General features: G+C 35.4%; 1 protein-coding gene across 2 annotated transcripts; it reads left to right on the top strand.

The window, feature by feature from the left end:
- Positions 1–17,652: 17,652 nt before the first annotated feature.
- Positions 17,653–63,899, top strand: LOC138320461 (LIM/homeobox protein Lhx9-like). 2 transcript variants are annotated; one of them, XM_069263424.1, is made up of 5 exons: positions 17,653–18,583; positions 23,343–23,548; positions 35,294–35,640; positions 58,943–59,160; positions 61,877–63,899. In XM_069263424.1, exons 1-5 carry the CDS (start codon positions 18,440–18,442, stop codon positions 62,171–62,173), a joined length of 1,212 nt encoding a protein of 403 aa, XP_069119525.1. In that variant the 5' UTR covers positions 17,653–18,439; the 3' UTR covers positions 62,174–63,899. The 2 variants fall into 2 exon arrangements, with proteins under 2 accessions (XP_069119525.1, XP_069119524.1); XM_069263423.1 differs by having other exon boundaries at positions 17,656–18,583; positions 35,291–35,640.
- Positions 63,900–70,497: the final 6,598 nt, after the last annotated feature.

The following is a 70,497-nucleotide window of genomic DNA, read 5'->3' as shown; positions in this document are numbered from 1 at the left end:
AGTTCCAATCTTTTCCTCTACATGTTGCAAACTACAACATCTCTTACTGCATCCTTCTGTAGCTCAATAAACCTGCCTCTAGTTCCGTCGACCTACCTGACTCTTCACTTTAGATTTTTCATACGGAAGCATTACAAAAGCTGTGGAAATAACCCTTAGCTAAGGAATTTGTATAAGCTTTTGCGATATCTTGCTATGGAGAATGTTTTTGTGATGGATTTCCTTGGGTTAATTGAGGTCTGATGACAAGATGGATCCGTGGCTAATTTCATTGTATCCTTGAAACGTCATCTTGGCAAACATAAGAGCAATAGACCTATACTTAAAATATGTAGACCATATGTATATTTTCACAGCGACATCTGATATCTAGAGAAAAATCGGCTTTTGTTTTTACAAACGCATTCTCTGAAAACTTCCGTAAAGATCAAGGATTTATCCTTGTTGTAAACTTCTATTTTTATACACAAATGTCCTAAATGTACTGGACCGATTGGATACTTGAATTGTATCCTGACGGTAGTGACTATCGTAGAATGTAATACTACAGCTTAGAAACTCAATAAAACACAACTATTGCCAGAAAGTGTCTCCTTTACTATCATCAAATTGTAATTTGTGTCATAAATTTGGTGATAAAGTCTCCGCTAACCTGCGAACATCCAAAACAAATTGAAACATGTCAACATAGATGATTATAGACCATATGGACCCACTCGGCATTCATTGGCAGAAATTTGCCATTTTCTCTAGGTTCCTGACACCAAACCACATAATTAAGTTCCAATCTAATGAAACGTTATCAACGCCAATCCGATATGACTGACAGAAAAATCCCCGAAATTGCTCACTAGAATGTGATCTCCCGCACTGAAGAGTTCCAACAGTGATGTATGCTACGAACCTGATTAATCCTTCGTGTTCTACACATTCATCTTTTATATTTCCTATCGCAAAAAATGGCCGCAATGTTGGCGGGAATCTTTCAGGGTTGTATTTTAGTCGTTCTGACTGGCTCTCGTCAAATCGAAATGAATTCACTCTCAGCTCTCAATTTTTGCGGAATGATATTTGACAAGATTGTCTATCAATCATTCTTTCCGAATGGCACTTAATGACGTATCTGAGGGTTTCCAAGCGAGATCTGCTGTCGTACCCATAGCGACTACGCCATGGCCGACAGTTCTAGACTGGTCTCGGGATATACCGCAATCTTAGACCGGCTCCGTAAGAACTTCCACTAGCCTATGACTCAACAGATGAAATATAAGATAGACAGAATGTAAAATAAAGACACAAAACATCAGAGTTTAATTGAGGCAGTTTAATATTGAAGCGATGTTTTGAACATTTTCTACGCATACATGTAGTCTATTTGCTCTTTTGCTCTTTAATGACTGCCCTGATCACGTGGGTCAGGCGTGTATGGCATACTTCCATTGACCCTCCAGCTACAACTCGATAAAGAGGTCAGGTTAAGAAATATCCAAGTTTCTTTTTAAATATACATATTTTTCTCAAAATATTGTATTGGCCGCAAACCGATCACCAAAACACAAACCAGTCTGGTTACGAAAAGTCTTTTTTTTATTTAGTCCTTTAGCATATGACTTTATTTTTTCGAAAGTGTGTCAACGAGAAGAAGAATGAGAAAAATAAACGATATCATATTCTAAGACCAGTTATCACTGCAGCGCGCGTGCCCTTGGACGTGGTATGCCGGTATCATTAATGATCAAACTCTATCAGCCGTCAGGATCTGTGTAAAATCAATAAAACTACGATTATATTATCACTTACAAATTGTTCCTCAATTATCAAGATATAATCCATTGTCTAGCTGACGACTTGGCGACAAAGATGAACACCAAATAACGCATAATATATTAATTGTTGACAAATAGGAAAAGCTGATGCATCAATCTGTCATTATTTTGACGTTTTGGGCAAATTTAGTCATAGGTATCATTTATCAGATATCGCTAGCTTAACTGATAAAACGACATTATTATAATGCCATTGGAAGTTAGAAAACATCCGCAATATGGCAGCGTGACAATTGCAAAACTTTTATGTTATTTCGTTATAATTATTTCAATGTTGCTTGTAACAAACCTTTTCATTGGCCTGACAAATAAGATCTTCGATACTCTAGGGGTTGTAACAAACCTTTTCATTGGCCTAACAAATAAGATCTTCGATACTCTAGGGGTTGTAACAAACCTTTTCATTGGCCTGACAAATAAGATATTCGATACTAGAGGTTGTAACAAACCTTTTCATTGGCCTGACAAATAAGATCTTCGATACTCTAGGGGTTGTAACAAACCTTTTCATTGGCCTGACAAATAAGATCTTCGATACTCTAGGGGTTGTGACAAACCTTTTCATTGGCCTGACAAATAAGATCTTCGATACTCTAGAGGTTGTAACAAACCTTTTCATTGGCCTGACAAATAAGATCTTCGATACTCTAGGGGTTGTAACAAACCTTTTCATTGGCCTGACAAATAAGATCTTCGACGATACTCTAGGGGTTGTAACAAACCTTTTCATTGGCCTGACAAATAAGATCTTCGATACTCTAGGGGTTGTAACAAACCTTTTCATTGGCCTGACAAATAAGATCTTCGATACTCTAGAGGTTACTATTACTGTCGTTATGTATATATTGTCAGTTATAGCAACCCTTGGATTATCGAGGATGGAGAAATAAATAATGTTTAATGTTGCCCTTATGAATATCTGATAAAACTGTGATAAACTCTTAGGAAAAACAGAAAACTTATAAAAAAATTGTTCAGAATTTTAAAAATATGGTAAATTACATTTCTGTATTAATACCACACGCCACAACGTGGTTTATTTATGAAAAACACAAAACACTATGGAAACCTACATCTTCATAACAAGATATCCAAGCTGAAAATAAATAATGTTTAAATAAAACTGATAAAAACATTGGTCAAAAAACTGATCAGAAATAATAGTTTGCTGTTGCGAAACATTTTTGCTTCGTCAAGCCAAATATGAAAAATAATGCTAAAAAATTACCATTTTTGAGCTTAAAATCCTATTTTTTCGTTTCCGGCGTAAAAATCGCCACATATATTGGATTATTTGGCCCTGATACAGATATGTATGTATATTTAGTTCTATTGTGGTCATTTTGATACCTCATTTGTCTACTTTGATTGAAAAATATCAATGTTATGACTATTTTTCATTTTTTTAATGAAATTCGTGATGGCGGCCATCTTGATGACGTCATAACCGGAAGTTCATACCAACTTATGCAATGTTAATTTGTGATCAGTGGGTCATAAGGGTTCAGAAAAAATATTTGTTCGGAGGATGGGGGATGGGGGTACATGTGGGACCCTCCTAGCCCATGGCCTATTATGTTTAATATTACATGAATGATATCATTAAATGTTTTATTTATCCCTTTCTTTCGCTCTCGTAGTACTCTTTTTCGCGAAAAGTAAGAGTCTGCATTTGCTTACATTGCTATTATATGTGGTAAATAACTTACAAGAGTGAAGAAAATATCACATAAAACAATCAGAAGTTTATATTTTATTCTAAATTTGAATTAATTATATTGTTGCGCTTTTTACATAGTACTTCTAATATCGACTTACTAACAAAATATAAAAATTAGCTGACAATTTTGGTTTGCTTTTACTTCGATAAAAAATATGATTTTTTTTTCTTTTATAAGAATGTTTCAGAAATATTCATTTCAAGATCGTCTCTGTCCAACTATTTCCATATTGTGTCCACATTCTAAAATGTTGAGTTAATCTTGAATAGGCTGTGATAAACATGCCATTTATGGACAGATTAGGACAGATGTTCCATGACGTCCATTATATTTCAAAACGCGAGATATTGTTTGAAAAATGTCTTGATAAACCTGACAGACAAACTGCCAGATTGAGGGTGTCAATAGGAAACTAATTATGTATTCATGGGTCCAGCCCCGGAGCCTACGTTCCCGATCGGCAAGGGAACCTGCAATATGGCCGGTTCTTGTATTAGATGCTGGTGCCGTAGGGTGGGGCGGGCGAAACACGCTCCCGGGGTTTACAGCCATATTTTCATGTTTTAAGCTCCCTCAAATTTCGATCAATGGACAATTGAAAAACATAGCTAGGAAATGAGAATGAGTTCCCTACGAAATATCATTGGATTTATTTAACCTGAGTATGATATTCATTCTCGATGAAAAATGATGTGAATTGCCATTTGAGCTCTTGGACTTAATTTCCATAGGCAGATGAAAATTCAAAATGTTGGAAAATTGGAGTCAAGGGTTCCGTGTCAGAAAACATGATGATGATGAAAAATCCGGTCTTGTGTGCATGCATAATAAAATGCGACATATAGGATAATCTTTTACCATATCAAGCTAGCAAATAAATAAATACATAAATAAATAGTGTCCAAGCTTAACGAACTTCAGTGTACACACGTCGGTCAAAATTTAGATGACATTTGATTGCCATATATACGCTCTTTCTAATAACATATTCAATAATTTTGCATTATTTCAATTAAAAGAACACAGACAAATTAATAAAATCGCCACCTGATTTGTTGTAATTAGCCCGATCTATGACCAGATGGGACTCGCGCGCGTGCATGATGTCACGAGAGAAGAACGGATACAAGGGACATAACTATGTTCCTTTGGGGGTTCGGCCTTGTAATAAAATGAACATCTAATGAATGAATTGGAGCCGTCTCGAGACTCATACGGACATATAAAGCGGAACGTGTAATTTCACATTATGTGATAAATCTCGGCTACAAACTCAGAAAACAGACAGAGGGAATGGCCACTCCGTGGGAGGTCGGGGAGTCGGACCATGCTGTCTGTCTTTTCTTTTTATTAGTACATTAATTAGCTATAAACAATGTAATTATACTAGACCGTATATCCCTTTTCATTAAGACGCTTTCGGGGGAAGAGGGTTAACGGCAGTCAGCAATTTTATTTGAGCTTTCCGTCTCAATTATGGAGTTTATCACGATTCCTGGAAGTGAGAATTAAAGATCAAGAAATGGCGTTCGAAATAATTAATATTATTCAAAAAACAAAAATACAAAAATTGAAAACAATTACATTCATATTTGTATTTTTAAGTTTTCAAGACCTCTGTTTTATAAGTTACATTTACACTTCAGCATGCAGTTGTATATTTAGCTTTGATTGTTTCCCCTGATTCTGATATGTTGAGTAAAGTAAAGGAGAAAGCATTGGAGATCCTAGTCCGTCTTATAATTTTATATCTCACTGGAGTATACTGCCGACGGTACCGAAGCTGCATCAGTTGAGGAGTTGAAAAAAATTGATTTAAATATAAGTTAAAATAATCAGGTATGCTTCATATCGATTATTTTACAGTTAAAATTTACTTTGAATGTTATTTTGTCATATAGAGTGTTATATTGTCATATACAGAATATATGTTACATTGTTAATTTCAGTTCTAACGAAACTGATTTGGGACGCAGTACGGTATACAGCACAGTCAGTGTCAAAGATAAATTTCTTTGTAAGTTTTCGCCACGCTTTACTTACTTGATACTTAACAAACACCACATGCCAGCGATTAATTAGAAATACTAATGTTGTCTTAAAAACCTTCCTTTTTACGTAACACACGAGAATGGCAGACTCAACAAACAAACCCACAATGCACAACAAACAACTTTCCTCTTTCATCTTCACTCCAAGTTCTCGTGTTTGCTTATTTGCTAGAGTTGTCTTCCCTTAGTTCCTAATGTACGTCTTCTCTCCGCCTCTTTAAGGCGCTGCGTTTTCAAAATGTCTTTTAAAATGTTTCATCTCATGGTAATAGTACACGTCACTTCTGGTTGTTTGTTAATTAGTCGTTAATTAATTGGAGTAATGAGACGGAGTCAATCAGCGGTACATCCCTGTCTGTATACGGTTGACCGAATTTGCTTTTTTACCATTTATCTAGTTATGAATAGTGATACAATGTATCTACTTATAAGCTGAATATGAGTTGACACGAATAATAAAGAAAACTCAAGTATGATATCGATCAAATTAAACACCGATTTTGTGGGTCACATTTTTCATTTCGTTAATATTCATTCTCTCTATTTCAAACCAGCTTTATACATTGAGATCAAATTTTCTGATTTTAGATAAGTATTCATTTATTATTTGCCTGTTCTGTAATTTGTAACAGGATTAAAATAAATCATGTACCAAGTGTCAGTCTGCCGTGTCCAGTGCGGGGGTGACCTGGCGATTTTGTGGGTCACATTTTTCATTTCGTTAATATTCGTTCTCTCTATTTTAAACCAGCTTACATTGAGATCAAATTTTCTGACTTTAGATAAGTATTCATTTATTATTTGCCTGTTCTGTAATTTGTAACAGGATTAAAATAAATCATGTACCAAGTGTCAGTCTGCCGTGTCCAGTGCGGGGGTGACCTGGCCATTTTAGGTGATATAGTTAGTTACTGTTGTATTGCATACATGTCGCTGTCTATTACTAGGTTCTGTCATCAGTCAAGAAGCATTTAGCATCAATCTATATTAAATCTCCCCATCTCTGCATTGGGTTCTGAGTTCGAAATCCCGATTTCAATAGGTACTGACGATGGGACAGTGGTTTATATTTCTTCTAATACTCTGGTTTCATCCCTAAATACTCTAGAACCTTCCTTAAAAGCCACAGAATACGACAATATGAGAAAAAAAGAGAGAAAAGAAAACAATCAAAGAAAGAAAACCAGTTCACGCCCCCTCCCAAACGGAAACTGTCGCACGCCCCCTCCCAAACGGAAACTGTCGCATTGATTACGGGATTTATACTCTTTACGTCATTGAGTATAAAGCTCAACATTTCCTACAAACAATAAAAGGAAGTTGATAAGTAATACATACAGTAGCATATCCTGCTTATTACTCATATCAGTACTTTGTGTATGGGTATAAGTACATAGGCATATGGTGAGTTTTCCAACTCCCGACACAATCACTTGACGTATTTTTTATATTTATCTATCGGACACGAACATCCATGGTACAGAACACCATAATGACTGATTTTTTTTAATTAAAAACTACCATTTACTGTTCATTGTTGTACATGTAGAAATGGTCAACTGTACAGTATGATATCAGTCACTCAACAATCCGCTCACGAATATAAAACAAGCCTAAAAACAAAACAAAAAGGGGAAAAAAGAAAAATAAAGAAAAAAAAAGAAAGAAAAAAAGCCAAACAAACAAAAACAATAAAAAAGGAAAGAAGAGAGAAGAAAATGTTTCAGCTACTCTTAGGTTTCGAGAAAAGTTAAAACGGTCTTTAGCAACATCCATCATACACATACTACCATTACGCCCCATGCTTTGTCCACGCCCTCTCACAGAAAACATCCCTCGCGGTGAAAACTTATTCAAATATCGATTTTTACAGATATTATCAGACCTTCATTTGAACAATTACCTGCAGAGCTTTTCAAACGTGTGGCTTTGTACAGGTTCGGGAATAGTCAAGTAAAAAATATGTTATTGTTCTGTCAGGTCAGCTCGGGTCCATAAGGTCATGTCACACTGGGTCAAGGGTCACGTGACACAATAGAACCAAACATAATTAGGAGTATAATGACTCGTGAGGTCAAAGGTTACCAATTATCACGTTAGTGTATTCTAGTTCTCTAGTCCAATACTAACTGTAACGAGGAGAAACACGTGTGACCCCTGATTGGACGGAATGGTTGCTATGGTTACAATCGAAATGATAAGCTCACCTGTATGATATACAGCCAGGCAAGGAATACAAAGATATTTTATTTGATAAACAATTGAAAAAATAATATATTTTTGATATATATATATATCCATTTCACTTTTTGTAAATGTGAGCATTGCTTATAAAAGTATATATTTTTTTCTTTCGTGCTTTAGTTTTCTTGTATATTGATTTTCCATTTTATTTTTTTCTTGTTTACCTTGTTCAATGTTGTTATGTAACTCTTTGGTTTGAAGGAAGGAAGAAATTAATGAATGAACGGATGATTGGTGCTACCATGGCGATAAAAAAGTCGATGTCGAGGTATCGGTTCAGAAGGGATGTCGAGGTATCGGTACAGAAGGGATGTCGAGGTATCGGTACAGAAGGGATGTCGAGGTATCGGTTCAGAAGGGATGTCGAGGTATCGGTACAGAAGGGATGTCGAGGTATCGGTACAGAAGGGATGTCGAGGTATCGGTTCAGAAGGGATGTCGAGGTATCGGTTCGGAAGGGATGTCGCGGTATCGGTTCAGAAGAGATGTCGTGGTATCGGTTCAGAAGGGATGTTAAGGTATCGGTAGAGAAGATATGTCGAGGTATCGGTACAGAAGCTATGTCGAAGTATCGGTACAAAAGGGATGTCGAGGTATCGGTACAGAAGGGATGTCGAGTTTCGGTTCAGAAGAGATATCAGGTATCGGTTCAGAAGAGATGTTGAAGTATCGGTTCAGAAGAGATGTCGAGGTATTAGTACAGAAGTGATGTCGAGGTATCGGTTCAGAAGAGATGTGGAAGTATCGGTACAGAAGAGATATCGAGGTATCGGTAGAGAAGATATGTCGAGGTATCGGTTCAGAAGAGATGTCGAGGTATCGGTTCAGAAGAGATGTCGAGGTATCGGTTCAGAAGAGATGTCGAGGTAAAGGTTCAAAAGAGATGTCGAGGTAAAGGTTCAAAAGATATGTCGAGGTAAAGGTTCAAAAGATATGTCGAAGTATCGGTTCAGAAGAGATGTCGAGGTGTTGGTTCAGAAGAGATGTCGAAGTATCGATTCAGAAGTGATGTCGAGGTATCGGTTTGTTTTTCCAGAATATAACATTTAAATGACATGATCTTATGGTAATGGAAAAAACGGAAGATTCCTGAGAAAATTTGCGAGCATACGGTCAGTATTTGGTAACTTCTCAACGTAGGTTTTCAACTCGCGGCCCAATGAAGAATGGGCCATCGATAGAATATGGGATACGGTTTCGTCACTGCGGCAGCAACAACACTGGATCGTGAGTTTGTCCTTCCAAAACGCAATTTAAGACAACAAAGTAGGCAGCTTGAACAAGGAGATTCACATTTACAAATTCCAAGAGAAGAAGTACATGTTTTGGTGTATGCCTATGATACCAAACAAGCCAGCATTGGCCGTCTATTCTCGCGAGACTTTTTTCCCACGTGGTACACCGCACCACATACGTAACTCATTCACAAACACGGTGTATCCATATCGCAGAATGTTGTCCAAACAAATACGGAAGGCAACGAAAACATCCATTCCCCTATGATGTGTATATTGGGCACTTGCTTTCCGGATCTGATTACAGTGATGTTGGTTCTCTGTTTTGGTTTTGCCTGATCATACTCAGATCATGTAACAGTTCCGCGGACTCCAAGTACCGACAGGTGGACTTGACCGCTGGCTTTTGACCTCGCGTAGGAATAATTAAATTAACATTAATATTTTAACGAGTTAAGCAGGTCTCTCTAGACATTACCTAGACATAGTGTTGTCTTATTGTGAAAGTTTGGCGGTCTACTTTTGAAATACTTTAAGAACAAAAGTTCACCGTTTGGCGTGTCTTTTTTGAACACCCCAAATATTTATGTTTGTGTATGTTGGTGGTCTGGCTATGCTCAGGTCATTTACGTATATTGCACCACATTCAATGGAGTGTGAAATGTGTGTGATGGTTTATATATTTCGGATATTTTTTTAACTTGAGAACAAATTCCATTTGTAATGATATAAGCATCCATGGTATAAAGATAAATCGTGAAACCTTTCCTAGCGACTGTCTTACTGAAAGCCACTACAACCTGTCGCAGTCACTCAGTTTTAGAATGTGCTAGAATTTAGATGGTGGAAAAGCCGGAGTACACAGGGAACACTCAGCAACTATCAATGGTATTCATGAAGTGAAAGGCTGTACGAAACAGAAAATACAGTGAGCATTGGAATCAAAATAAACATGTCTTATAATAGTTTACCGTATACACAACTCTAACTATTGCCAGTTTCAGTTCTTAGTTCTCCTATAAGTCTGTTTAAAACAGAAGGGAGTTGTGGGGCCGGGTCGAACACGCCCAGATACTTCTTCAACCGACTCCCACACAACACTCAGAGACAACATCCGTCGGTAAAGGTGGTGGAGCGGAAATGATATATCTGTTATCTACGGAATCAGCGGAAGTTGTAAGTGGCATGCGCAATTGGCTGAAGCACAGACGAGGCGGCATTTGCACCCGTTTACAATCTCCTGTAACAGAACAAGTAGCTGGGATTAAGTTACAGTTTTTTGATACAAGATAAAAAATGTCAAAAATAGTTATATGCACCAAGATTTATGGGGAAAACCACAGTGTTATGTGGGCAGAAACATCTTTTATCAATCTGAAATCGTTTCTATAAATACACAGGGTCCTTCAAAGTGAAGCTGTGACACTCCTTGCTATTGTCGCCGTTACGCCGACTACGTCCCAAACACAGGGGCCTGGGGATTAGTTATAGTATAATGCAATCTCAGAAAAACCCATGGGTTCATTACAGTCGACACGTAATATAATGACACAGGGGCATCGGATACTACTCAACCACTATCTGATTATAGGGACACGGAGTTTGTACAGTCTATATTTATTTGTTTCGACGTATGAGTAAAATAAACTTCGTGTTTTCAGAAACAGCTCAATGTTTGCAAAGAATCATATGTCCTCCAGTATCTTTCTTTCTTTGTCCAGTTATTTACAACGAATCGGTTTAACGGCCATTCTTATGTAGCTTTGAAAGAGGTGTTGGGCGCAAATATGTAGTGGCCAGACAGGGGTTCGAACCTGGGACCTCAAATCACTAGCCGCATGTTGTTCTGTTTGAGCTTAAACATGTGGTTAAACGATGTTTAACCTTGGCCAGTCCTGCTACAACTATCTTTCTCTCCCTAAAATGATGAATGGATAAGAGTAAGATGCTTTTTAGACAAGAATGACTGGACACCATGACATACTGTTATTTCTCCTCATGCCCCTGTGATGTCGACACCATGACATACTGTTATTTCTCCTCATGCCCCTGTGACGTCGACACCATTACATACTGTTATTTCTCCTCATGCTCCCGTGACGTCGACACCATGACATACTGTTATTTCTTCTCATGCCCCTGTGACGTCGACACCATGACATACTGTTATTTCTTCTCATGCCCCTGTGACGTCGACACCATGACATATACTGTTATTTCTTCTCATGCCCCTGTGACGTCGACACCATGACATACTGTTATTTCTTCTCATGCCCCTGTGACGTCGACACCATGACATACTGTTATTTCTTCTCATGCCCCTGTGACGTCGACACCATGACATACTGTTATTTCTTCTCATGCCCCTGTGACGTCGACACCATGACATACTGTTATTTCTACACATGCCCCTGTGACGTCGACACCATGAAATACTGTTATTTCTACACATGCCCCTGTGACGTCGACACCATGACATACTGTTATTTCTCCTCATGCTCCCGTGACGTCGACACCATTACATACTGTTATTTCTCCTCATGCCCCTGTGACGTCGACACCATGACATACTGTTATTTCTTCTCATGCCCCTGTGATGTCGACACCATGACATACTGTTATTTCTACACATGCCCCTGTGACGTCGACACCATGACATACTGTTATTTCTCCTCATGCTCCCGTGACGTCGACACCATTACATACTGTTATTTCTCCTCATGCCCCTGTGACGTCGACACCATGACATACTGTTATTTCTTCTCATGCCCCTGTGATGTCGACACCATGACATACTGTTATTTCTACACATGCCCCTGTGATGTCGACATCATGACATACTGTTATTTCTCCTCATGCTCCCGTGACGTCGACACCATGACATACTGTTATTTCTCCTCATGCCCCTGTGACGTCGACACCATGACATACTGTTATTTCTTCTCATGCCCCTGTGATGTCGACACCATGACATACTGTTATTTCTACACATGCCCCTGTGACGTAGACACCATGACATACTGTTTTTTTCTCCTCGTGCTCCTGTGTCGTCGACACCATGACATACTGTTACTTCTCCTCATGCCCCTGTGACGTCGACACCATGACATACTGTTATTTCTCCTCGTGCCCCTGTGACGTCAACACCATGACATACTGTTACTTGTCTTCGTGCTTCTGTTACGTCGACACCATGACATACTGTTACTTCTCCTCATACCCCTGTGACGTCGACACCGTGACATACTGTTACTTGTCTTCGTGCCCCTCTGACGTCGACACCATGACATATTGTTATTTCTCCTCATGTCCTTGTGATGTCGACATCATGACATACTGTTATTTCTCCTCGTGCCCCTGTGACGTCGACACCAAGACATACTGTTATTTCTCCTCATGCCCCTGTGACATCGACACCGTGACATACTGTTATTTCTCCTCGTGCCCATGTGACGTCGACACCATGACATACTGTTATTTCTTCTCATGCCCCTATGATGTCGACACCATGACATACTGTTACTTGTCTTCGTGCCTCTGTGACGTAGACACCATGACATACTGTTATTTCTCCTCATGCCCCTGTGATGTCGACACCATGACATACTGATATTTCTCCTCGTGCCCCTTTGACGTCGACACCATGACATACTGTTAATTGTCTTCGTGCCTCTGTGACGTAGACACCATGACATACTGTTACTTGTCTTCGTGCCCCTGTGACGTCGACACCATGATATACTGTTACTTGTCTTCGTGCCTCTGTGACGTCGACACCATGACATACTGTTAATTCTCCTCATGCCCCTGTGACGTCGACACCATGACATACTGTTATTTCTCCTCATGCCCCTGTGACATCGACACCATGACATACTGTTATTTCTCCTCTTGCTCCTGTGACGTCGATACCATTACAAACTGTTACTTCTCCTCATGCCCCTGTGACGTTCTCGATGTAAACAGTACGACTAGAAGAACAATGAATACAACAATAGAACCCCTGACTGAGCGCTACTCAGACCCTATCTTCTGTTACCGTCCGTACTTGTACGTCGTGTTACTTTTCAGGTGAACAATCCCAGAATGGTCACACATGAAACATGCCAACTGACCAGCCATTGTCCGGAGACCTGTAGGAGGTCGTCCTTCTCCTATGACCAGTCAGGGACACTGGTAAGGCGATTATGCCACTGAGCCAATGTCGTTTGCGACAAACAATGGGAGAATGTAGGTATAAAACCACCTGTAGTCAGTCTGTGGCTGTCTAACTGTGGAAAGAGACCGCCAGTTGACGATATGGAACAAAATTGCTTTAAATAATTAAAGATTTATCTATTTTACATAAATAGCGAAACAAACTAGTTTTGAAACCTTTACCAAACACTCTTGTTGGTATGGATGGAAATGTGGTTTTAATGAGGGAGGACACTGGGGCTTCTGATGGACACACACAGCACAGGGACTTGTAACGTAGGTTGTGAGAAAGTCTGCCGTGTATACATGTGTACTATATACTATATAAATGGAAGAGGTACACCTGCCTCTACAAAAGTCGCCTGTATTCCGTCAAACATTGATAAATATGTACATATTTAATACCAATATATTCTTAAATAAATTTTCGACATGGAAAACACAACTTCAAACACGAAATAATATATTAACATACCTTTATTTCACTATGAACGTGGAAAATGCAGTCAGATATCACCGATGTCGTTTTGCCTGTCCACTGAAATCTAGGTTAAACACGTTTGTGTGGATATTGTGTACCCCATACCCGGACCCGGACTGGAAACACCATATACCCGGTGTCTGTACACTAAACGCTACAATATCAATGTGGTAACGGTCAAGTACAACATTAGAGTCTCCATTTAAGTTAGATTCTTCAATTAATGATATGTGCATCTCAAATTAAGGTTCTTCTAAGAACCTAAACCGTGAAACTTAATTTATACAGAGTCTGAGTACAGAATTTCAGTGTAGTATCGGGTAAGGGCGAGTACACCAAAAAGTTACCCATCATCAATTACAATATGGCGGATTATACGAACAAGAGTCGCGTGCTGGATAAAAAAAAGTGTGATTCCTCGCTTAGCTGTTAGATTGGATTAATGAAAGAGTTATCAGAGATAGCCTATTTGTATTTGCAATGGGAAAATATCACCAGAAAGTGAAATGAATGCATACAAAATTTGTTACAAGGGAATATGAGTGCTTTTGACCTAGATTTTACTGGACAGGCAAAACGACATCGGTGATATCTGACTGCATTTTCCACGTTCATAGTGAAATAAAGGTATGTTAATATATTATTTCGTGTTTGAAGTTGTGTTTTCCATGTCGAAAATTTATTTAAGAATATATTGGTATTAAATATGTACATATTTATCAATGTTTGACGGAATACGGGCGACTTTTGTAGAGGCAGGTGTACCTCTTCCAAGCGAGCCGTTGGTTCCCTTGTCCTTTTATATAGTATATAGTACACATGTATACACAGCAGACTTTCTTACAACCTACGTTACAAGTCCCTGTGACACACAGGGTCGGACAGATGACCCGTACTTTTAAACGGCCGATCAGGGACAATGTATTATTATGTGACGGAGTGGGGAGACGTCAGCGAGATAACACTATAAAGTTGTCAAGAAACCCGCTATCACAAGGAGACACGACACGAAACCCGCTATCACAAGGAGACACGACACGAAAATACTGAAGCCTCCCATAAGTAATACATTATCACTAAACTAATATCATAGATACAACGCACAAGAGGAGAAGTCGTCGTTTTAGTGATCATAACTGCTGATACAAAGTTGAGTAAATCAATAAAATCAGACTTTACAGAGTCCATAGTGTGGGTATTCTTCTGTAATTTTACCATTACTTGATGTGAAGTTTCAGCTTTTATAAGATTATTCATCATCATCCTCATCATCATCATCATCATCATCATCATCATCATAAATTATCATCATCATCTTTATCATCATAAAAATCTTTTAAGATATCGTGGCAATTGCTTTGCTGGCACCATCTAACTTGCGACAAAGCAGTGCCTTTTATTTTGTTTCAAATGCAATCTAATTTTTTGAAAATATGTTGCTTTATGCTATTGGACATTCCTAAAACCTGTAACATATGTACCAATTTTTATCAAAATTGGAGACCAAATTGAGCCCTGGTTGCCATTTTGGACTTTTAACAGAGGAAAAACACCTTGGAAACATAAAACTACAGAGGATAAATGGCATCTCCTTGGCGTACACCTTTTGAGGTTTTAAGGTAACGTAATTATGACTTTAAGACTGATTTCCCTTATTTTTGCATATCATCTAAGGAAGATTCACACTTACTGTCAGTATAGATCTTTAGAATTATTGCTTCAACAAATAATTAATAAAAAACATGATTTTGTCCTTTAATCTTTAGTCTGAGGTCACAGTGACGTTATGACAGATATCTGCACATTGACTTGAAATAGACATGTAAAGTTGTGACTATGACATATTTTGGATTTCACACAATCTCGAAACTAATGAATACCGTTAAAAATTCAATATATTGTGTGCGAAGAAAACAATACCGAGAAGTAAAGGTGATATGAACCTCGTTCGGTAGTCCTAAACTGTAAAGTGATAGCTTCACCAATCAATCTTTCTCACTTTGGATCATTCCGATTTTCAATGATATCAATCTTAGTTCAATAAAAGGGTGTTGATCCAATATTTACTCGGAAAACATCGCTCACCTTTACAGGGCCGTGTTTGACAGTGTAAGAACTCACCTGTCTAAAATAATCATAGTGTACAAAAGCGAGTCGGAGACGGAATACAAAATACGGCTTGCGTCACAGGTTTGATTTTCGTCTTAGATCAGGTTTTGTGTTAAAAATCTGTCTTTCCACTCAAAACTGTAGTGTTTGCTTTTAAAGCTTCAAATATTCAAAGAAAAATAAGAGACCACCCGAACGGACTTGAAATGTTGGCGGTTTACGATCAATGCCGATTGTTGTCGAGTGCTTCTCTCGCCGTAACCTTACGTGACCTATCGTAATGTCACGCACAGTCCGAGAAGAGAATGTGAGATACTTTACAGTATAGCTGTAACTGTAACAAATACTTTTTGTAAATTTTATGCTGTCAACAACGGGCAATGGTGGGTGGTCGGGTGAAGCAAATGAGCTCAGTCACTTTCATTAATACGGTCGGAGCTCGGTTCCCCATTTGAGCTGTAAAGATGTGAGTTTTCTTTGAGGACTCCGGTTTTCTTCCACAGTTTGACCCCTCCCGCGTTTCGCTCTGTGTAAAACAAGTTCTTTCACATGTTAATCAGTCTAAATTATATATACATAACTAAGTTGTAATCAAGACAATTGTTTTGATTTATTCATATTATATATTTTATTTTTATATGACAAACAAGGTTTTGGACCATTCCCGTTATATGTTTAATGCCAAGTTTTTGTCCTATTAATTATATAGTAATAGCAACATTAATACACAGATGGACAATCATCGAAAACGCAAAAAGGCCAGAGAGGGGAGTGACCGAAAATGTACAGTGTGAGTCTAGATCTCGTGCCACATTCTGGAGGCGACGAGAAGATGTGGAAAGTAGTCTATAGGTGGTATACTAATGTTGACCCTTGTACTCAAGTGGTCTTTCCATGTTTGTGGACGACTGGTCACTCGCTTCCTTAGTCCAATGGTCAACATCGCGGAGTATAAACACTGAGATGTATAAACAGTGGACCACAGAACAAATATAAATACGGTAGTGTAAGATTCCGGGAACTAGCGGATACTCCGAGGTTTACCGCAACTTTCTGTAAAACAGGTGGTGTACGTATACTGCCAGCTTCCTATATACCTCTACAGATGTATTCAAATCATGCACGTTCTTTACACTATAAATTGCCAAAATTAACTCGGTTTCCCGTTTCATTAGAAGTTTCACATCGCTATTGAAACATCGGCGTATCATGGCGCATAAAATATAAATGTTGACGGAATCCCCGAAAAAATCCGAAATATAAACATTAAATGTAACAACACCGTTTATAATTTGTTATTTATGTCCGCACGTGTGTCGTTTGGTCGGTGATATGTCTAAGTACGTAATAAAATATATTGAAAATCTGTGCAATGTTGGACGAATCTGTACTAAACATCTTTCACTGGTAAACACAATCGAGATACAATTTATACAATCTGCTATCTTAACACGATAATGAAATATTCTATTTTCGATTTGACGAGCACTTGTACCTCATATTTACAATTTATCTATAATGGAACAAAGATATATGGTACTTTATATGGAATTTATCCTAGGATTGCGTATGAAGCCAAGAGGTATGGTATTGGCGAAACTGACAGTGCTGAGTGAAAGTCGGTTCCAAGAACATGTGCTTTGGACGAGAAGAGAAATAGACACGCCCACCGCTCGGCAATAGATTCCATTGTCAGCTTTAAGCCAATGAGATCGTTTGAGCAGGAAATCCGAACCACCATTGATGTGGAGAGGTTAGCTGGTGTTGAAATTTACAATCGGCGCGGGCGCCCCGCCCCTTCATTATCCAAAGCTCGGCTCGGTTAGAACTTCACCTATAGCTAAAAGAAAAGGCTTAGATACAACGGGAAACGGCATGTGGGATCTACTGGCGAACATGGTTTTATTTTATATATAATAATAGTCGAGAACTTGTTCTACACTTGTCAGTGTTATTCAAAGGGAAAATACGCCCGAAATGTGTCCATTTACACAATTGTAACCCAACGAGTGTCATAGCGCGCTAATGCATTCGGTGACACTTTAAAAGATAGCCATGCGGTTATTGCGTTTGATGTGATATATTTACATACCAAAAACATACATATTGTGTTACAAGAAATTTGGTGTCAACCCGAGTAGGCGATCTGGCCATCTGGGAAAATTCAGGAAACGTCACGAGGAACTGTTAACTAATCTGGCGCAGTAGTTTTAGACGATTAGCGGGATTTATAGTCACATTGGACAGTGCTTATAAAATGAAACAAGAAAGTATATTGGATGGTGCTTAAAATTTACTAACATAAAGTGCGATCTGATCGCGACGTGGCGGATTTCGCACAGAGGTGTCAAAAAGCTCGCGAAGTAATTTCGGACAATTATTGGGACTAAGTGTTATAGTGGACAGTGGTCAGTGGTCAGATAACGTGTCTGTAACAGTATATAAAAATCCGGTATCAGACTCCATCAACAAGTAGCTGATGGGGTATTAACAGACTTCTGGAAGAGGCGTCATCTGATGCTTTACGCCGTAACTTCGGACAGTTATTAGTGTGGTTGTGGACATCTGTGAGTCTATGGTCAAGCTAGGAGTCTGGACAGAGGGGAGAGAGATGGTTGAGAAGTCAAATCTTGGACTCTCCGACCCAGGAGAATACCATAACAACAATCCGCATTATCATGGAGAGGAGCTTCAGTACTCAGACCATCATATTAGAAGGGTAAGTCAACTTCCGCTCGGGATCTCAGTTCCCTTGGAGTGGGGGCAAAGTTACAAGAAAGGATCCTAAGAGGACTACAGCTACATCCAGGCCATCTAATTATTCAATATAATTATTCTTCTTTATTTTTTGTTGTTGTTGAAATTATTGTCATATTTTTATTTATGAACAAAAATGAAGAAAGTATGGTTAAGTAACTAAGCCTAGATCTAGATATATATAACATCGATAATGAAAATGATAATGACATGTATGATAAATATAAAGAAAATATCAAATTAAATAAGAAAAAGAATAAATAGGTCGAGAAAGAGTGTCAGTAATGTTTTTAGTTTGTTTACTTGTGTAAGTATGTATTAAAGCTTATCACCAGACGCGTATTATCTCGACAACACAATTAAGATAATGAATGACAAATTTCAGATGGTCTATATGTAACCCAGTCTGATACTGACAATCCATTATCTAATTTTAAAGGAAATACAATCAGACTATATAAATATGTCATCATCTATTGATATACAGAAGTAAATTTATAAAAGAAACAGTTGACAAGTATTCGCCGTAATCATCATCCCTTCTCTTAGTTACCGCAGTCGTCCATGTGTTTTATCACGTTAGATATATATTAAATTATTCTAATTAATAATAAGAGTGTTAATCAAATCGCATTAAGTATATATTAATTATCATTATTGTTAATTAGTATAATGGAATGTCGAATGTTTATCCTTGATAAAAAAACTAAAAACGACATTCCTACATACAGGAGCAAAATGCTTTGCTTATTAGAACAAAGAAACGATTTGTTTATAAATTATCAAATAATGAGATATCCAGTATTTCTGTCAGAATAATAATTCTTCATATATTGCACTATACTGAGTGAATTTCTTAATACCTTCCTACAAATTGCCTATTTTTATTCATCACAATGACAAGATCAAATCAAAATTAAGTAAATATTATTACTTAAGTATATGTATTTATTTATCTCTCATTGATTGGTTGTTTGGTAACCTTACATTAAAAACTGTTAGTATGCAAAGATGTTTTCTTTGATTTCATACTGTGTCTTAAATCATACCGGTCACAAAATTCTTTTGAATATGCAAAATCTATCTAGATAAAGAAAAATAGTAGCAGCCTCTTTAAAAATTATGCCAAATAGAATAAAACTAAAAAAATTAGTTGCAAAGGAACTACAGTGAAGAAACTTAAAAAAACAACAACAATTAACTTAAAGATATTTTGGTATATTATGAAAATAGAAATCAAATTTTCTGTAAATATTTACCTTAACTGAAGAACACTTTTCATTTTTGGAATTTTCTCCAATAATTTTCTTTTAAAAAGAAGACACCAAATTCATTCAGATTTCGTAAATTTCTGAACTGTAATATATATAATTTACTGAGAATTCGACAGCTATTGTCCACACTTAATACACATCTTTGGTCTTAACACACAAGCGAAATCGGCGATGAGTATTCATGATTTAAGCGGATGGAAATAATTTAGATAAAGTGTTAATTTGTATTGATGTTAAGGTCGGGACTAGATCCTAATTTTATCTAATTTACACTCGATATTGGACATCGTTACAGACAAAATCTAATTACGGTTCACTGTAGCACTGTCGATACCAAACTAGGACTACAATATCAATATGTGCTATAACGTTGTTTATGATGTCCATTAATAATACAAAAAAACAAACAAAATATAATTATATATACTGTATTCACTAATGATATTTTTTAGTTTATTTCAATTTTAATACCTGACATTGACAAATGGTCGATATTTCTGACGTGGACATTCGACCCTTAAACAGAAAATTAAGATGTGGATTTAGAGCTAACCTTTTTTGTGTCCAAGTTAAACACATGCGGCAAAACTGAGAAACACAGATATAGTGGTCAGTTTGGTGTGAAGTGACCACAACCTTTTGGTAGATGTAAGGAGTAACATGTTTTGATAACCTAAAAGTGTGGTCAGTTTGTTTGTCGGTATATATAGAAATCTCCGGGTCCTTGATAGCTAGTCCCAACACCCAGGGGACTGAAAGTACATGTATATGTAGGTTTCTCGGAACATACATCCTATCTATGCAGGGTCCATGATATTATAGGCCCAACCCCATGGGACTAAATTATGTACCGGGTATGTAGGGTTTTAAGAGAAATTATTCCGTTCTAGTCATATTATTCCTCGACATTTCGGTCCACATACTCGTTAAATGGGAATACAGAATGAAGTTATAGGTATTATTAGAGTCTATTAAACAAATACAAAATGACATTTACCGGCAGATATGTTCAAACACAACGTGTTTTCCAATATAATTTCATTTGTGAATTAACTAAGTGTCTTACACACTGGAGATAAATCGGTTATATTCTTATCATTATGAACAAAAAAAAGTTTGGAACTGTTCTTAATGTTATTGACATTAACAGTTTGGTGTTGCTTCAATTAAATTATATGCATGTTCGCATAATTTTAAATGTTCAATTATAGTTATATGTTGTGTGGCTCGTTATTCATCAATAAGCTACAAAGATGTACTATTTATGTTAAGACAGGTAAAAAGATAACACCAATATTACGCCCAGCAATCTTAACTTGCATTATTGAAATTGTATAAGTAAAACGATATACAATTGTAATAAGCCGTTAGTTAATTAGATAAATTGTACCATTCCCGTGAGTATCCGGACCCACCGAGGGAATTTCCTGATCGAATAAATTCCGTAATTTACCCCCTTCCAACCGGACATTAGAATCCCTATACATTATTAACTGTAAATATCAACAGCGGGTCATTATTAAACAATTCACACCTCTGTGAGACATTAAGTCAACATCTATTTAATTACATTTCCACTCCTGTTACAATCGTGCATCAGAAAAATGTTCTTATAATTACACAAACTTATCTGATACATAAATTTCTGTCATCGTTTGTCTCCTCTAGCGGTAAAGGAATCTCTGATCTTCTTAGAATGACAAATATCCCTGTGAGGGGCCGCCGTGTGATGTAAGTGTATGAGTGTCGAATGGTTTCAACGACGTCTAATGATTTTTTCGATAATTCCAAATAAATAAAGAAGGCTAATTTCGTTAAGTTTAATTCGCCATAGTTTTATCACAGTCCCGCCTTCAGACCTCTTTATCATGTAGTCACGCGATCAGGGACACGACTATTACTCGAATTTGTTCTGATATCAATGATGACACTTTCACCATTTTGGTGTGTTTTGATGTGATTGTTATTGGAGTTGACAACGCTGTGCAGTGGAAACACTTACTTGACCCGCAGTTGCGTTTTGAAGAGAAAAATGTTATTTTCTGCGTTTCAATTTTACTTCTCATAAATTCTTCTGTAAAACTAAAAAAACTCGGAAGTTTTCGTGAAAATAAACATTGAAGGGTATGTTATCTTAAGTCTTGCGCTAAAATTAGTTTCTAATGTTACACGGGGTTGTTGATAAACTGACAGAAATAACTGGGAGCTCGAGTTTTTGTCGAGTGGCAGGAAGATGGACGTGTTTCTATGATGGGACCCGACAGACAGACCCAGAGATTTTCCATGGCGACCGAGAACCATACCCATGTACCTAACACTGGAGGGGTACCTTAGGCTAAAGGGGTACCTCATGTTCAGCATCAACGATACATTACTTTTAGACCAACCGTAAGGGCGGGATGTATTACATTGGGTCCAACAACACGGATTTGGTAAACGAAAAATTACCTTAGGTCCAAATGAACGTAGTTCCAACGAAAGATTACTTGAAACCCAATAGTACGAATACGGGAAATATATCATTACTTAGGTACATTAATACCTATGGGATCAGTTCCAAGCAAATGAACAAGTACAATGCATTATATGAAAAGAGTTACCAATTGGAAGCTGGAAGACCAAGGGGAGAGGCAATCGAGGATTGTGTGATCGGAACATGGAACCCAGGGAAGGGAAAATAAGGATTAAAACGTGAATAGCGAATAGAAACCCGGGGGACGGGATATGAGACTTGCCATGTCTATGGTCATAGCTGATTGATGCTGTCATTCCGCAGACCCTACTAAATCTATCGCCACTCCGTCCGATAGCGATCAGTGGCACTAGCTGTACTGACATAGCTGATGATATTGGTGCCCATAGGTTATGGTAATACATGATCCCGCCGTGGGGAGGCTTAGGGGCCCACCCAGCTCTGAAGGGACACGTTCTAAATCTCTCGATGAAGTTGGAAAAATGACCACAACGAAACCAATTGATCAATAGATAGAATAATAGATGGATGCGCCTTACTTCATTTCTGATAAGTACTCATTCGGAAAGGATAAATGTTTATTTTCCATTTCATTAAAAATATGACATAATGACATATATAATGAAATGTGAAAAGTGCTTAAATAAGAGCAATGCTACCTTCCTTTCCAAATTACAGAAGACTTATTTCCAGTCCGCTTTAACTTGCTGCTTTTGCTACATCAACATTGGGTAAACATACCGCAGTCTCCCAAAACGAACAGACATTCAAACACATTGTACATAGGGATGACATTAGCCATGAGCAGGAAGTTAAGCAGGGTTACCAACACCCTACTCCCCTCTTTTCATTGCCAGCTTATCAAATATTATTCTTTTGTTATCTTATCATTGCAACGAATTTTCCATATCCACAGATGTATGAGATGCCTTTTGCATTTCAGTTATATTATATCTCGTTTTTTCTCGTTTCAGACGATGCCTGTCCTCAACAATGGCGACATACCCAGTTTTTGTGCCGGATGTGGTATCCGGATACTGGACAGACATTATCTGCTAGCGGTCGACAGACAGTGGCACATCCAATGCCTCAAGTGTTGTGAATGCAAAATTCGGTTGGATACAGAACTCACGTGCTTCGCAAGAGAAGGAAACATTTACTGTAAAGAAGATTATTACAGGTAGGTACTGTACAGTTTGACTTTGATCAGAAGATGTAAATCAGGTAGGTATCTGATTAAAACCCTCTCTTACCTTCAGAAATACCAACATAGTCATGGCGATGACTAGAAACTGACACTGTCCTCCTCCAAAGGTTCTGTTACACACGACAACTTATCTGTAATAAAGCTCTTTGATAAAGAAGGTAAATTAGATGATAATATGTACTGATGATTGAAACAACAACACTGAAATATTATTTCTGTACTTTGTGTGATATTTACAAAAAATAAAGAATGAAGGATGTCGAAGTGCCACTTTTAACAGTGAGAGCAAATCAATAAATTAGAAACATCACATTAAGTTTAGTTCGACAAATATTTAACATACAATGATATGATGATACAAAAATCATTATGTATGTGAAACAGCAAACATGCCTAGAGCTTAAATTGCTCTCTTTCCTGATTTATTGTAACGCTTCTTATCCCGAATAAAGTGGCAAAATAATAAGTTTCTGATATAAAACAGTGGACATGTTCCTCATCTTAGATTTCCCCATAAACTGTAATTTCTTTTTACTGGGAATTTTAAGTTAAGATAATTCCATACGTTAAGGATTTTGTTCGTGAAACCGGACCCTGTTTAAAGTTTGAAAATCAACATTGTCAATGAGAATCTGTTTAGATCTAGTGTATCCATGTTATTTGCCCTTCTGTGGTGAGAAATTAAAGACAAACGTCCAAAAAGGTTGTCAACATCCACCATTTATATTTCCATTATGCCATCGTCTGTGCTGCCATTTCTGGCTCTCTCATGATTAGCTATATTGTAGAGGACAGTCAATAATGTATTTGAACTGTTTTTCTTTTGTGTATTGGATGAGGACTACTATTTTAATACAATAATATTAGTTGCTGCCACACAGGAATTTCTAAATATTAAACATATTGAGGTATAATTTGGTAATACCAGATATAGCTGTTTACAAAATTATAAATAGCATACCAAAATAGAAAACATGTACCTCGATTGCAATGTTCCAAAACGGAATGGCATTCATATATTTTTTCTTTAATATTTAATATAATATTCTGTTGAAAAGAGGTTCTTGCCGGTATGAATAGCTGGTCGACAACAAAGTTACCAAATACCTCGTTGAAATAAGCGTTAAGAAATAGATTATATTCCATTATTGAATTATTAATGGGAGATGATGTTAACAATCTTTTTTTTAGTATTTTATAGTAATGTTCCTATTTCCCTTTTCCAAATTCAATTTTCGTTTCTTTCTCTTATCCATTGATTACTAGCAGTGCGTTTTGGACAGCATTTATTTCCATTAATGATAACAAAGAAACACTTACCACAATCATGTACCCCGGGCGGGGCTAGGCGGGGCTGCAGTCGTACATAAACTTCATAAATGGTGGTCTTTATATTCAAAATATTCACTCATTCATCTAACGTACTAATCACATCGTTTGTAAATACAAGCAGCCAGAGAAACACTATGATTCATATTACAGTAATTCATTGATTTTAATTGTAATATGAAAACGCAAATCTTACCAAAGTTTGTATATCAAGTATAGAATGGCGTCGCCGAAAAAAACCTGATAGAATGAGGGGGACTGTGTATGGATCACTGAACAGGTACCAAACTGTGAGTAAACACGAGGTACCTGGTGTCTATTGTAATAGATTCCTAAATAATAACATACCATGTCACGATGTTTCAGGAGTTTTGTATCAATATGATAATTAATGTTAATATAATGCGACATGAAATAAACAAAATTCCCAAAACTCTCGAATTCTGGGTCATTTATGCCGCCTAATTATTGATATGATTCGAAACTGCCTTGGATCTATTAGGTTCATGTGTTTATTTGTCAGTATATAAATAAACGTTTTAGTCTTCAGAAGTTACGGAGGAGTCCTAGATGTCTAGTGTTTCAAGTCACTTACTATCGGCTTGTACCGAATTTTTACAATCCAGTAATGTTATATTGTAACAATGTATTCAATAAATTAATGAAACAGTGTTACATTAGCAATAATTATGTTCCACTTTGATTTTAAAACATGAAATGATTTATGTACCGGTATTCACTTCGAATATTGCCTTTTTATAAAACTAAACTGTTACAAAAAAGACTTTAATTAGTATTTATATCGATATTACATTGGAATAAAAACCATGAAGCCAAATATTTCATAAAAGTCAGTATTCTCATTTTAATATATCATTCTAAATAATAAAATAATGTAATTTAAAATATTTACACCAAAGTAGGCTAAATTGTAACAAAGACGATAAAAAATGTCATGAACCTCAAAAAGTATCTGTTTATGTTAAATAATATTTGATAGATGTATGTAACAAATATTTTTAATCCGCTTACATCCCGGTCATTGAGAGTGATTTACATAAGTTATATAACTTGTTTCGTAATCGATGAAAAATAAATAAAGTTCATATTTTATATTTTAAATATTTTTAATGATATAGTAATTTAACTTGGTGGATATTTTATAATTTAAAAAACGCATATTTCATAGACAGTTTGGCCGTGTTGAAAGCACAAGAATTAAAAGGGGAATGTCTTATTGACAATTCAATGAAGGCACAGGGCATTTTGGTGTTTGAAAGTGTTTGTTTAGCAAATCAGAAATTATGAAAAATTGAAAAGGAATCTAGCTGGAGTAGTTTGGGAGCCATCCACGGATAAAAGCTATTTCCGGAATATTTTGTTGGATTGTGGTTCAATATTCTCACCATGTGTAGTTCAATAACCAACATGTGTTAGGGCCGACCAAGGAAACTCAATGTTTAACAAGATGTTTATCAGCGCTATTGTCAATACAAAAAAAATCTTAATTTGATGGGGGCAGATATTGATTGGAATACTTTCAAACCCAGTATCATATCAAATTAAGAAAAAAAAATCACTGTGAAAGAGATATCGACATTACTGATTTAGGTAAATACAAGTTACTGTAGCACTTTATATGTTAAAACTACAGTCTGTAACCTAATGCTAACTCAATTAATTAGGCGTCTTTTGCATAGCTTCACTCATCACAGTATTTCGTTTATTGTTATATATAAGTTCTTCATTTATTTATTTATTCTTATACAAAAAAACTTTTATTCTTTAAATCCTTAAAATTATAAATTACATATAGTGCTCTGGCGTAGGAGAGGACTCTCATTCATCATCTGCTGTTACACAGTGCATCTCTGTCATACAGCCCTTTGCATTGGTCCATTTCATTACTAAAATTTTGTAAAGAGCTAACAACTTAAATATTATGGTAACAATGAAAGTAGGTAATAGTAAATTTTAAAACAAAAACTAAAAAGGAAAATAACATAACAAAAGTTAAACATGTTACCAGAATTAGAAAGTTCTTGTCATTCAAACAAATACGTTAATCGCCATTATTTTTTATACGCTCAGTGATATTTTGTAACATTTCCTTCCATAGATTTCCTGTTGGTCACACAATTATAATATACTGTATCATGGTAATACCGCCGAGAACCAATATGCATTAAGTGATACCACCAATCCTTGATAATCTGATTAGATACTGGTACTGACTAAGTCACACTGACATAACATTAAATAGCCGTGGTTAATTTTATACAAAGAATCAGACGAGCTATGACCGACACCAGAAGCTGTCGATAGCCGGTGTGTAATGACCAGGGCTCTCGGTCGGAACGTATCAGGACTATAGGATGATGAGCATTTAGGGCTTTAATTTCATATGGCTCGGCTGGCTGGTTTTCTATCATCCAGTTCTCGGTAGATTATAGTGTAATTGAGGATAAGCATATGATACTGCTTAGACGCATTATAACAGTGCACGTGCTTCTATATGTGCCTATTGTTGTCAAGCTTGTAAAACGTGTCTAATGAGTATCGCTATTTTTAAGGTTATATCTACAAAGTCTAACCAATGCTTATGATTAGAATTAGTTTTCTTTAGTTAAGATAAAATTTTATGTTAGATTAAATTTTGAGTACAGAAATAAACCTGTCAGGATTTATGTCAATTTAGCCTAGAAAAACATAAAAAATAGATAATGAATCCATATATAAAACTATAATATTATTTATATAGAAAGCTGGATTCTTTAACGATTCATTTTATTTTCAAAACAATCTATTATGACACATTTTCCTCACCACCTAAGTATTGAGAAAATTTTAACAATGGTTATGAGAAGTTATTGCCTTTGTTACATTTTTTCCGGTAAACTATTTGGAATACAGAGTGATCAATTTATTGCTACACGCTCGCGAGAAATATTAATTTTCTGTCACAGAGGTTTAAATTAGAGATAAGGTGTTTGATCATTGGATAGTCACTGTATACACAGTTGCTTTTCACTCATATTCTGGCGTTAATTGTCTGAATTCTACAATGGTGTAGATGTAAAACGCTCCATGCCCATTCACATACCAGGGGTAGAAGATAAACAGGATATGTGTTAGGCTGTATGAATGCTGAACTAATGACAAATGTCGGATGTATCTCCTCCTGTGTGTGGACCAGTATTTGAACACTGGAGCAATATAATTATTTGAATCTTAATATTGAGACGTAATGATAATGTTGCAAGTTACCATTACCCATAATAACATGTATATATTTACATAATGTATTAATATACATTTGAATGTCTGTCGTCTGCATTGTAAATGAGGGAGATGATATGCACTGTTTATTTGCTTTCCGTGATTTTAATAGAATAATAAGATATGGTCATTTGAGGACGTGAAAGGTGTTGACGATGTAGAAAAAAGACAATTTCTGCTGAAAACATTTTATAGCAGGTAATTGCCTACAGGGCAAATATCTCCACGGCGACTGCTGCATCCAAGAATCTGTTATAACGTCATGAGTAGACCGCCATCGCCCTTACAGTGGCGTTATGGCGTCATAGACAGTTATGATCCTTGCAGTGGCGTTATAACGTCATAGACCGTCATCACCCCTGCAATGGCGTTACCCAAGTCATGTTTACATAAAGGTGTTGACACTTTAAACAACAACATTTGGAAGTCTGTCTCGCCGTGTAATTTACCGTTATCCAATCTTTCCTCACCTCACAGAATCCTAAACATCCGCAAGACACCCAGACTCCATAACATGTTTCCCGCTCTTTTCTTCAACAGACCACCTATCGAGAGTGTCCCGCGTGGAAACATTTCATATAGGTTTTCTATTATCTCTGAAAAAGTCATCAGAGTCGGGGTCGGAGAGCATGGTTTACTTAGCATGGTGAGATTACAAACTGCCAGTTCAGTTGGCCTTAAATGTAACAGATAGACAGTAATACATACTTATAGTATAAATGTTGTTCTATAGGTGAGATCTCGAGGGAGAAACAACCTAACAATGTCTCAAACAAAGCAGACAACACTATTTTTGTCTTAACCTGGGGTCCAGGTGCGAATTTCCAAAACTTTCAAGATTTTATTGACACAAGACGCAGTCTGTCATTGGCTTAAATCGTCTTGGGGCAAGAAATACTCGCCCTGTACTACGGAAACGTCAAGGCGAACTTGATTTTCCTTCGCATGAATTCAAAGTTCGGAAAATGACAGTTGGTAAGAGAATTCTATCGGGGCTATGCACTTGTATGAACTCAAGAAAATTGATTTAGCAGGCCATAGTCATCAATGCTAGGGGAGGGAGTTCGGTGCTTTCTGAAATATGATGATTCGTTTTTCGCTGTTTTCCAAAACTTTCTCGGCGATACATGCCGGTGACGCTCTGTCGTATTCAGTGTTTTTATGTATGCGTTTCTAGGTTAGTTTTCTGTTCTATTTATTATCAAAATATTTCATGAAATATTTATGTATATCAAGTATTTTATGTGTGTTTAAGTCATTTGTCTACTGATGATTGGCACATATCAAATGTAAGCTCAGTTCTGTTTCCATCATTGCGCTATCTGTGTGAAACTCTTAGTTCATGTCTTTTCAGATTTTATAATGGTATTCGCACTAATTGATACTATGTATCATGTAACAATGCTTTTGATAACTAAAATATTTAAAAAAGGATCTTTTTTATTTCTTTTAAAATTTGTTTTTAAAATAAACAGAACTAAAAATTTAAAAAAGTGTTGATTTAAATTAAATAGCCCTTCTTATTTAAAACAAGTACCATATATTGCATAAGATTTATAATAAAGGCATATTTTGAGGAAACCAATACAGATGACCTCAGAGTTAATACTAACCAAACTTTAGCCTGCATTAAGAAGGCATTGTTTCATCTACGGAGTATACCGCATGTTTCACGCTAAGCAAATTGGAATCGTCGGCACTCGACCATGGCTGTACACGTTAGAGCGGGCACATGCATGTGCATGCTTGTTTTAAGAATATTAAGATCCCGTAAGGCACGTGCATGGCATGAGTCTAACCAAACGGCTAGTCGGCGGAATCTTGACAACACAAGCAGGGGGCGTGGCCGTTAATTTAGCCAACCTTTCAATATGCAATTCCTCCATTGTTTCGTCCTCTTTGATACTAGCGGTCTAACAGCCCTCAACTCTCATTCAATTTGTATCTGCTGCGTGTACAAACGACTTTTGGACCAAAATTCAATCTGTGTTTGTTCTGCGTCCTGAAAGGTGGAATATGTTGAAGGACGCTTTAAGATTATACAACGTATGCAGATTCTACCGTCATCATTGATTCTCAATAGATGTAGTACTGACGTCCGATAATATGGTTATCATAAGATGGGTTAGAGTACATTCGAACGGAAACGGATATTCACTGGTAGACCCACTTCTCCCTTTAGTCATTCAGTTATTTAGCATACCGCCACGACATCGTCACAACAGAGAGCCAGTCAACACCTAAACCTAAGGAGTTTACAACAGTGTAAACACGACAGGAAAAATGTAACAAGGTTCATATTTGAGTGATGAAGTATACTGCAGTGGTAAAACACATGGACACAATTGACGGTAGTGTCACTTCACAAGAACGAAAATGCATTGCAAAAAAATAAACCACAACGTCAAAATACACGTTCAAACTGTACCTAAACACTACATCAGCAGGAGAACAAAACTTACAAATATTTTTTTTTCTTTTAATAAAGAGTTAATAATGCATAGAGACAAAATAAACTTGAACATGTCAACATACAAGATGGAGTATACCATGCAGTCCATACGAGAAAATGAATATGCCGTAGTGAATACACAAAGAGACAAACATTCGGTGGATGTGATCACAAATTATTTACAACACAAGAAACCGATAGATAAATGTCGGGAAAGCTGTCTCCACACATATTTAATGTACAAATGAAAATTAAAATAGTGTCGTCATATGGCCTCTTGTCATCACAACACATTTATCAGAATAGTTAACCTTTCCATGTTAGGTGAAGTATTTGAAATTCCTTTTAGTTTCGAAAAATGTTTCGAATTATCAAAGAAAATAAAAGGCACTATATGGTAATATGAATTTCCATTGAAATCTTTTTCCTAAGATTTGAAGGCTTAATCATTTCGGTTTTTTTCGTTTGTTATAACATTGAAATGTTTTCAAATTCATAAATTAATATTTGTCATATTAGATAATAAAAGCTGTCAAGTCTTTTTTAATACTAATATTACGTCAACTTATGATACGGTTGACTGACTGCCGACAAAAATGTTTACTTAAGTGTTAATTGTCTGCCAATGAACGTACTGAGATAACCCTCAAAAGAATACAAAGTGTACCAAAATCAATTACGAATTTTAAAATGAACTAAAAACTTTATGAAATGAACACATACTACACGTCACCAAAACATAATTTGTTATAGAAAATGTAATTCAAGTGCCACGACTGTGAAATCTAAAATGCTCTCACCCTGTAACTCTAAATTATAAAGTTAAGTTCACTGCGTTTAGGCTGCCTTCAGAATCTATGAACAGTGCATTATTCGTGTAATTATAGGCATGAGGAAGACTACAATGAACAAGCTATTTGACGACAAGATGTTAGCACTGACCTACAGTAATCTTTTTAACCTCTTGTGTCAAAGTGATAAAAAGCTTAATCATTTTCTATTATAAGGTTTATTTAACACTGAGTGTGCCCCGAATTAAGTTATATGACGTTCGGTAAACAGTGTATTGGTGGTCCGTTCTAATACGTTCCGGTAGGTCGGATTGTAGCTTTCCGGAATCATGCTGGGTTAAGTATTGCTCAAATTGAAAAACATGGACTCGGGATGGTTGCTTTATCGATGTTCACGTTTGTTTACTTTCCTTTTAGGCATAAATAAAGAGAATGGTGTATTGTCTTCATAGCAACAACCGAATTAAGGAGTTAGCAGTGGTTATATTTAATGCGTGTACCGTAACGTTAACTTCTAACATTGGAATGTAACATTACAATTGGTTCTAGGACTCGTCAGTAATGTAACAGCACGTTAATGACACTGGGAGGTGACTAAAACCAAAACTAAAATGAAAAGGTCAGTCAATAAACCTGTGAAAGCCAATGACACATACTAATATAAATATTTAAATTAAAAATATTAAAATATAATTAAAATGCATTTTTAAATGGATACTTCACTATTCACAATCGAGTTTGGACTAGTTACTATTCGCCGTCACAAATTGATCCTTAACATCACAGTATTAGAAAAAACTAGAAACAGATTATTTTATGGTACATCTTACTTCTAAAATGCCATTACGTTGAATGTATGTTGGACATTTGAAACATAGTTTGTTTCTTTGTTTTATCTCAATCATACTCGACATTTTCCGTGTGTTCTCTTTGTTTACGAGTTTGTTTGGAGCGTTCGATACATCCTGAGATTTTATACATACGGATATATGTACCCAAGCTTTTCAGCAAATGTCAACAGATATATCGGAAATATTACATTTAAAAATACATACACGACATTAATTAACTACAGCGAAAACTCGATATATTGAATTCGTTAATAATAAATTATGGATAAAATATTTGATTTCTTTTTAGCTGTAAAAGTCGATATACCGCCGTTGGAATGAGGTGCCTGATTTTGTCATAGAACTTTAATCCGTTACGATCTATATGAGATGGGCACCTGCGATTTTTTGGTTGCTAAACCAATATTGACCAAGATCGTTGGTAAATATTAGCGGTCCGTCCCGATGTAATGTATTAAGACCGTAGAGTAACCATCTGAGGACCAGTATTTGGACTATAATCATTGGTGTTTATGTCTACCAAGGCGTGCGATAAGGCTATTCATCACTGTTTGCTCATCTTAGATCCATTCAAATCCACCGACTGTACAGCAGTGTAAGCTTTACATAACGAAAGCGATGTCAGAACGTACTTCATGATAAACGTGATTACGTTAAACGTTTACAACCAACTGGATAGATCATAAATGTGGCATTTATGTTGATAATAACATTAATTTAGAATAATTAATTTCTAGTTAACATATCTCACTCGGAGAACGTAAAAGTTGCCTTACCCGTGGATAGACCTACTCAGACACATTTACAAACCCGACACGTTGAAGCATTTTGTATGTCAATATGTAAGAATTTGTAAGATATTTAAAGGATTTATTTGCCGACACACTACTATTGAATATATCCTTCCCTAATGTTTACATAGAAATCCCCTTTTAATTCCCGAATATTCAATAAATAGTGTAAAATCGTCTTCTTTCTCATTCGTAAATATGTGTCTTTTCGGGTTTATAGTGATTGCCTTTCTGTGATTTATAACTAATTTTCTCATTACCACTTTCAACAACATTTAACGCATTTTTGTTAGCTTAATTGTTTTCGCATAATAATATAATATCTGCAAAATAGCGAAATGGTGAAATTTACATTATCAAAATAAGTTCATTATCAAGGTCATTTTTAAGTGGAATACCTCTATCGTCAAATGTTGTAGAGTAAAACTTCTTTGATTGAAATAAGCGCAATTTATCAAAAACAATAGACATTGCTTCCTTAGGACGTGGTTTTCTATACATCACACCTTTAATATTTTTTATATGTAAGTCTGTACTTTTAGATGAGGAACATCGTAGGTAATCCATTGTTCGCAGGTGCAGGCTCCGAGTTGGACCAAGGCATGCATACAATGCTCCCAGAACCCTCGTCTTATACATCTGGTCCTCTCTGGGTATATGCATCTGGCAGCTCGCGCGTGTCTCTTTGAACCCATAATTCCTGTTTTGGGGCTTGTACACAGTATGGCCGTGTACCCAACCTTCAGCGAGGGCAGAAGTGAAATACGTTTCGTTTGATCCGGAACGAGAAACGCTATAAGAATATGAATCTTTTGGCCATTTTGTTGCTCTAGGTTCCCCTTGTCTCTTTTGTTTCTTTTTGAAAGTAAGCACATGTGGGCATGGTCTGTGGTTGGTAGTACAGACTTTACGCCATTAAATGAATCCAGATAGTCATTTTTTCACACGTGTGAGCTAGACTTTTGATTTTATATATTTCAACGCATTTCCGTATTTTTTGTTTTCATATATTATATCTTGATATCTTTCATGTAAACTTCTGTCACATGCAAGTTCATATGAACTCATCATTACATCAATATAAGTTCTTTAATGGGTTTGAAATTAGAGTAGTACAAAGAGTCCATCTAGCCACATTGGGCGTTGATAATGAGAATAAATCGGTGTAGATGGTAGGGCCAGCACTTTCTGTTTCTGCCGTACCACCGATTTAACGTCACTGGTAGTAATTAACATGTCAATACTGGTCTTAATTCGTTTGATCTCCATTCGGATCCTATATTACATTACATGATAAAGATTTCAAATAGTTTTCATACTTACCCCGGTTGATGTTTTAAATTGACTTTTGCCAGATTATCAAAGATATAGGCTTTCGTCATATGCTTGTCGTTATGCCCACAACCGCGGAAATCCGTCTATTCTATAAGTGTGTGGTAACACAGGCACTTCCATCGTCTGTCAGTACAACATATATAGTATTATACAGTATGTAATATTATCAGCTGATAAAATGAGAACCTGTGTTAATGCATGAAAAATAAGTGTTCATTGAAGTCTTGCTACCAATGATTAGATACATACTTTATTTCAACAGAAAATCATTTCGTATTAGATCCTTCTAATACATGTATCAGAAGTACAAAAATAACAATATACCATTTAAAGATCCGCTCTATTGTTCTATATATGTAACCATCTAATATTTTTTTAATATCTGTTGAAATAAAAACGATGTTTTTCTCTCTAAACCTTATGTAAGACCTTATTATTATTGACATTTGTTTCTTCGCTATCTTAACCTCTTAAATAATCCGTTTAATGTGAATATGCAAATAAAGTTCAAACAGTTCTAAAAGAAATCTATTTTGATATCAATATTTCGTTATTAAGATATACAAGAATGTCATTGTCAACAGAATCAAAATTAATTGAATATCGCATTCACCCTTGATCAATTATGAATGTAAGTATGAATGTTTGAGTCTGATTTTTTGTGCATTTATAATAGTTTATTTCATTCATTTGATTCCATTTGATACTATGATGTTGAATTCCAATTTTATAATAACCAATTTTTCAGTGGCTTTAAAGTTTCCGATACAAAGTTACAATTCAGATTCCCCTTTACATATATTTTATTGCATACACCATTTTCATTTTTTGCAATATCTATGCAATGGTTAATTGCGGTCATTAATGTATTGTTTTATTATTTCCAGAAGATTTGCTGTGAAAAGATGTGCAAGGTGTCAGTTAGGGATATCTGCTAATGAACTTGTGATGCGCGCGAGAGACCTAGTGTATCACATCACATGTTTTACATGTATGGCGTGCAATAAAACTCTGACTACGGGAGACCAATTCGGAATGAAAGAAAATTTAGTTTATTGCAGAACGGATTATGAACTATTGTTCCAAGGCGAGTTTTTTCACGGAATGACTCCGGGACTCCCGTGTTCATCCGGGGGCCATTTCCCCTACTACAATGGCGTCGGGACCGTACAAAAGGGTCGGCCTAGGAAGAGGAAGAATCCTATCGCGGACGGAGAAGGCTGTCCTCCGGGCATGGGTGAGTCGCATCACTTCATTTCTTTCATATGCTGGTCACGTGATCACACTCATTAAATTGACCACATTGACATATGTGGGCCCCCATAGACAAATACGGTTCCAGCGCTTCTTTACTTTTAAACCTTATTTAATTTCCTAACGTTACAAAGGTACCTTTCCCTCTATATATAGTTACTTCAGTCATCACATACTTCTAGATTATCATATTTATTTCACAAATTATAGTACATGATGATCTTATTCTTATTTCAAATTAACGTACTGCTGCAAGGGGTCAATCGAGTGATAGGACGAAGCAGTGGCTACGATCAGTTTTCTATCAACAGAAATGATAATTCAACAATAAAAAGTTAATATTTACGAAATGTGCGCTGCCGTGATTTGACTGCACCATGCTGTTGAGAAGAAAGACAACAGTATTGTGATAATTGCTAAGTAAATATGATGCAAACCCTGAAGGATATTTGTTCGGATCCGGGCTCGTATCCCGTCAGTCTTTACATTAACCCGGTAAATATTTGCAGGGCCAAGGAAAGGGTGTTGCCCTTTCCATTTCCTATCATTAAAACAAATAGGCTTTATAAATATTTTATGGAGCTTTATTGATAGTATCTGAAGTAGCAACACTCCACTTGTCCACCATTCACATCGTAGTTTCTCTCGATTCGATTTATGAAAAAAATGATATTCAATTACAATATCTTAATACACGGTTACTACTACGCTCTCGTATTTACTCAGAACTGGTGAAAAGAACATGTGTTGTGAACTCCCTCGTGGAAACCAGTGGATAAATCAATGTGCTGACAATGTTCATCGTGATTCAATCCAGAACACAATGTTTTACCAAAGTGAAACGATAAACAGAATAAATTAGGAATAAGCACTCCATGCCATTTGGCTGTTTTTATTTTTGTATTTATTTCAAATCATTATATAGTCGAAGAAAGTAACGAGGCAAAACATATGTTAAATCGAGCTTTATGTAGGAACAAATTACATTAAAGGAGAAAGTTTCAGATATTTTTAGGATATTTAATTAAAACATCTGTAGCTAATTAGGAGCTATGTTCATGACATGTATCCATGTATAGTTTATCTATCAATTAAATAATAAAAAATAGTGAAATAAAATGCTAATTTAATGTTGATGATTGAAGATACTCAGTAAACCTCAGTATGAATTGGTATCGATATATCATGTCTCGTTTTTTGACAATGTGAACTAGGCCGGTATAAAATAGTAGTTTTGAAATTAGAAGGCGAACATATTATTGCGACTTACTGATATAATGATCTGGATATTATGTCTGCCATATTCTGTTCCGCCATTTTACGGACACTGGCCTCTGAACGTTTTAGCATCAGTGTACTCCAGGTCTGGTTTGTCACCCCGAAAAGGTTTATCGGGGCCTTGTAAGATCACGCTGGGACGTGGCTGATAAGTCCGGCATTCCTCGCGCCAAATCAGACCGGCGTACGCTAAATTAACGCTGCAGTATTTCTCCAGCACCGGTCTGACTCCGGTAATGTTTTGTTATGATATTCTACACGATAGAGGACAGGCGCTTTCAGATATCTATACGTGTCATAAAGTACCTTTTCATGTAAAGAATAAGTCCATTGGATGCTGCATTTTGTAAAGAATGAGTCCAATGGATGTTGCATTTTGTAAAATTACATCCAATGAATATTACATTTTGTATAGAAAAAGTTCAATGGATGTCGCATCTTACAAAAAATAAGCCATTAGACGTTGCATTTCATAAAAAATAAGTAAATTGCAATGACATTTACTTCTTGTATGCATTTCATACTTTAACAGAAAATTCAAGAGAAGTTAGATTATAATCACCCCAAAGAAAAAAAGTTCGCATCCCTTTAAACTTCTACATGTAACCGAACTAAAAATAATATGTCCAGTAAAATTAATAAGTTTTTGTTATTCATTTAAAGAGGCAAAGACCAGTTATCAATTAGTTTCTTCTAACTGGTGTAAAGCGAAAATCTCAGGTTAAATTGAGTAGTTTTTGTTACTTACTTAAAAAGAAAATGTTCAGAAAAAGTATTATGACTTTAGGAAACTAAGTATAAGAGAAAATGCCCGAATAAAAGAAGGAATCTTTTCGAATACAAATGTAAGAAATTTATAGAAAACATGTCTAACAAAATTAGAACCGTTGACGATTTTACAGAAAATAAATTAAATTAATTATTATCGCTTTGCTTGAGCAATTTGCAGAGAAAGTTGTGACAATTAGTTAGCATACGGAATATCATTGATATTGTTTTACGTGAGTATATGTTTCGCTAGGAATTAGTAATAAAATGTAGATAATGAGATAATTTATGCCGTCCAATTTGTAAGCATTATTATTGAAAAAATATATAAAAATAGATAAAATAAATAAAAAGATTAAGTAAATAATAAATAATTAAATAGACAGTTATTATGTTGATGCTGTTATCTCATTTCAACACTGATGTGAATCATAATCATTTAAAATCAATAGTATGTATGCCAGTATCAACTAATATTTTGTAGGGTATAAAAAATATGATATAAATAAGCTATGATAAATTTATCAGCTATTCACTCATTCCATCAACTTTAATTCAAATTACTTATCAGGTGATTGTAATGTTAGATTACTGCCCATGTGTATTTTATCAGGTTTCAGGGATAATATAGCAGTCATGATGACAGAATTTAACACATTAGATTGTTTGGTGATGATAATCACTAGAATATACGTAAGGGTAGGAAATATTCTGTTAAATAAACAAACTAATATCAGAACGAAGACAGAAATCTATGGCGCTATCTGTAAACAGAGGCGAGCTTTTCAATGAAGAGATTTTATCTCATCTCAGCTTATCGTCACATGATACGAAATGTGTTTTGAATTACATGATCCGGCAGTGCTGATACAATTCACATAGTATGTACAAAATATACACAAATGTAATGATTAAAAACACATCAGTATTTTTGTAATGTTTCATCTGCAGACGAACGCGAAACTAAATATATAACAAGAATTAAACTCGTCTGATATTCTTATCAATGTATTTGTGAAAGATTGGTATCAGAAACTAATTAGATGAAAATTGTTAATGTGATATTTGAAAATTGATGGAGTCTAATATCTAAATCTCATTGTAAATTAAGAACTAGAATGCTTCACCATCGTGGTAGTCAAAATGGCCGAGTGTTTTGCTTTAGATATGTTTGTCGATATAATATAACCAGATTAACTTGTCAACGCTCAAAAGTCTCAATTTACGTACAAAAATCTCATATCTTTTTATCTTGTTCTCAAGCGATAATACGTGGGATTTGTTAATACAATGAAAAGGATGAACTGCAAGCTTTTTCAATTTACTTCATTTTCTCTAAAACCGAATTATGCGCTGGATTTAGATAAAACAATGGAAGATGATTTTTTTCAATTACATTCCTGCATTTTCCTCTAGAACAGAATTAACTCCGAGGTTTGGTTAATACAACATCACTGATGAGTTCGGAACGCTTTACTTTCTCTTTTATTCGCTTATTGTAAAGTTCAAAGGTATTGTTAAATGGATTATGATATGTGGATGAAACTGACAGAAAGTCCTTCTCTAGTTACTAATAGTATTACAAAAGCGTACAGTAATACCGTATCACTGACGTAACATACCCCTGTAGTGGAATTATACAATAATTCTGTTTCTCAATACTAAAAATGCCACTGTTTTTCTGAGTTTCAATGTCGCAATTTGTTGGATATTTTTTTTTTGTAATTTGCTCCGTGGGATGTCTTTGACATATCAGCGCTATTTTGAAAATAGTTTTTTGATTAAATGAAAATTAATATTGATATATTTTCCCTACTGGCGTTTTTTAAATATTTTTCTATGTATTATTTTGTATATTGTAAGAACAAAATATATATTAGGACACAAATAATTTTCCTGCAAACAAAACATCATCTAGTTAGGAAATGATTGATAATTCAATTAAAGTATGGTGTGATAATCTTATTTACTTATACAGATTGGGAGAATTCTTGGTTACATTATAAATGACATTATAAACTCCTTGTAATCCTAGAGACTATAAACTCCTTGTAATCCTAGAGACTAGTTGGTGATATTGGACATTAACATTACATTAACGTTTCGGAAAATGTCCAATCAAAATTCTTCTAGATTAAGTTGAAAAATGTAATATAAAATCCCTCTGTTACCTTTCCTTGATAAAAGATAATGGCGGTCACTGTTTCAAAAGAACAAGTTCAAAACCAATTCAAGCTGGCCCGAAAAATAAGTATGTACTTCAAAATAATGTTTTACTATGAAAGGAAAAAGCCGCTTCTTGTTTTCTAATTTTTAAGATTCTCTTAGAATATTCTGATATGCTTTTTTATTTAGTTTGTTTGCCATTATATTGTTTATATTGTGATCAGATTTACGTTAATATTGTTATTTATGTATCAGCGTGTCCAACAAAAATATTGCTATTTTCCATATCTAATGTGATTTCATCCACCAGAAAATTTAAAATATTTCAATTTTCATTCCGAGACAACAGATAAACATGGGTTACTATTACTAAGCGATATTTGTATTTATATAATAAGTAATTGTATACTATAACGGCCTTTTTACGCGAGTTCTTCAAATTATAGAAATTGATTATTTTTTCATCAACATTTATTAGTGATTGAAGAAATACAATATATTATAACTAAACATATAAACATAAACATATTTAAAACCTATGTTCGATAATACTGATAGTAGTATTATACTGATACATTTATGAATTAAGTAGGGCCGGGTCATTGTTTCATTCATATTATACATGAGTGGACAAGTGTCCCTCTATCCTTGGCGGATAAATCCCCGGAAACAGGCGGGAAGTCGCGCAAGGTGCTTAGTCAGCCATCCAGGATAGAGTGAAATTTCTTCTGTAATAGTAGCATCTTCCTATTGGCAGGTTCCCTCCTTTTCTTTATATTAATCGTTTATCTACATTGTAAAATTTCTAAAGAATTTCCTTATTATTCTCCTATCAGGAACTCGTTAACTTATTTTGAAATATTTTATTCTTCAATAATAAAAAAACATTTTCTTTGTGTTAATTTATTCCTCATTCTTTTGAAATTGTTACAATTTTTCCCGTTCTTTTGAAATTGTTACAATACTATTGTTATGAGAACTAACATGAACGGATAAAAAGATGCCATAACGATTGAAACCATTCCACAATAAACAGCGTTTTTGTTTAATTATATAAATATTTTTACCACACAGATAGTTTTATTTCATTAATAAATCTCATTAAACAGCATATGTTGTTAATCAAACGTGTAAGGGATTCAGTAATTTACTTAGAGAAATTCTCGAGTGTTAATTATTCCTAAACACGGGGTTTAATCTCTGGCAATTGTGGGGTGATTTGTTTAGTCACCTTAATTGTTGTTAACACGTAATTATAGACCTGTGAGTACGGCTGGACCCAGTAATATCTAGCTCTAGTAACTACCATAGCACAGGGATTACTCTACATTCCTGTACAATTATCTTCCTTCTAGCATGGATAATTTACTTGTATTAAGACCTTTTATGTGTTCATAACAACTGGTTCTATCACATAATATTTCATTGAGAGTCTTTCTATTCAAAATACCCTTGTGTTTTTATTTTACTCTCTGATTTTCTTTATTGTAAAAAGTGAACAAGATATTCACAACTTGCACCGTTTAGTTACAATTCACGTTTTCAGTTTTAATTGTTTTGCAAATAAAATCTAGCAAGCCCCGAAAATTATCTTATCATGCACGTTCTAAACTACATACTATCAAATAAAATTCTTCTAAACCGCTCAAAACATTATAAAGACTAGAATAAATAATAATAATAACTAGAAATCATTATATGAATAGTAATAAACGTTTTATTGACCATGAACAGAAATGGCAATATTCCATTAGTAGGGAGTACAGATGAACATATTGTAAATAAAATCATCACTTGTAATAATGCAAAATCAAGATACGATATATGTAATCAATCTCAAAAGGAGATTTATTTTTAGAAATATGATGGCTAATATAGGCTTTGCCTGATGCCGAATCCAGTCGCATATTATTTGCAGTAAAATTTGTTCAAATGAAAGTTTAGAGATACTGTAATGTTAGTTTTATTCTAGAGATACTGTAGTGTTAGTTTTATCTTAGAGATTCTGTAGTGTTAGTTTTATTTTAGAGATACTATTATGTTAGTTTTATTTTAGAGATACTATTGTGTTAGTTTTATTTTAGAGATACTGTAGTTTTATTTTTAATTTAGAGATACTGTAGTGTTAGTTTTATTTAAGAGATACTGTAGTTTTAGTTTTATTTTAGAGATACTATTGTGTTAGTTTTATTTTAGAGATACTGTAGTATTAGTTTTATTTTAGAGATACTGTAGTATTAGTTTTATTTTAGAGATACTGTAGTTTTAGTTTTATTTTAGAGATACTGTAGTTTTAGTTTTATTTTAGAGATAATATTGTGTTTGTTCTATATTAGAGATACTGTAGTATTAGTTTTATTTTAGAGATAATATTGTGTTAGTTTTATTCCACTAACATTTTTATATCCGAAGTAAACTGCGATTCCCGAAACCACTAAAACATCCATTTTAATTCCAATGCGGAACAGCATCAATTCATTGTCGTTGTTTGTAGTTTTAGAAGACATTGCATATCGAGTTTTCATGAGCTTGCTAGCAGTCGTTGACACATATTAACGAGGCACGTTGACTTGAGCATATCTGCTCAAGAAGCAACTACCCGTTCTTCCAAAATAGTTCTGACTAAGTTTAGTTAGCATGACGTTTATTCCTTACCTTTTTAATGTATAAACTTGCAAGATTTTGTGATATGAATTGATCATAGAGTTCATTCCTGATGATGAATATTAAAATGTATACTGCATTATAATGGTGCTCGGTTTGAAAATAATTTGTGTATTGTTAATAATACCAGTGATTTTTGGACACATGAAGTTACACGTGCTTCTGTGTCTGATCTTGTGGTGAGGAGGCTGTCGCTCTCGGAAGACTTGTTCTGTGTCTTATAAATGTCATGTGCATACTTGAAGCATCGGATTATCACAACTAGGAATTAATGAGCGATGCCCACTAGATAGGCCTCTTTATTCAAGCCTTGCTCTTCCTGCTGGTAATAGGCCTATTTGTTACTGTCACGCGACTACTAGCAGAAATGAATTGCTCATCTTAAGATCTGGAATTCGGAGCACTCTCATAAATAATTAACAGTATACACTGATATTGAAATAATACACATTTTTAAAATTGTCTTCGCGATATTTTTGTTTCCTCTACTGGGTGGAGTGAAGAATGGATAGGATTAATCAGATTTGATATAAGTTTTCTATAATTGACATTAATAATTTGTAGCCCCACACGTGAATAATGGATGAATGCATTCTTCGTGAAATTCCCATAAAACTTTTGTTATTGATGTGTATATTTAACGAAGGGTGGCATTTATTCTAGATCTCCTGATCAGCATATATATTATGCGCAATTTATTTGTTCAAAGTCCTTAAAATTTGTTCGTAAAATCTGTCCTTGCGTATTAATTAAAGAGTAACGAAAAAGAGATACATGTATGTGAATATTAGATTAAATATCTCATCGATCTTATGTAACCAAATTAGAGAGAATCTACATAACATTTTCTTTTCAAACACACAATGAAAATGGTACCCTTCCTGATATATGATTGCGATGAATTGGTTCGGAGTTGAATGTTTAAAATTATAAACTACTAAAATTATGCCATTAGCCTATTTTCTAGGATTTCTATACACATTTTATATAAGACAGACGAATTTCGGAAAAGCTATGATAAATTAAGGAAAGCCACTTTTACAAATTTGAAGTCAAACCATGACGTAACAGCACCATGGAATGTTAATACCGCCTATCACGACATAGAGAGTAGAACTTTTACAACTTGTGACATAAACTATAGGATAACGTTAAGATGTCGTGACGTAAACAGAAACTCACGATAAAATTGGGAAGTTGTCGCGACGCTTTCAACCTGTTGACAGATTTTGACAGAACTTAGGATGTTTCATGGTTGATTGACCCTCTAAACACTTCACAATTGGAAAACTTCACGGGGCGTTTCCTTCGTAGTGTCTGTTCCCTCTATGTTTGTAACGCTCTTTAACTTCCATTGATGCTGCGTTGAAGGTGGTCTAAATTGCCGAAGGCTTAATCGTGGTTTTCGCCACTACGAATTCCAAATAGAATCCTGTCGTGAACAAAAGACCAGGAATCCCCACTGTTTTCAAGTTTTGATCTTACTAAACATTTTTTTATATCTTATTGTAGTTGTGTTCCTATTCTGTAAGTGTCCATGGCTATTCCGGTAGCCCTGAACTGTGTATGATCCGTGGAGGGTTTAGGGGATTATCAATACTGATCACGACTTGTCTTTGACAAGAAAGTGGGTAAAGAAGCCAGCTCTGTAGGTACTCGGCCAAGTACCCCGGGCAAGGTTTCAGCTGTATGGGACAAGACATGCTTTAAACCCACTCTTCCAATGTATCACTGCCTTGGCTCTTATTTTGGTGACACGGTCTAGTGATTTTCTACTTATGAAATAATCCTAACATTCTTTCACAGGGTGCCTAGTCAATGGTAAATATGTTGGCTTGTTTCCAATTTTAACCGGTCACTGTAAATCTAGGGAAAAACCTTCGTTCGTAAATATAATTTTAGATAAAGAGTTAAAGTCATACCAATTAAACGTAACGATTACAATAACAAAGCTTGGAGTTATAATTATATAATTCTACGTCTATTGCATCTGAACAACATCATTAGTTTGATGATTCAAAGGGCACTGCAAACAAATTGACCATAACTATTGAAATTAAATCAAACTTGAGATGATTACGTATATGGATTAATTAAAATTGATAACAAAGCTGAGAAGCTATTCAATTAGTAATAGTTTGGTGCTGAAACTGCAGAGTCGGCGGGTTCTTGTCGTAGATTATCAGTGTGGAGAAGTTCCTTATTGGATTATATAATGCTATTTCTATTTCAACAAACCCTGATCAAATCGTATACGAGTTAATCTAGAAAAATAATACGAATTTTTTTTAGGTATACTGGGAACAAGTTTTTACTGCATTGGGTTGATTCATCAAAGATTTTCTCTTCAGTTGCATACGTTGAAATTTTTATATATAACGTTTTGTAGCTTTGTTAGCCTAAATTGTATTATCCAACCTGATTTGATTATATAATAAATATCCGTATGATCCAGTGCAGCGAGATTTAGGAATTATGTGGTTGATTAGAAACAAAAACAATACACTGTGTTGGATGGGGGAGCTGGACGGGTTGCAGGGATGATCTAATACCCATCAACAGCTCGCGACACAAGATGTCTACTAACAACGTTAGGCGCTCCGTTACGTTTCTTCTTGTGTTGTTAATTAGGTAGACAGAAAGCGTCTTTATTAATCCATCTGTCATATGCCAAAGTTAATCGCTAAAAACTTGAACTAATTAGAAATCTTCATTATGCTATCAGTGAGGTAGATCCGTCTTCTAGTCTAGTTAGATGACGTAGAACATAGTTCGTACTCCTATAGATATGATCCACTGCTCACTACAGTTAGAACTAATGAATTCTAAGTCACCAGTTGTAGAAATATTGGCATCACAAATAATCTCCTTAACAATTTTAGAGCGGGTCAAAATCAAATTTCGCAAAAGCCGAACACCATCAAAGCTTGCAAACGTCACTGATATGTCTGTTTGGCAGGAATAGGATTTTGTCCCTGATCACACGAACCACAGCATAATGCACCGTCGCGTCAGTTAATATCATTTTACTAGGCTCATGATATGTTTATTCACCTCATCGTAATCACGTCAATAAATGTATTGAAAACAGTTTGTTTGTGGTAAAACAAGCGATAGTACCATGGTCTTTACTTTGTACATAGTTTCATTGACTAATTATTGAAGCATATCTAATTGTAAAAAGCGTACTTTTATTGACGCGAACAATGGCCAATTAGCCTTTGTAATATCTTACATTAGCGCGAATACATAAACTATGTTTTATCACCAGCGACCAACGTCACAAAGACAGAAATATCGAGGATAGTATTTATTATTGTGTCAGTAAAACAGTATATATAATTATTTGTCCGGAAGTTACGGTGGAATCCTTGACAGAAGAACCGTACTTAGTGTGCAATCTGACAGTCCAAAGATGCTAAGTCAGCAAATACGAAGAAGACGACAACAAAATACAGACAAGTGTTAACGTGGTATCAGAATCACAATTATAAAGTACACGATAGAAGTATCACTGATGATATTGTACGGTCATTGTAACTGAAATAAGCATCACACAAGAACAAACAAAACACAGACATTGGCCGTGATTTCTTTAAGACGGCAGAAAGACTAGAACCGCAAACATATACGATAAAGCGGAATACGCTTAAACGTCAAATTCTGGTAAAATAAAAATACCGAATGAGGATAAAATCGCAAATTCAAATAAAAGCCAAACCGGAACAAGAATTAAAAAGTTTTATCCGTATTGCATTTTCAAATATTTCGTTATTGAAATCATAGTTTGAACCGTAAATGAATCAGTAAAAGTGATATCCATGTACTCTATGATTTATCGAAAGTAAAATTATTTCATACGGCAATTGTTAGATGACATTGTTTTCTCCCACACACTGTTGCTGTACACCAAGCAGAATTCGGATTCGTCAGCAGAACTGATTCAAAGCAATATATAAGAAAATGACATGATTTTTCAGCATGTTTAATATTGCAAAATATATCAGTGAAGACATATTTTCCGAAAAATACTAGAACCTCTAGGAATCCCTGTCTATCTGAACCCTCATCCGAGTACGCTACGTAACCGTTTGGACGGTAGATATGCTATCAGTACTTGCACCGTGAGGTATTACAGCACTTGAACCTTGTGATAACCCCGGCCAACAACAAATTTACACTTAAACTGTAGTTTTATAGTCACCCCAGGAGACTTGTCGCAGCAGCCAGATAGGCCGTCGACAGCGTTATCGGGCCTGTCAGGGGCTAGGCTTGGAAAACCAAGGAGGGCGGAGCCAGCGATAAGATTAACACAGACGGCTCCGGCAATGGAAATCTCCGGTATTGAAGTCCGACACTCGGGACGTTGTTTATGGTCAGTCCGACGGAATAAACATTTCTGATTTGAACGCAGAATGTTTCCAGCTGTATCTAAGAATAATTCTAAAATAGTTGCTGTAGAGAACTGTTTATCCTTGATTTATCAATTGATACGTATCCTGTAGCGCTAGGTACACTTGCGGTAGACATTGTAAAGTGTCCATCAGCAATTTTTATTTCAGTGTAAATTAATAAAAAAAAGTTTTCATTCAGAATAAAATAAACTTTCGTTCAATGCATCTCCATCCGAAATGATTAGAATACCTTGCCATTTTCTAATATTCTGAAGTGAGTTCGAATATTTTGTTTGAAATTCTTTATCCAACTTCTGCTTATTTCCTTTTGATCAAATCCTGCTATGAATTGTTTAGGTCCTCCGTACCACTGACGGCTGATAAGGCAGTGTAATGATACCATTTTAAATGTTTTAATTCCCTCGCTTTATCATCATAAATATTATCATCATGAAAACCAATTATAAGTATATGAAATCTCAACCGTAATTATTTTATGATCGATTTATTCTAGAACGAAGAAAAGTGAATAAGATGAACAGCTTTTAATAATAACAGTCATGACCGTTTAACTAACAGGTGGTTCGTTGAAATATAATATCCATTGCAATATAAAAATAAAAAATGTAAGTCTGATAAAAAATTATGACGTTCGAATGATGAAATACACAACTCTGAATTTCGTCAGTTGATTATAGATCGGAGTGTACCACGTTGATAAATAGGGTCAAACTTATGTAGGGTAGACGTGTTGAGTAATAGGTCTAAACATGTGTAGTGAAAACCTCAATTAAAGTGATGTATACACTTACATGAGTCTTTAACGGAGGCAAAAATGTTCATGGTATTCTTATCCGACACATTTTAACCCTGGTACAATTAACTTTGACAAAAACGCATGATATTTCAACTATTTGTGGGCGTATGACTAGGGAACATTTGTTATAAGAATAAAAACAAACTCTGAAATGAAATACTTTCTAGAAAGAAGAAGGGTCTACAGAATTGTTTTAAAATATAAAAAATTCACTTTAAAATCATGTAATATAGACTCTTCGATTACAAGAGTGTTGAGCATTTATGATGTAATTGAAATTGATTTTAAATGAAACAAATAACTTCCTTATACTGTATTAAATTGATGTCATCGAAACTTATTTGAGGTTCAACTTTTTGAAAGTGTTTCGGTATGACAACACCAGTTATTATTTCACAATAAGCGTTGAAAGGCAAGGTGCATAATCGACTTAAACATCTATTTCATTTTTTAAAAATTTAACAAAATTTGACTTCAATGTAATTGAAATAAGATTGAATTACAGGTAAGGTGTATGTAAGTTTTCTCCCATTCAAAACAATATGGTGCTCCCGTACACACACTAAAACAATTACTGTTTACAAAACTAATTAAAATTGATTTATGAACGATGTACCCATAATTTACTTGGTCTGCGACTTATTATTTGCATAATATTGTCGTATCAGATGTTGAGAATAAACATAGGTCATATTTTCGCGATGTTGTCCCCAAATATAACAATGCTCACCGGAAGTTGTAGATCTACATCCGCTGATAGGATCGGTTAGGATGGCGGTACTTTGTCTATGCACTTCTGATATCCTTCCGCTCCTGAAATGTAGGTAACTGTGTGAACTGTACAACACGTCTTGACCTACATATTTTTGTGAATGGTTATTTCATTTGTTTGCCCTGTAGGTCTGTCAGTCATCACATCCTGATGTGAGTTGATGACATTGATAATTGTGAGTGTCTTTCATAATAAAGTTCATTTTCAATTCATCAGAGACCAATCTTATAACCCATTTATTTCTATCATAGCACTTTAACCTGTTTGATTATCGAAATTTGTTATAATCTTAAAATCAAATTAAAATAGCTTTCCAAAGAAACACATGATCTTGTAGAAATAGACGAACGTATGCATATAATCCTTATGATAATTAGATAACCGGACTTAAAATAATTTGACTTTTTTTAAATCAATGATTTTTTTGTGAATCGTTGAAAAGTGTGATATTTCATAAAACATTTAACCTATTTGATATTAGGAAACCGGTTTTCGAAATAATTATGAATGGAGCAGGTTTGTATTTAAGCGACTCGGTGACATAATTTCACAAAAGTTTTACAGTGGCGTCAGAAAGCATGTGGTACCAGAATGTTAACGAGTGAATCTCTGAGATGCTTAAGTCATACTACATGTATTTCCTCATAACGTTTTTATATGAATTAGCAAATGATTTCTACACATATTCGTGTTTTGTGTTGACAATATTACTAATCACGTGATCGTGTGATCCGGGGTCATTCTCAGTCGAGCACCCGACTACTAAGCCTGCCAAACCAAAGCTGCCACAAAACGCTTTCAGCCACTTGTGTTTCTAGTATGTGAACATCATATTACGTCTTTGATCAATGTTCGTATACTATAGAGCCAAAACTGTGATTTCCTTTGGGGGTCTAAATCACCACCATAAAGATTACGTCAACACAAATCCGGACAAAGACAAAAGACGAAAGAGAGATCCACCAAGTAGACTTCATTAATGGCCCATGATTTATACACTGCTTGTCCGTTTAGGTATTACCAACACATCATACATCTTTACATAAAAACATCTTTCCCTTCTTTTGAAACGGTAAATATTTAATGATAACAAAAACAAATCCAAACAAAAAAACAACAAAAACCGAAAACATAAAGGCACAAATGGAACGAATGCACGATAGAGGTAAACCGAATGCCCCATCTTCTTGGCCTAAATGCCCGTATGGAGATGACGTAAGGTTCGGTGTGTGTGGTGTTTTCTGAGACAAGGGGTAGAGCTAGGGGGAGGGGGTAACGGCCTTACAGTTTACCTTTATCCCCCACGAGGTTTCTGGCTCACTAATGTATCCTAATTGTTTCGTTTTATTTAATAAGGATAAAACAACTAGCTTCAAACTGGCGTATGCTCTTACCGTCAAAGAACATAGGTTCTGGCTAGATGTTTATAATGTTTACGAGGGCTAAATATGAAATGTGTAATGTCTTCTATCTGAGAGAATGCTTTTTGTTTCTCTCATGTGAAGAATATTATATGTAAGGTTGTTTCTGAAACGGACTAAGAAATAAAAAAGAACCCTGGCTCAAAAGACGTTTTTTTCTTATGTACAGACACAAGACATAATTCGACTATTTGCAGTAGACTTTGAAAAGCTTTTGTTTTTAGTCTGTAAGTACGGTCCGTGTGTGATTCCTCAACAACAGAAAAACGACAAACCTTGGGTGGAAATTGTTTTGAATTAAAACACATCCGGTCCCTTCAGAATAAATATGATGTAGAGGATACATGGTGTGACATACGGTATATGATATGTGAAATGTAACGTCACAGTTAGAAAACATCTGTTAAATGACGCTAGCGAGTTGCAATAAAATTTAGTGATGTGTAAATATGCTTCCACTTTGACAATGCCCGATAACGTTGACTTTTTTATATCCAAAACACATCATGTCCTTTGGTTAAAATCTTTATCGCTTCTCCAATCAAATTTTTGCAGATCAAATTGTAAAGCGTTGATGTAATGTTAGAACCATCTATATAAATTATCAATTAAATTATGTTATATTTTTGTTTCAATTTATACTATAACTGGTTATATTCGCAAGTCAAGATTTTCGCGATTTTAATTGAAAACAAGAAATTTTAATTTTAGCGGTTTTGAATTTCCGCGGTCTGGCTTTAGACAATTTGTGATTCACCCATCTAATATCTATCTATAACATACCCACGAACTGGCTATACGGTATATATGATTCTTAGTTTGACACTAGGGGAGATATTCTTTCATCACATATTTCAGCTAAAAACGCCTTATTACAAGCTGATGGTCATAGCTACCCGTCTTTTAACTACCAATACAAATGCAATGTGCATTTTATAATGTCTTAACTTCGCTATTATGTTACCATTATGTTTGATTATATTTCGTCCAAACATCACTTTCGCCGGGGTTGATATGGCAATAACAGTATGCCCCGACATAATCATTGTCTTTGAATTTCAACATTTGACCTTTCCACATTTCTGAACTTTTTGATACCAAAATAGTTACCTAACAAAAATGTAAAAGTTAGATTCCTGGTTTTGTGTAATTCCTGATATTTCTTTGCATGCTAGGCTGCGGCTTTCATTGGTACGTCAAACAAAAATCCTGTCTGTATTTCTAATTCCATAAAGAGAAGCTAAGACTAGCCAGACTTTGTATAGAAATATTTCGAAATATTGCGTTTGTTTTACGATAGCAATTTTTGTGTTGGTAGAGGAAATAAACATTCTCTGCATGTAAATAACACATAGGCACGAAACACCACTGATATATTCAGGGACAATGGATCACGTGAAATCAACAAAAGAATACCAATATACACTATTAAGGAGTCTTTGATAAAAATCCCCTTTACTCAAGGGAGCACGAACTCGAAGGAAATTCACATGGGTAAAATGAATGTGTATGTATGTATTACATGTACAACTGGCGTTGCAGCTTTTGTGAATTACTCTATGTGTTAGTAGGGAGGCTATTCCTACATCCACTGTTGCTATAACTTATTTAACCAATTAATATTACTTCCACAATACACATATCAGCAATGACCTTGACCTTTCATTACTAATGGCGACCATATGGAAGGCATTACAGGAGATGTTTGAGAAAAATAACATATGAGAAATATTCGGTTTGATTGTTGTAGGAAATATCCTAATAAAACACCGCCGTTACAATTAGACAGCAATATAAATAAAACGTAACCAGAAATTATGGCAATATATTTTATATAAATCTTGGTTATGTTGCATCACTCAGCGAAAATTGAGACAAAGTACAAATTTCATTTCTATTTCCTTTTACTGTGATAAGGAGGAGCAGTTACTTCAGACATACGATAGCTGTGTCTTTGGTAATTTAAAAGTCATCATATCTGATGTGCATTGTCTCAATGTTTATATATTATAGTGATGGAATACCAGACAAGAGGTACTTTACACTAAATACGAAATCATAATTTGACCGAAAATATATTTATCTCAAGCATATAGATATTAGTAATAAGTATGTATTTAATTTCCACTTTAATATGCACTTCGTATTCCTCGATCGAAATTGCGAAAAAAAAATAATCGTAGAAATAGATATATTCGCCGAATATTTGCTCAATATTTATATATCACATGATTTTGTACACGTCAATATCAACCGTAGTTAAAAACTTTAGTTCAGATTGTTAAACAGGAATTAACGAACATAAAAATGAGATTAAAACAGAAATAATGATCGCTGTATAACATGTATTTAATTGTAGTAATCCTCCGTCCGGATTTCTAGAAGGTACGCGATGTACCTCTACGAGATTTTACCACCTATAATCGCAATGTACACGTGTCTGACGACAATGTAAGGCTTGGCGTAACATTGGCGAGGCGTGATAAAACTTGACCCTTTAAAGACAAATAATTAATCTCTGATCTTTTTTATCTTGTTTTAATTCTTCTACTTTGTTTTTGATTTCTAAAAGCTCATTTTGATCTCAAGGATTTGGTGACAAAAGAATTAATGTTCATCCGCGACAACATGCACCAGCGCAATATCTTGGGAGCCACGTCAAAATCCGATATTCGCTAGCCAATCGTGGCCTTCTCCGGGGAATCTCTTCACACTCATAAATGTTGTGATCTTCTACATAGTCTCATCATAATCTCGTGTATTATCAAGGGGATTCATAACGAAATACAGTTTTATGGATCTTAGTTATTTTCGCTGATAGTTCCTGCAACGAGGTAATTTGTAAGCACCGCGATGCACACCATGTTTAGTGTCAATCCGCCACAAAAAGTGCTGTGCCCAGCGTGAGGCCTGGTTCGGACTCGGCGTCCGATAACAAGACCGTGATTTATAGTAACCCACGCGGAGACATCAAAATGTCAGTTTCAAAAACCACGTGACATTTGTATCGTTTGGTAGGCGCGTTGGAAAAGATGGAAGAGAAACGAAAATGCTTCAATCACCGAAGTTTGGGTTACCGAAAACATTATTCCCGTCTTCGTATCGTTTCATATTGGATTCAATAACGTCATTATGAGCATTTCATATACTGAAATCCTCTCTAGATTTATATTGCGTCCTTGAATTTGAATGAAAACGTTAGACAATATTGAAGAACCAGTTCGAGTTTGCTTTTCTGCCTATAGACATTTTCTTGCTTTTGGTGAAAAGTTAGAACTATAGTGAAAATGACAGAAGGGACGAGAATTAATGGCGGCTGTTAAAACCACGTGATAACACGGCAATAAGAATTATCACTCGATCTTCATGGGGGATCTAGTATAGCGACGGGGAGGGGGATTCTAGACTCGTGAGCGAATGAAACGCCCCCTGTTGTCGAACAGGATAAACATGCTGACGGCACAATCAGCTTCAGTTTTTCATGGAGAATGTAAACAAGTGTTAATTACATTCTTAAAAACCCATTAAAATGATGTTATCGTTATAGCTATCGATGACCGATCAATTGTGATTGGAAATGCCAAAGCATTGATGCAGATAGAGATGACACATCGCAGTTTAGATTTCGGAGTAAGCTAGCCCTAGTTTAAACAAACCAGTATGATCGCTTGTTAACCAGTCATTGAAGATGTTTTATGACTAGTTTTTAAACCCAATTATTCTGAAACATCCACCTAACGTTGACGGACAGTTTAAGTATGCATACTGATACGCGATTTCTACGAATTAACGAATAAACAATTGGATGGCCATGATAGAAAAACATGCAGACTTCTTATAACATTTGAATATGTTCAGAATACATATTGACAATGCCAATATCTTTGTGTAAATATAGGTCTAGTGCCATATGCAAAAGAATGCTTCAGTTATTGAATAGACAAAAAAGTTTAAAGTGCAAGTGATTCCTACTTTGTTACGATAACTATACGGCATCAAATAGAAAATGCACAAATTTCATTTAAAATAGCAAAAGGTTATTCAAAGTCGGAGACTCAGGTACAAGACATTATAGTCTTCGATAGGGCTGCTTACAAAGATTCGACTATCTTCCTTAAGTTCTATTGTTGTCGAGAGTATTTAAGATTTTTCTGTTCTTATCAGATCCCATAATTTCGACAATGCTGAAAACATTGTTTGTATGATAAGTGAAAGTGGGAGAGCAAAGACACTTTAAGGACATCATTTCATTGGCAACATGAACCAGTAATCTGGCGCCAAAGCGATAAATATAAAACCCGCACTTATTGGTCCATAGGAAAGGAGTATCATATCAGGTGATGTAAGAAGTGATGTAAAACCCGCACTTATTGGTCCATAGGAAAGGAGTATCATATCAGGTGATGTAAGAAGTGATGTAAAACCCGCACTTATTGGTCCATAGGAAAGGAGTATCATATCAGGTGATGTAAGAAGTGATGTAAAACCCGCACTTATTGGTCCATAGGAAACGAAGTATCATATCAGGTGATGTAAGAAGTGATGTAAAACCCGCACTTATTGGTCCATAGGAAAAGCAGTATCATATCAGGTGATGTAAGAAGTGATGTAAAACCCGCACTTATTGGTCCATAGGAAAAGCAGTATTATATCAGGTGATGTAAGAAGTGATGTAAAACCCGCACTTATTGGTCCATAGGAAAAGCAGTTTCATATCAGGTGACGTAAGAGAAGATGTTTCGTTTAGTAAATATTTCTTCTAATTCATCGATAATAAAACTTTACGGTGTGTAATGTCAAACATGAAGCAGCAGACTAAGTAATACAGGCCTGCTGAGTTCTGTAATAAAATTCATACTTTTAAACATTACTACTGCTGATAACATAAATATCGGCCAAACGGTGGATCAAGTGATTCGGCAGTAAAAACCTCTTGTAAGTTGTATGTTTGAATATTTTACGCCGATAAAACATCTATATACTTACGTAGGACCATAACTCTCGTACTTTCCTGTAAAAGTAGTAAAAGATGTAGAAATATGAAAAACGTGAATTTTCGATTAAACTCAGTTTTCTTACTGCTATGGTATTTTGATCGTAATCGATTACGATTATTTTGCCATTGACCATGACAATTCAAGATCGCTAGGCTAGCTAACCCATGTTAGCTTCATATTCATGATATTGCATTAACAATATATTAATAACCTGTTAATTCGATGTCTACTAATACCTGTGACGTTACAGCACTAGGGTCTACTAAATAGATGCATATGGGACGACTAAAAGTCAAAATGTCATCTCGGGATATTTTACACCTCATAGTCGATGAAACTGTCAGTCCATGAATTTGTCAGCGACAAACCGCTAGCACATGCTGCCCATTACTATGCCCCCTCCCCTCATAACTCGTACGATCGGAAGTGAAAGCGATTTGTCGTTTGTAACCAAAGTCATAACTTCCCCGATGACTCCAGCGGAAGCTGAACTGGCAGATGACAGAAATGCGACAACAGGTGCGCGCTCCACAGATACAGATTGCTGTTATCAAGACGGTATCGAAGCTCTCATAAATAACGACAGAGTCGGGAGGGGGAGCGAAGAGAAGGGACGACGGATTTACGGTCGTCATGTGGAGGGTGCCAAATCGTGCGGAGCGGCCTGTAGAGCCTACATGCTTCTGTCAATGTGTTGTAGGTGAAGTGGAGAGAGCAGTGAAAGCGTTGATTGATGAAGAATTGCATTCGGTATGAATGAACAAAAATGACTGACAAAAATACGGCATATTTGCACCTGGGTTAATTTTGCCTGGAGGCAGAAGTACACACAAGTTATTTACGAAGGAAGGGCTGGAGGGGTAATGAGAAACATGAAATGATATTATGACGGGGTTCTATACTTGTGAAAGAACCAGTTGATTATATAAGGGAAGAATATTGTAAAGGTATTATAGGTTGGTCTCGGGAAGATACCAGCTGCATTTCCCCACGAAAAAACAGTTCGTCTGCGGTCTTTTAGATCTTCCTCATCATGGCAATAAGATCCACCAAACTTCAAGGTTACACATGTCAATCTTAGACAGACTCAGTTACTAAACTCATATCTGGTTACTCTTTAAGCATATTATTTCGCCTTTGCATATGTTGCTCTTGGTGTTTAGTTTTGACTTTAACGTCATGTGATTGCAAACATACCGTCATATTTTCGAGTTTCGCTCATCAAATAGTGTCACAATTGATATCTACCCACAAGGACCTCTGTAATACACAAAGACGGAATACACATAATGTTATAGGAATAGTATCTCATATCAAACTTTGATACAATACAGTAGGAGATTGACTGTGTTCGATAAATCTGTATGGTACTGGACTGTTGAGTTGGGTTGGTGTGTTATTAATTGGAATTGATGTAGGGAGTTAGGTTGATTTATGTAGCGTGTTGGTGTTTGGTATGTTGGTTCTGGTTTGTATCTATCATACGGCTTACCACATCGCCACCACGATATAGCCGACACACAGGAAACAGACCACTCACATATCGTCAGCTTCATTTCATCATTTATACATAATTTTACACTATATTTCATATTATTAGATATTTTAAGAAAAAAACAAACATTTAACATTAATTTCACACCATATTTAGTAATAATAACACATATTGGGAGAACGAAATAATTCAAAACATCATTTGTAAGTAAGAGGTCGGTCCATTATTTATTATCTATATTGTATAAGCAGAATACCCCATTGATAAATACGTATTAGTTTTAATGGAGATGGAATGTTTCGAATATTACCTAATTCTGAATTATTACAATGATGCATTTTCTAAGTATAGTGGAAATATATCGATACTAACACCTGATGATATATGTACACAAACATAAAACAGAAGCATGCATTGTGAAATAGTGCTTACTTCATCATTGTTTTAAACACATTAATTGAACTACACTGATGTATTAATTCCGGAGAGTGTGTTAATATCGAAAAACCTGGCTACCTGGTAAGATGATAATATTGGCGACAAATTCAGATATCATAGGAAATTGTATACAGTGTTTTACAGTTAAATGTAGTATTTGACTATGTTTCAATAGACAGGTGTCTTGATGTCTCATGACTGTGCGATCACAAGTAGGCACATAAAAGAACATCAGTATATGTAAGTGTAGGACTGATTACAGAATGCTTTATATATCAGTTTTAGATATAGAATTCTCATTACCTGATAAGCAGTATATTTTCATATATCAGCTTAAGGCTCTGTTAATATTTAACTGTAGAGACTGAATACGATATATGTTAAAAGGAAACTAATAAACTCTAATTACTAATTTCAAAAAGATTGCAAGGTAAAAACTGCGATCTTCGGTAGAGATCTTTTGTGATTCTTTGTCCAATTAGTGTGACGTGACGTCATCTTAACGCCGTTGTTCTTTGTTCTTTTGACAGGACACCTATGATATGTACAGCATAATACAAACATATTAGGCACTACCGGTACATGAAATCACATTATATTACGAATGCAATAATATTTAAATCATGACAGGAAAACAAATAACTACTAAATATCAAAATGAAATACAAAGAATATCTTAATAATCTAAAACAATTCTCGTGAAAAACCATACGAGTATCAAACACTTGTATTTTTAGCGTTGAAACTTTATTTATTGCCCAGGTGTTGTTTGACATACCAAATAGCTTACCAAACCTGTGTGTACCCGAAGTAACCTTTTTATAGTATAAAAGTACAATACATAGTAGACAGTATAGTAGCCACGCCCCCTTTGGTCAGGTGACATTGAGGATAGCCGTTATTGTTCCATACAAACAAAAGTTTACGTTGGAGTACTATTTTGAAGTTTTACAGAAATGTAACGAGTTAAAATATCTGAGTGCTACTCAACCCATCCTGTTGACATGAGAAACTCGGTGAATGGATTTCCAACGAAATGTTCATTGCTAAAATATGTTGTGAAGCCTCCAATAGCCAGCGACACTCTTCAACGTCAAGCTTTTTATCTGACAGATAATAAAAGAGGACTTATCCTAGTAAATATATAGCCACTCATTTCCTATATACATGCTAGCAATAACAGGTGTCATATTCAAGGACTAGGTTTATGTGCGTCATACTGAACTTCTCCACCCATGTAATTTCACATTGAACGATTCCAGTCTTTGAATAAAAGTTCAACAGCGTCTTCAGGGGTGAATTGATGATGAAATAGTCATATTGAAAGGACATAATATCATTTGTTTCCGTGTTTATAATCTTTAGTAAGGACCTGTTTCTACCTCACGAATGAGGAATGTTAGTATCTCCAGTGTTGCCCTCGATGATCTCTCGGATTCCTCCGCGAGTAATAATGTAATAGACAGACTGTTTACAACACACTCCATTGTTTCTCCTTCTGCCGTAAAAACAACATGGAATAGTTTTGGACATGAAAGTAGAAAGTAGATCATCATTCATTTAATACCACGCTCTGTGACTAAACAAGACCCGGTCCTACGTCGGCCAGTGTTTCATCTTAACTAGAATGTCTTTGTTGTGTTTTGTGTTAGTGTACGGATTGGTAACCAACAGTCACCCATGCAAGTTGATGAAAATAATGGTCAGCTTGTGAGCGTTATATAAACAAACTCTGCTCAAATTAACGCTCATCTGCCATCACGTTATCGTACTCAGGAGGGAATCAGGAGATCACGTGACTAGCCACGAGTTTAATATCAGTTTGACCTTTGGTAATGATGGATGAACGCTGAAGGATTAAAAATGTAATTTTGAAATAGTTTTGAAAACTGGTAACAAATAAAAAATTACATAATGATTCAATAAGGTACACGTATTTACTATTTTTATATGCAGGTGCGAATTGACATTCATTTTCCCGGATTTTTTTTTCTAATTTTGTTCATTAATGAATTTAATTGTTTCCCTTTGACGTCTGATTAGGTTGACAATAGACTTTTATTTGCTTGTTTCAGGATTAGTGCCGGGAGATGGACATGAACGCGGAGGAGATATGATGAGACAAGATGGATACGGGACACATCCACCTCCGCGACAGAAAAGAGTGCGAACATCATTTAAACATCATCAGCTGAGGACCATGAAATCTTATTTTGGACTGAACCACAATCCAGATGCTAAAGACCTAAAGCAGTTAGCACAGAAAACGGGTCTCTCAAAACGCGTGCTACAGGTAGGAATCTAGCACAGAAAACGGGTCTCACAAAACGCGTGCTACAGGTAGGAATCTAGCACAGAAAACGGGTCTCACAAAACGCGTGCTACAGGTAGGAATCTAGCACAGAAAACGGGTCTCACAAAACGCGTGCTACAGGTAGGAATCTAGCACAGAAAACGGGTCTCTCAAAACGCGTGCTACGGGAAGGAATCTAGCACAGAAAACTGGTCTCTTAAAACGCATGCTACAGGTAGGAAACTAGCACAGAAAACGGGTCTCTCAAAACGCGTGCTACAGGTAGGAATCTAGCACCGAAAACGGGTTTCTTAAAACGCGTGCTACAGGTAGGAACCTAGTACGACTAAAAAACTCGGGTTTCAACTGAACAGTATAGAATTGTCACCAATCATTCGCATAAAGATTTTTCTTACGATATGTCCGATTCTAGAGTCCATCTGTTTCAAACACTTTGAGGAAATAGTCTAGTATAAGCTGAGAAATTCGTATAGACAACTTAGGATCTGTCAGCCACTGTACGTATCCTACACATTTTTTTCTTTAAATGAAATGCTATAAAGAATTCTATAGAGATTTGCTTTACTTCTGAACAAACAAAAAATAAACTTGAATTAAAAAATTTGTATGCATTATTGAAAAAAGCACATGGGAGGTAATTTTGTTTGTTTGTTTGTTTGATTTATTAACGTCCTATTAACAGCTATGGTCATGTAAGGACGGCCTCCCATGTATGCGGTGTGTTGCGTGTATGTTGTGCGAGGTGAGTGTACTGGGAGACTGCGGTATGTTTGTGTTGTGTCTTCTTGTATAGTGGAACTGTTGCCCTTTTTATAGTGCTATATCACTGAAGCATGCCGCCGAAGACACCAAGCAACACACCCCACCCGGTCACATTATACTGACAACGGGCGAACCAGTCGTCCCACTCCCTGTATGCTGAACGCTAAGCAGGAACAGAAACTACCACTTTTATAGACTTTGGTGTGTCTCGGCCAGGGGACAGAACCCAGAGCCTTCCTCACAGGGGCGAACGCTCAACTCAAGGCCAAAAGTGAGGCGGTGCCAAGGGAGGCATTAGGAAAGATAAAGTCAGTTAGGAAGAAGAGAAAAGATAAGATCCTAAGTTTAGTCGCCTTTTACGATCATGCAATAGGGGCAGCAGGTACAATTCTAACGCCCTACCTGCAGGGCCAACATGGGCGGTAAAGTAAACCATGTAGCTTGGTGCTTACGAAAGTGTTGATATTCTGCATGGGAAAAGTACGGCAATGGTATATAAATAAGGACGATGAAATCGACACCTCAGACTTGGACACCTGTGTCGCTCTGAAATTGTCATGATGATGGTCGGTGTGGGCGGGATATCATCGCTACACAAAGACCAGCCAACACGAGTGTTTGGTCTGCACGGATCTCATAAGATGATCAAATATTTGAGGATATTCCAGTCCAAAGCGTTGACACGATCTAAGCCTTTTACATGAATTTAAACTAGGATTCTCCTCGCCTTTTTGTGTTGTCTTTATGATGTTATCAAGTTTAAAGTAAAATACGAGGTGTGAATTTGAAACTAGTGTATTGTTTAACAGTGATCGAATGTTATACATTAGTGTACTGTCAACAGCCACTCACGGGGTTAGACGGAATATAGACACAGCGTTTACCCCCTACAGTTCAGCCTAATCCTCTACCGAAATTAATTTTTACTTTATACAGAATAAACAGATATTAGCCAATCATCGTTACTCTCATTTCATGTCCATTGACGAGGAAATAAATGATTAAACAACAAAGCAAATAATGAATTCTTGATATTAATTCGAAAAGAGCTATAGCGAACAACTGATGCCATGTATGTAGAATAAGGGAGAAACAAAATAGTGTTGCATTTACTTTTTTGGGAACATTTGGTATTTCTTTATAAAATTATAGTCGGTATTGCATCTATAGCAAATAGAGTAAATATATTGTAACAAACTAAGAGTTATAACTTTCCAATCATGTTGGTTTATCTCGGGGTACCACTTTCTCCTCATTTAATCATTCAGGCGTAACAATCATAGAGGCAAACAAGCGTGATTTTATTTATTTTTTAGTGTTTTAAAGTTTGTTGCAAAATTGATGTGATTTGTATTGATCGAATGCGAAATTCATGGTACCTGAATTTTGATACCACCCTAGTGATTTTAGAATCCAGCCTGTAAATATGCAAAAATATGATAATTTCCAGCGATACTCTGTTTTCTATTGGTTACTAAACGTTATATAACTCAGACTCTCATCTCTGGTAGACACATTCAGACGATAGTAGTGACTTTATCGATCGTCCGTCGTGAAATATCTGCAGCCCGAACATTCCTGGAGAACACCATCTCTAAAGACAGTTAATGATAGCTTTGCTTTAAGGGCCGAACTCCACGATCTGCGCACCTGCTGTCGCGGTCCCCTCGTCTCTAAAGAGATGTGCGTGCGCCAAATCTTATGCGGGTGCATCCTTATGAGCACGTGCAGCCAATCGACGTTCTCATTAAATTGCACGTGCTAAAGAGAGTTCAAACATGGTCTCGATTTTTTCCATTTTATGTCAATATCTTGTTACATTCTTTAACGAAACAATCAATATTGACATTTTAAATGCATTTTAGTTGTTCTATTCTTTAATTATCAATCATCTTGTATTAAAAATAACATTCCTGTTTTTCTTTTTACCAAGGTTTGGTTCCAGAATGCTAGAGCCAAGTACAGAAGGAACGTTTTAAAACAAGACGACAAACCTGGTTCTGGTGGTGGCGGAAGTCAGGCCGGAAGTCAAGCCGGGGATAGTCCCGAAGACGAGAAGTCTAAAGAGAACCAAGCACTGTCCGAGATGACCGACAGTGGCTCCCCCGCGATGTCGGACATCAGTTCCTCACCTTCTCTATCAGAACTACACAGTAGCCATATGGAGTCTGACCACTCCAGTAGTAGCTTATCTGACCTATTCACCAATTCCATTAATTCCATCAGCTAAGCCAATCTAAGTCATCAAGTGTGCTCGATATCATCAACATTATTATGAAACTTATTCCCACCTTATCGGTTGATAAGTGAAATACTCAAATGAACAGTTGATCGACTACCTTAAAAGTTGTAAACAATCAAAACAGGACCGTCACTATGATATTGGCGAACTGTTAGTATGACAAGTGGGGATATCAGTGAAAAGGAACGGTGCGACGTGCTTTGACTCATGATCAGGAGGAGAAACTCGACATTGGAGAGTTTCCCAAACTTTTACCAATCAAATGATCGTTTACAAAGATCGGCACAGTGATGGCGAATAAAAATGAACTGGTGGTGAACGGTTTTGAGTGCTTGACGTACCTAGGTATATTTTGTCTATACAATGTACTTCGGAACACTTTGGACCATATTGTATGTGGTGTGACAGTGCTACAATGATATTAATTATTTCAAGTATATGATATTTGTTTCGATCATTTGTGCAATGGTGTGATTCTCTGTATTTTCATTCATTTCCATCATCAATTTGTACCTCAATCATTTTATCAGAACCGCAGAACAGGCAGGTCTCTCGACCAAGTATACAATGTATATTCGTGATACGCTCAAACTGCTTTACTGTTTCATTGTACTGTAGAGATTTTACAGTGATACTTGCGTCTTCTGTTTGGTTCAGATGTAATTTTATCGTTAATAATCAAGGTTTTAGCAGCTTATAAATGTAATATGTGTTTCCAGGCAGACAGGTTGGTTCTCCAAGACAAAATGCTCTTGACATTTGCAGATAATTACGTCCAGAAGGTGTTATTATTATACATAGTGCCCCACTGACACTTGGTATAAGTAAAGAACTTTGTATAGACATGCTATCGTAACAATAAACAAGACTTAACAAGTCAGATATTCATTTGATGTCCAAAGAAACGCAAGGACGCATAAAGCATTCCTATCTGAAACATAACACATGAACAATGGCAGTTTTTATATTATTGTTCTATTTATTTATTGTAAAATATCACAACTGACAAGTGATTAAAAAAGCAGTTATAAATCAATTTCATAATCATTGAATACAAATATATTATGACACAATTATTAACATTGAAAGTAACAAAACTGTAGTTAAATATTTAACTGGTCTCACAATAGTAAAATTTATGTCAGAGAAATATGAATTTATACATGTCATTACTAGTTAGATTAAACGATGGACTCGCTAATGATCCTTATGACTACCGGTATGTTATTTATATATATAAACATATAAAAATCGACTAAAGTATTTTTGGTTTGAAAGTAAAATATATAAATAAAATAACCAAGATCCACGATTGTGATGCGGTTATTTGACACTCCTAATAACTATAAAAAAAATAGAAATTTTGAAGATAAAATGCCAGTGAAAATGAATTGAGGTACATACTTGATAAAATTAGAGATAGATGTAATGTGCGAGGTATGTTTTCTAATGTGTGTCACGTGATTTTGTGACAGACACTGATGTGCTATAAAGATATCCCCTGACTTTATTTATAAATCCCACGTTGTAAATCCCTGGTTCGACTTTGTAATGTTCTAGTTTTTATCATTACATTTCATTATCGTAATTTTATACTACAGTAAAAACCGGATATGACGTCACTGGTTCGGTTTTTAAATATATTGTTTTACATATTACATTGTTGTTTATTGATTAAAGTATCTGTATGTATAAATACTACAGTTGATGTATAGTTCCGTTTTTGATGTTATCATTTCTGAGAATTATTTATTAAAATGCTTTTGTTTTTAAACATTCTTAGACGTTAACTCCTGTAAGTGAATTGTTTTAATTATTTTTGCAAAACATTTTTTTTAATATTAATTAATACAATTGAAAATTAATATTTAAGCACTTTTAACTTAATATTCAATCAATTACAAGTGAACAAACATATCAGATTCACGAAATGTACCACATAAGCCATTGTATGACCTAAAAATGTTATTTGGCTTTGGAACTGCTGTAAAGGATTGGCTGAAAAAATGATAATTGAAAAGAAGAAGAAATGCAAATCCAGACGTTTTATATGTTAAGTTTAAACTAGACATGCTTAAAATATTGTATCTATAAAATTACACCTCACAATGTTGATCATCTGATTCATCTACAGCTGATGTAAAGTATCAAAATATAGATTCAAGATGAATTTGGTAGATAGTGAACAACTTAATACATATATGTTTAAAGTGTCATGAGCTATCATGCGTTGTTTTAGAGAAAAAAGGCATATACAAACTTGAAACGAAAATTGTAAAAAAGAAATCCATATCACTACCAAACACACTTGCTGTGCTATATGGGTAATGATACAAATATACCTAGGTTTAAACAAGATTAATTTAGGTAAGCACAGATATACGGCACAAGTTAACATGATGTTCATAACGCACCAGAAACAGGGCAGAAATCAGCAATACACAAACATTCGACGACTACTGGTGTAAAGAAAAAAAGGAGATATAAAACTCAAGGTCGATTTAACAAAGATATGCTGTAAACCAAATTTAAATTTGTACCAATGCTACTGTAAGGATTAGAACCAAGTGTTCTGGTATAGTGTGCGTCACCTGAGTCGCCAACGACATCAAACATGTCTAGGACAGCTAAACGCCAAACAAAATCTCAAATGATATCAAAATTGAAAAGAGAAAAATTGAAAGGTGGATAGGTGATGGTATTTGACACTAAATCTTTAATATACGTTTGGGATAACAACACGATATCCTATAACCTTCTATACACCAACCTATATCCGAGTATTTTGCAACCGATAAGGATTCGATTCACTACAAACTAATTTCAGTCAAGAGTAATAATTAAATGACTGTAAATCGTCGTTAAGGTACGAAGTGGCCACTAAAACAATCTCGTTTAAGGTATCAGAAATCGTGATCGATGGTTATTTTGTAACTCTTTTCTCAACATCGTATAACTATACTATACACTGATATAGCATTTCACAACCATACCATCTGAAACTGATTGTATTTGTTTGGAAATATAGGCATAAAATAGTTCGAAATAGAGCAAAGTAGAAATAAACCCAGAAGGCGTTTTTGGATTTTATCACCGGGTGCAGACCTGTTTGATGAAAACCTGGAGATAGACGATCTCTAGACCAAACCTCTAATTATCCGGACCCGGTATTGTGTGTTGCCATGCCCATGGGTTTGATGCCAACAAACATTGATCGGCAGAAATGGGAGCCTTCTCAACTCCCCCATCGGACATATATCTCCTCCAAATGTCAGAATGTCCGGGGAGTTAACTCGGCACAAATCACAAACATCGCGCTTTTGTTTCTGATCTATGACATTGGTACATCATAACGGTAATACGCAGCACGTGCACCCTATCGGTATACTTACAGCACGTGCGTAAATCGCACACTGGATAGTTTATGTACGGCAATATACAGGAATTTTATACATGTTTCAGGTTCCATCCAGAACAGATTAATTTTCTTCTGGGTTTTCTGTAGCTTTGTCTTCATCAACAATAGCGGTAGCCATTAACAACGGTGGAGTCGGACATACGGATGAAAGGAAGCTCTTCTGTATATCATATATATCAAAGGCCATTCTCATATTGAATATGCCTTGGTTTTCTTTATTATTCACTAGTGCACTAAGACCGTTTCTATCTCATTCAATAAACACAAAATGTAAACAACTAATGTAGTTTAAATGCATGCTGCATCGTACTTGCAGCTGTTATATGTGTGAATTAAACAACCAGCAGAGGGAAACTGTGTAAAAGAGCGCAAGATATCATATATAGGTATATTCATAAGATAAAGTACATTTCTCATTATGCAACGGCACAAGACGTCCCCTAACTTAAAATTCTCTATTAATGTACAAAAGAAAAAAAAATGAAAATCATATAATACATGTCATTAAATGCTTTCCGTGCTTTTCTTACCGTATATGGACAAAGTGCTTATTGTGATGATGTTTTCGACATAAATTCTCCAGCGATCGCCCATAACCTTCAAAGTATAAAGGAAACCTTGATTAAAAACTACTAAATACATTGGAAATGATGCAGGATACAACCTAGAAATAGTAAATAAATGGCATTGTAATCTGAAGTATATATCCGATCGTGTAAGGATTGCAGGAGAATATACTAAGTAGGTCTATGTAAAACAAAACAAGTCTCTTATGCCAGTAGTCTTCAATGACTGAAAATTAATAAGTTTTATGTTGTTTCCTATATTTATATCTGAAAACAATTATTTTGACAAGGCGGTGTTTATTGCATTATGAAAATTTAATTTTGATTTTTAAATGCTGAGTGATTGAAAACAGAACTCGGGAGTAAATGTTTAAAACTTGTTTTTTTGTTGTGAATTTTAATAAAAAGTTTGATATCTACTTATTTGTAGGTAATCACTTTTTCTGAATTTTCATTAAAATGTTAAATCATTAAACTATTTATTCATGGTGACCAAGAGTGTCCAATATTCTACAACTAGCCCTTCACTTCTTGAATTTAAAAACCAGTAGTATCTGAATTTTGATGTTACTGTTCGAGTATAGTGTTTTCTTTCTTGTGTGTGTATGCTTTTTTTTGTGCTTTTTTCCACATGTTCATATCTTTAAATGACATTGTGTTTTAATATGATATAAAGAAATAAAATCCAGCAAATTTCTCAATTTTTTCTATCATTACATTTATCTCTATAAATTCCTGTTCATTTTGACAATATTTTGATAGGTTGAGCAGTATTTCGGCAATGTGTGGGGTAAGTCGATTTTGGGGATAGAAACAAGCAAGTCACTGGTTTTATTGCCCATTCTTTTCTTCCAAGAACCGCTCATTTAACCGCGCACCTGTTGTAAATCTCCGAATTTCTTCTTCTCGGTGACTTTAGTTTTTGGGAACATCAAAAAATCAGCAATGTATGTAAAAAAGTCTTGCAAACCTTCTCAATTTACATATAACAAGGGGTATTGGCCGCAAACTACTTCAAAACACTTGCAAAAACAATGCTAGGACCACGTGCCAACAGTTCCCGCGCCCAGGAAACTGACGTCTGCTGTTTGTAATGGGTAGGAACAGACTACTTCCACAGTGTTCCGCGCGTGCAAAATATACACCACCTGCAAATGAAAAATGTTTTGATATAAAACAGACATTTCATTCCTCTTGGAAAAAAAGTTTTAAACTTAATACCATTGAAAATGTTTATTTTTTCTCGTTTTATTTCGTGTTAAATATAACCAGGGAGAATAAAGTCTTGTGTGTATTTGAATTAAAAGAAATCAATATATTTATGTAAGCGTTAACTGATAGTTTCACATTATTTAATATAAATAATACCACCAGTACTTGTTTACGTTCTAAAGTGGCTTTTTTATGTCGTCTGTATATAAATTAGCTGTCGATTATCATGAAGTTTTTCTGTATGTGTCATTTGTCATATAAACCAGTTTGACACACCAAATAGTGTGTACTTCGACATGCTGGAGGGAACCCCTAGTTAAGATTATTACACAACAGTAATGTCATTCGGGAACATGTCACGTTACTCGTAGTTGTGAAAAGCTTTAGTGCCCTTCGTGGACATCTTACTCACGACCAAGTGGTAGAGATCTGCTGGTAAAATATCAAACACATTAACCACTCAGCTACAGAGAACCAGAGGTGGCGGTCTAGTGTTAGAATGAAAGGGCTGCCAATGTCAGACATCCACTCAAACGATGCAACACAGAGGTCGAAGGCAAGTGGTAGAATGTCAGACACCTTAATCAATCGAACACCTTCAAAGGTGAAGGACCAGTGATCAAAAGTCAGACATCTTGACCACTCAGACACAACGACTGGTGAACCAATAAGAAAAAATGTTAACGAATTTCGTTTTTATAATAACAAAATAAATCAATGATAATTTGACAAATGAAACCAAAAGGCAATTTATTGTGTTGTTTCTCTTTGAGATATCTTTTGTTTGGTGGGACTAATACAGATAGAAGATTAGCTTGTGGGACTGATAACGGGACTTTTATCTGAAGACGATTAAAGTTTTATTTTCTGTAGATCTCTCAAATCCGGTTTAATCCGTGATTTTGATGTAAGACATTAAATGCACCAATATTATCTAGGTACAATAAGTCAGATTATCAGATAGGATACTTATATCTGTGGCTAGTAGCAACAAGTGTAAACATTTAAGGTTTAAACACGAGACTGTGTATTGTTAAACAGTTCAGACTGGAATAACAAAAATCTATTATATTGACAATATCAAGACTGACCGATTAAATTTGCCTTAATTACTCACAAGAATTGATTAAAACCACGACACCGTTTTACTATATAAATATAAACATTAACGAACAAAAGGTCTCCTTCAGGAAATCGTATACATTTACAACTGTAAAGCGGTTACTATGCTTGTTTCGTGCTGACATTAATTGTTTTCATTCAATGTTTAACTTTTTGATTTACGTCTAAGACAGATGTGTCGTTTTTCGCCTAATAAATGCACACATATAGTTTTACGTTACACATAAATGACAGTATCATATGAACACTAATCATAAATTATTTGTTCAAACTATTTCTTATGTCATACTCGTTGTATATATCAAAGTTATTAAAAAGAAGTATAATATATCCCTGTTTAATTCCGAAGTCGTTGTTCTCGGGTTGTACAAATCAACGCATGTCTGGTTTGGTCTGGTATAAAATGGGTATAGATTTCGCGTGTTTCACCGTTCTTTACTCTCTGGTTGACAACGTTTTCGTCGGTTAAAAGAAATCATGTATTGTATTTTATAATTCAGTTTTATTTCTTACACCTGGAATCGGTTGATAATGCATTAAATAGATAAATCTCAGAGTTAATCTAATTCTGGAATAATAACATACATTATGTACCTTTTGTTCGTTGAATTCACAGGAAATGTATTTTTATTTGCATTGTTGCAAAAATCGAATTTATTAAATGCATGTTTATGTAATAGGGAATTGATAATACAATGCGCTAAAATCTAATATTCTCGTTAAAAGTGAAAAGAGAGAAATTTTAAACTTCTGAAAGTAAAAGCCTACACAGTACTTACACGACACAGAGAAGGATGAGTCAATTACACTAAAAAACACCACATAGGCTGCACAGAAAATTTGAACCGATAAGAATATATTACAATTGATAGTCTATATAATTATTTTTATCAATTAGGTAGTACATGACATTTAATAATATCTTATCAAACACATGAAACTGAAGATTTTATTTCTACAGTACTCTTTACACGGAAAACATGCATTTTGTGAGTTATCCCACCTGCTCCTTGCGGCTAAATGTGGCGGGAAAGTGTCACATGCCTTTTCGCTCCAAAGAATGCTGCACGCAGAGATGTTTAGTTCTGCACACCACGTTATCCGCGAGATTTGAACGTTGCCTCGGGCAAACTAGCGAGAAGACATACAGTGTCTGTCCTCGCCTCACTGGATAGATTCGGTACCTGCTCATTAGCGTTGAAAATTGTCGAGTTTCAGTGTTCAACGATTTTGAATAATAATACGTTTTATCTGTGTTTAGCCTAAAACCATATTTTTGTGCGAACGGAGACGAACTTACATGAGAAAACAATTTATTCTATATCATAGTTAATTGTTGTAACAAAAGCGCCTCACACGTGATTCTCAGTGTTGTTTTCGGGAGTTTCCGGTCCTTTTCGGCCATCGGCTATTAATGGGAATCCCTTATAAAACCCGCGGTTGGTTAATTATACTGAAATCATAAAACACTTCAAAGAATTCTTGAATTATACTTAAGGCGATCGTGTGTTCTATATAAATTCATCGATATCTTATCATTGGTAACGCAACTGCATCTTATGCTGATGAATACATTCATACCAAAATCTTCAAGAAGTTTGCCGAAATAGTGCCGATTCCAAAGAGTTCATGGTATCTATTTAAGAAAGCAGCAAAGGAGAGTGAGCATCTAGTATTTAAGGTAAAATCATCAGAGTTTTAGGGTTCAAACACATCAAAATTAAAATCCTTAAGCATGAGCTCCTTTCAATGTGCATTTTTTCCAGTCATTTGTCAGGGATTCATATAATTTGGATAAAAATATTAATGTAAAATTTGATTATAGTATATGAAATGACATTCAATTCCCCAACTACATTATAGATAATCAAAACATTTCTCTGCATATACTACATTTTACTAGCGACTATTGACTACAAACTAAGCTTCTTATAGTTAAAAAAAGCTATAAAAACGAAGCCAAACGTTAACACAATATTTATAAGTAATCTAAA

Source organism: Argopecten irradians, chromosome 4, assembly GCF_041381155.1.
Source record: "Argopecten irradians isolate NY chromosome 4, Ai_NY, whole genome shotgun sequence".
Lineage (NCBI taxonomy): Eukaryota > Metazoa > Mollusca > Bivalvia > Pectinida > Pectinidae > Argopecten > Argopecten irradians.
The sequence above is the reverse complement of the archived record's forward strand: the minus strand, read 5'-3'. Positions and strand labels throughout refer to the sequence as shown.

What these genes read in the sequence shown, in the direction of transcription:
- LOC138320461 (XM_069263423.1), top strand. Translation starts at nt 18,440, where the DNA reads ATGGTCAAGCTAGGAGTCTGGACAGAGGGGAGAGAGATGGTTGAGAAG. An exon ending in CAGACCATCATATTAGAAGG is followed by an intron (nt 18,584 to 23,342) that starts GTAAGTCAACTT and finishes TTCTCGTTTCAG; the next exon opens with ACGATGCCTGTCCTCAACAA. An exon ending in TCTCAAAACGCGTGCTACAG is followed by an intron (nt 59,161 to 61,876) that starts GTAGGAATCTAG and finishes CTTTTTACCAAG; the next exon opens with GTTTGGTTCCAGAATGCTAG.